The sequence below is a fragment of the Danio rerio genome, chromosome 2 (genome assembly GCF_049306965.1).
Source record: "Danio rerio strain Tuebingen ecotype United States chromosome 2, GRCz12tu, whole genome shotgun sequence".
In the NCBI taxonomy this organism is placed as follows: Eukaryota; Metazoa; Chordata; class Actinopteri; order Cypriniformes; family Danionidae; genus Danio; species Danio rerio.
This window is the reverse complement of record NC_133177.1, coordinates 9,849,250-9,921,338: the sequence shown is the minus strand read 5'-3', so window position 1 is coordinate 9,921,338 and position 72,089 is coordinate 9,849,250. Positions and strand designations below refer to the sequence as shown.

The window sequence follows — 72,089 nt, the reverse complement described above, 5'->3', positions numbered from 1 at the left end:
GTACAGTATTTTACAGTAGAATCAGTTTAACTCAAGTTAATTAGTATAGTATGGAGCTAATAATATGCCAAAACAATCCGAATTTGAATTGTTTTAATTTGAATGATTGACAATTGTAATTTAATAAATCTGAACTTTTATATGCTGTTAATAACTGTTTGAATTCGAATTTCATAATTTGGATATTGAACATCTGAAATGTAAGACTAAGGCGAAAAGAAGGGACTAAGCCGAAAAGAAAATGAATGAAAATTTAAAAAAAATTGATTCAAAACAATTTTAAACGGCATATAAAAACAATTCAAATGAACACAATTCGAATTCAGATTGTTTTGGCTTATTATTAGCTCCATACTTTTCACAATAATTATCGTTTCAAAACGAAAGTTTTACAAAAGTTGCACATAATATATAACAATCAATATCAGAAATGTTAAGATTATTAGCTACCATGACTTTAATCATCTAATAACTAATACCTTTAAATAGTTAACGCTGCTTTATATTGACATAGTTAACCTGCAGTTACACAAAATACAGGTGATGTCCATGTGTACATGTTCAATGCAGGGTATTAGATGTATGTCTCAGGCCTTTTTTTTTTACAGTGCGTGGTGTCAGTCATTTAAAAATCTGCCTTCATGTTTTTCCGTCAAACTTCCTGCTATCAATGAAGAAACATGAGACCTGGCAAACTGAGAAAGCAGATTTTATATACAGGCTGAACCCCCGAAAATCATAAAACGAAAGAATGTCATGCTCTCAAACACATATTTTCTAGGTAAGGACTTTGGACGCAATTGGACGAGATCGGTCCATATCAGCGGTTTATAACGACCTTTGATGGGGCAGACACTCCAACAAAGACAAATTGTTTTCTTCCCCTTCTGTGCGCTGCGGGCACTTTGGACACACATCAGCTGACACGCATACAAGACCGTTGCCCTGGTTACCGCAGCCTATCAAAAGGCCCGGGATTAAGGGGGAGCTTTCGTAGGGACAGAAGGGGGGAGGAGAGGGTTACTGCCTACTACAGACGGCCAGCTTTGCTTTGCCCCTGACAGGCTGGGAGGCGGATCCTTGCCATATTAGTAGGTGGATTCGCAGACACCTACACTGTGTTACCAAGGCTGCGACTGACATCATGCTTCCTCTTACACCTCGCACGTTTTCTGAGACATGGCACATCCTCAGCGGCTAACTCTCTGACGTACCCGCCCACATTGTGTGAGAAAGCCTCCCTCAACTGGCAACCATTTCACCTTTAATATGAGGCACACCCACTGAAAGGATTGCAACAGGCCGACCTTTTCAGAGTAGCATTCCAGAGACAAACAGTAAACCGACTTGGCTTTTCAAAACAATGTTGTTAGCCAATACAGGATTGTAGCCACTTATTACAACACTTCTGAGGAAATAAAGTGGGATTGAGGGACAAATAACCATTTTTTTTGGTTGAACACTGTAACAAATGCTTGGTTCCATGCAGTTGAATTGTGTTGGGACAAGATGAAGATGAAGCTATTTATTATGTATTTCCATATACTGTGGGCTGAATGGATGTAGTAAAGTACGGATTTCATTCAGAAAGATCAGGAAAATAACAACCTAACAGACTCCTCCTGGGGTCCGTTCTTCGTACGTGGATTACTCAGTTAGCTGGATTTGGATATTGACGATTTGACACGATCCAGGATCGTTTCGTTCTCCAAAGCTGATCCGAGAGTTGTTGTTAAAGCAACAGTTCTGCTAGCTTAAACCTGATCGGGAGCAGGTTCAATTCATATAAACAGGATTAGATCGGGTCAGTTCAAGCAAAGATAATACAGAAAGTATGTTCCGAATTCTGATATTTTCCTACAGTAGTAGTTATAAACACTTGGGAAAAAGAGTAAATATTTTTAAACTATATATATATATATATATATATATATATATATATATATATATATATATATGTATGTATGTATATATATATATATATATATATATATATATATATATATATATATATATATATATATATATATATATATATAAAGTTATAGTCATTAATAAAATAAATAAAATTATACATATTAATAAAACCTATGCAATCTGCACTCTCGAAATGAAAGTACAAAGATTGCCACCTGGTGGTGCACAGAGAAAACTTATTGATATGAACTTTTTAGATCGCTTTAGTACAAATTGTGTATAATAGAAATGCACAATATGTGACTTTTTTTAAAGCAATAATACATTTATGCAGTCATAAACATCTTTTGATAGTTAATATGCCGGTGATTTGATGCTTCACAAAAGTTGCAGATGCCTTTACCACTATCAAAATGCTTTTGTAAACAACCAGTTAATTTGATGTAATTCTGCTCGCATGGATAATTGAATATTAATCAGATGATGTCATTACGCTGCTGTGCCGTCAGCCAATCGTTGCATTGCTGATCATGATTTCGAGGATCGATAGATCTGTCCTTCACAACACACGCAACGATCTCAGATCAGTTTATCCAGACATTCTAATCTGATTCGGGAACTTGTTTGAAGAACCAAATTAGCGAGAGATCAGTTATCAAGATGAAAAGATCCAGGATTTGTCAAATCATCTTAGATCATTTAAGCGAGGTACGAAGAACGGACCCATGCTCACAATTTCTGTTTGTTGTCAAAACAGACAGTTGGAGGGGTGTGGTTAAATATGTTAGCCGAACTCAATTCCTAAGATATATTATTATATATTTCTGGATCTTGCTTATATAAACTATGAACAGCAGCTACGCTAATTCTCTCTTTTTTTTTCTCCATTTCCACCTGGGGAAACTCATCCCGAGGTCCTCAGATTATGCGGAGTCACTGATTGGATCCAAGACCAGCGACGAGATGATCCCAAGGTTTCCATATCTGGGACCAGGCCGTATCCTGAGCTTCTGCTGCGCTGATGGTCATGGGGGAGTGGAGAGTATGAGACTTTCGAGGATTTCGAGTGACACTACAGGAACAGAAGAGTCTTCGCTGAGGCCAGCTTCCAGTCTCCACCGCTGAGACTGCAGCTCTGCACAAGACTTTTAGCCAGCGGAGAAATTAAAATGGTCGTGCCCAACTGAGTCTTGTTTGTCTCAAGTTTTTTTTTCTTCACTCTATCAGTGAAGTTTTTTTTCCCTCTCCGCTGTCTCCTCTCGATTGCATGGTTCATGATCGGTAGAGCTGTGCATCGATGAATTTGCTCTTCAGTGTTTGGACTCTCAGTAATGACTTTAAACCACACTGAACTGAGCTAAACTGAACTGAACTTAAACACTAAAAACTGAACTACCCTGTTCCAGTTACTATGACCATTTATGTAAAGCTGCCTTGACACAATCTACATTGTAAAAGCGCTATACAAATAAAGCTGAATTGAATTGAATATACATAATCTGACAATTTAACTAAAAAAATGTAAAATAAAAAGAGCAGTAAGTGCATTTTCAGATTTCAATGAAAGATTAAAAAGGTAAACTATTTATTTTTTCCGTAATGACATGCAGAGATGAATTGTTCACCAGAAAACTAGAAATGTGAGTTAACAAAATCAATTATACGGTTGGTTTTTATTTCTTGGGGACTTTAACTAATGAAACGTATTGTAAAATGTGACTGGTGCATAATGTACATTTTAAACAAACCTAAAAAACAAAGATTTCAAGTTATGTTTACCATATGTTGTTTTACACAAAAGTATAACATGGAAATGACTCTTCTAGGTTTTGACAACATCGCTTCACTACTCTATTATGATCAATGAATGAACTAATAAATGAAAGAACATTGCCTAAAAATTAAGCAGCATTTTTACTGGAACAAAATAAAAAGGGTTACAGATAGCGAGTTGAGGTGCAGTTTAACAGCAAAAATTGCTGAAGCAGCAAAGTTTAACAACACACAAACATGATGAAGAATCATCAAAACATTCATTACAATGACTGATTAACCAGCTAGCTTAAACATTACTGTGTAAATCCATTCACAACAGCAAAATAAGACTCATCAACATTTTCCACAGGTATCCATTAACATTAGAGGGATAAATGAAGAATTTACAATCTTCCAAAACATGTTATCATATCAACAAACAAAGAGGATTATACAAGTAAAATCCCTAAATATGTGTCAACTTTGCTTTTAACACGCTTTCACAAATATTAGCAAACCAAACATGACAACCGTTACAAGAATTTAATATTATCACCCAAAAATGTTCTATTTTTATCTTTTTTTTAACTTAATTATTTTTTTTATTGGACTCCATTTACTAACCTTGTTTTGAAACATTTTTTTTTTAATTGTCATTCAGGTTTGGAAAAAAATATTAAAAACTATGCCTTTGTTGTGCCCCCTGGGTTCCCTCAGGGATATTGTCAAAAAAATGCACTCTGTTATCAGCTCTCAGCTTCCATTAATTATCAGCGGTGGTAGTCATTAACAATATTAAAATTTGGGTTTAATTCAGAAAGCATTACGGCTTGCATAAAGCATCTATCCATACACCTATTTTGAACAATAAAATTATCTTCTTTTAATCACACTTTTCGCATCTGGGCAGCTAATAGACTCGTTAAGGTAAAGTATTTATATGAAGACGGGGTATTCGCATCTTTTTTATTTCTATCCACTAAATACCATCTCGCCAACAGTCAATTGTTTCGTTTCTTTCAGGTCAGACACTTTTGTTAAGAAATTGTTTCCCCACGTTCCTAACCGTCTCCTGAACACCTTCTTGACTATTCTTTTTGTTTATATACGAGCATGAAACATTTAATATAAGCAATTTATAATTTAATAAACACATTAAATAAAAATCCCATGGTTTCTTTCAAAGAATCTTGGGAAATGACCTTAGTGTTGAAATTGCGGAAGAACAATGGGAAGATATTTTAAAGATGGTCCACTCCTCCTCTATATGCGCCAGACATGGCCTAATGCAATGTAAGGTGCTCCATAGAGCTCATTTAATTAATGCCAAATTAGCTACATTTTGTCCTGATAGAAGTGATGCCCGTCATTGCTGTAAGCTGTCTCCTGCTAACCATCTACTTATGTTCTGGAGTTGCCCTCAATTAAAAAAATTCTGGTTCAATGTTTTTGACACACTTAATAAATCTATTAACATCTAGACCCAGCCGTTTTTGGGATTTCAGAGAGAGCTGACTTGACTGTTGCATCTCGCCAGGTTATTGCTTTTTCTACTGTTTTAGCTAGACGAGGCATTCTTATTAAATGGAAACAGGTAATTCCTCCATCACATGGCATGTGGATCCGAGAAATCTTTAGTTAAATAAAACTTGAGAAATAAGGATGTTTACTTGCAGGATCTCTCAAATCTTTTTACAAGACCTGGAACCCTGTTTTAGACTATATCAAAGGCTTACCCTGTTCAGAGGATATCAGTTCTAATACACAGTAATTAATTGGAAAGAGGAAACATTGACTCCTTATTGTGAACTTTTCAATATTATTTTTATTTTTTTTACTCTTTTATTGTAAACATGGTCGTTTTTTATCATTTCTTAAATTTTTCTTAATTTTTCTTTATTATTAAAAAATATTTTTGGGCGAGGCAGTGGCGCAGTAGGTAGTGCTGTCGTCTCACAGCAAGAAGGTCACTGGGTTGCTGGTTCGAACCTCAGCTCAGTTGGCAATTCTGTGTGGAGTTTGCATGTTTTTCCTGCCTTCAAGTGGGTTTCCTCCGGGTGCTCCGGTTTCCCCCACAGTCCAAAGACGTGGTACAGGTGAAATGGGTAGGCTAAATTGTCCGTAGTGTATGAGTGTGTGTGTGAATGTGTGTGTATGTTCCCCAGAGATGGATTGCAGCTGGAAGGGCATCTGCTGCGTAAAAAAACTTGCTGGATAAGTTGGCGGTTCATTCCGCTGTGGCGACCCCGGATTAATAAAGGTACTAAGCTGACAAGAAAATGAATGAATGAATGAAAAAAATATTTTTCTCTCAGTGGACGTGTTTGTTTACTTTTGCTACATTTTATTTATTTTATTTTGAGGGAATAGTGGGAAGCGAAGAAAACTAAGACAGTCTGTAATTTTTCCTATGTTGTATTGTATTCTATGATGAACGGTCTTGCTAAACACCAATCAAAAAATAATAATAAAAAAACTATGCCTTTGTGGTTCAAGAATGCCACATTTCTGCAATACATCCTCTGCTTTTTTCCTCTAGCCTTACAATCAAAATAATGAACCCATCTAACAGCCATATGACTAAACATGTTTATTCAAAATAGAGTGACGTCTAAAGTTTCAACATAGCCATCAGAACAAGTTACAGTAGAGGCGCGACACAAATTGGGTTGTGCTTACACTCCTTTCAGCTAACAGCAAGTTCATACTTGAAGGGCACATTACAACATAAATAATAAAGTATATTCCTTATAACAACCTGGAATACTGCAGCGTCAGTCTGTTCTCAGTATGAATGACAAGTATTGCAACATAATATGACGAGCAGATAAATGACAAAACTGAAAGCGCACAGGATTAAGCATCTAAGAAAATGTACAGATCTCTTGCTTTTAATATAATAAAATATCCATTTAGTTTTCTGATAATAAAAAAGTGTAAAACAAGTTAAAAAAAAATCACATTCCGAATCATAAAATATTTAGGATTAAAAATGATGTACATATTTCTGCTCGAATAGCTGCTTGTTGACCACAGAATAGCAGAACTTGTTACTGTATAATCTTATCTGACTGGAGGCAACTGCCACAATTTCAGTATACATGAAAGCATTTGCTGACGACACACTGAGATATTTGTTTACCTGTCACATCAGATAAGGCTGATAGCAATCAACATTGCTGCCGTCTATTCAGCTTTTTAAATCTGAAAAAAAGGCATGTGGAAGTCTACCTTTTGGTAAAATACTTCTAAAATCATGCCAACAAAATGGTAATCATCATTGCTTTCTTTAAGCTTTAGCAAAAGCATGGGGCAGCTAACTTGTTTAGCATTAGCAAAACTTTATATTCATATAAAAGAAGACCCCCTGAGCTCATATTTAGTTTAGATTAGTTAAATTAGGTCTACAAACATAAACAGTCTATCAAACCTTCTACATTTCTGATCCTGCAAAACATAGAAAGCTGTTTAGCAGAGAACACAACACAGCCATCTGCACCTGCATGCAAATGCTAAACAAATGACATGTTAGCTCTATGAAAGAGCACTTCATTGAAGTCACGTACTCCAACATGCGCAGCAGCATTAAATGCATAATCAAGCAATATTACAGGTGAAGCTTTACTATATAAAGTTTTTTTTTTTTTTCCGGGTCTGGCGGGAACAATTTTTGTTTAGCTTAGCATAGATCATTAAATCGGATTAGACCATTAGCATCTAACTTAAATTAAGTAAAAAAGAGGTTTTGATAATTTTACAAATTTAAAGCTTTGGTCGTCTTTAAGTACATTGTTTGCTAAGACCAAAGGAAAATGAAAAGTTGCAATTTTTCAGGCCGATATGGCTAAAAACTTGGACTGTGCGATAGAGCCCTGCATGGGCCTTAAATTTAAGCCCTACCCTGGCCCCAGCCCAAGACGCACAGGCTGTAGCCCGGCCCATCTTTGGCCCAAGTCCGAACCGAAGCCCGCTTTTTTCCCCGCCAAACAGCATATACTGTTACAGCCATTAAAATATTTGTATTTAATACAAAGTTGATGTTTTTTTCGTTTAATTTTTTATCAGAATAATTTAGAGAAACAGTTGGAGTTTTTTTGCTTGTTTTTTTTAAATGTAAGATTTAGTTTAAGTGACATCAATATTTAAGCGGTATGTTGTCCACAGTGAGTTTACTCAATTTAACTCAGTGGCACCTGCAGCCGTACAGCTCACGACACGTACACCTACCATTAGAGGGCGCAAATGAATGCAGCTTTAATTTATTTATTTAGTACATAATTTAAATTGATTATTAAACAGTAAACACTACAATATATATTGACAAAGCAAAAAAGAATGAGAATAAATAAAGTTGTGTTTAATAAAGAATAAATAAAGGTGTAAAGTGTGTATGCACTTGCATAGTGGGAAATGCGTAAAGAAATGTATTGGATTTAGTTTTGCTTTTAGTTTTTCCGCACACTAAAACTTACAATTCAGACAGCTATTGTTTAATACAAGGTCTTAAATGAGTAAACGCTCGTTAAAACAGCTAAATTTAATTGAGACATAAGCCAAAAGGCCTAAAATGAGACAAATATTAATCCCCCACACGGGGTGGAGACTGCAGGCTCATCAGGCCCAGCCTATCTCTTTCAACGAACAATTTAGCCTCCTCGCATGGAATTGCTACCATTAAAGATGTTTTAAACAATTTTAACTTTATTTAGGCTAGATTATTATTTTATTTGACAACCCAGTTTGTATTTTGGTGCCGAATCATATAGCGGACTTGTTTTGAAGCACTTCACCTCAAATGTTATTCATTCTTCTATTTTTTCTAGTAGATAACTGACCAACAAAAATAAATATATAAACTAAGAGACAAATTATACGAAATTTGTTTTAAAAATATATTTTTTCCAAGACAAATAGAGCTACGAATTATATTTTTGTATGAGACCCTCCATTACTCGACTGTGCGGGTGGATGATTTTCTTGCGGTCAGTGGACAAAAAGGATTTAATTATGCTTCACTACCTCAATCCTCTGTCATATATTTGCAAATTTTATTATTATGTGTCATCATTTTAAAGATTACAACTTAAGCGTCTGATTTTTCATCTGATTTGTCTGCTCTTAATTAATGTAGCCTAAGATAGCAAGCATCAGTGTTTCTTGAGACTAAAATAATAAGAATAAGAGATGATGAGGCGGAGCGGTGCTGGATTTGTGCATAATTGGAATAAAATCCTGTCGCCCGTGGATTTACAAGTTGTGCATTACCAGTTGGCTCATCATGTAAAGTTGTCACAATTTAAGAAGTTGACCAGTAGTTTGCCCTTCCTCTAGCGTTTTTCACAGTTTTAAGTTCACCATTGACAATTTTTCTCTTTATGTTCTCTATTGTACGTTGCCAGAAGCCCGATTTGCATGCTAGCTATGATGTGAAAATTGGCCTGAAGTTCGGCCCGAAGGGCATAAAAAAGTCGGGTCCCATCATGCTCGTGCTCAAATGCAGAGCTCTACTGTGTGATTAAGCAAAACCGAATCGCAATCGAAATTTGAAGAGGCTGCGATATGAAATATCTGTGTACTATATAATTTCCTCCACCCAGAGCAAATGTATGACTGCTATCTAGTGTGACACACTTACTAGCCAACTGAGTGAGCAGACTTTTGTTCTGCCCAATCACAATTGTGCAACCTAACTATGCGAAAAGCCCACAATAAGACAAACAGGAAGGTGTGGACAAGTGGGATGATGTCGTCTGCTGCTTCAGAAGCATTGTAAGGCGAACTCATATCAAAGAAAAACAGCATGTCGGTATCATAAGAATATTTTGGATTCAAAGCCACAGACAATGAACAAAAACAGGACATTTGTAAGAGCTATTGCAGAATTGTTGCCACAGCATGAGGAAATACAATAAAAGTTTCAATAAAAGTTGGAGTTAGTTAAAATCTTTGCTGACTCTTTTTTATAACTAACACTCACTGCATTTTAGCAGTAAGAAGCTACGATACAGAACATTGAGCTGAAGCTTGACTACAAAATTAAATCACAAATCAAATTGAAATCGCAGTATCTGTCAAAAATAAATAAAACACAATTAGATATTTTCCCCAAATCAAACAGCCCTAAACTACTCTCATTCTGGTCTAATAATCAAGGGGCTTTGCTGCCATACCATGGCTGCAGCAGGTGCAATATATGATGCAGCACCTAAAAATAGTCCCACTTACGCAACTAGATAACAGAGCTGCGTAATATCTTTGCCATTGTCATTTTTTGAGTGAGATGCTAATGGTCTAATCTGATTTAATTATCTATGCTAAGCTAAGCTAAGCTAAAAGCCAGAAACAGAGAACATTTAAATGAATTTAAAATAAGTTGAACCATTTTAAACTCTAGAATATTTATAAAATGAGACTATTTCCAAAAAAAAAAAAAGTGATGTGTTCCTTTAAACCATCTTTGTGGGACAACAATGATGGTATAAGCCTGGCTTTGGTCTGCTAGTTACGACAAAGGGAGTCTTATTATCACATTTATTTTGCATCGCATGGTAATGAATGTTGTTCACAAACAAAGAGCCTTCTAACCTAACTGCCACTGCCCTTTTAACCGGATACACTTCATTTTCAACGTGGTGAAGGGCTGAATGTGGTACAGTATATGCTCTATGATATATGCCAAACAACCCATTACAACATGAAGGCTTCCAAAAGGTTAATCATATCCTTAACCCTGCTAAATAGCCATTTCATTGGTTATAAAAAAAAAAATACTCTAATATAGTTGATGCATCTCGCAACAGACAACAAATGGAGAAAAGCAAGGACACTCAATGCACTCGACCATGTTCCCTCCATCCATATGGAGGCCAAAACATATTATCATTAGGGTTGTGCCCACTGTAACAGGACATGAGGGACTTCCTATGGGGACCTGCAATGCTTCTATATCATCATCAGTGCACCCTCTATTTGAACAAGTAAATGATTAATGGTAGCTGCAAATGCAAATTTCTTGGATTGTAGTGGTTCTCAACCATGGACACACAAAACAAGTCATATGGGTGACAGTTTTTTAATCTTGAGATTTATCTATATCACATGAAAGATCAATAAATAATCTTTCCATTGATGTATTTTAAGAATAGAATTAGATATTAAGCTGAGATATGACTATTTGAAAATTTAGAATTTAAGAGTGCAAAAAATCAAATATTAAGAAAAAACTCTCCTTTAAATGCTGTTTCAAGAGTTCACACTTAGCTGATAATCAATAAGCGTATTTGGCATGCTGTCCCGGGAGACAGCCCTGAGCTCGTAATATCCTCGAGCCCGGGGCTCCCTCCCATTAGAAGGGCGAGAGGGGAGTTCGAGGTCAGGTAGGTCTCGAGAACTCCCCTGCTGGTCACCGTGAGAAGCGTAAACTAATTCACTTAGGGCTTCAACACGATGATAACTGGAGTGAAAAACTCAGGTTATTTATAATGTTTCCATAATCATCTAATAGGGCTGATAAGGAGCCAGCCGTGTTGATCATAAGCATGTGATCCTCTCGAAATTAGTTTATGAATAAACCGCACAAAAATTAAAATCTTTGAAATGCATATTAATAATCAAAAATTAAGCAGATATTTTTATAATAGGACATTTACAAATTATCTTCAAGAAACATCTTTACTTAATAATATAATGAATTTGGAATAAACTAAATGTTGATCATTTGAAATAAATTGCAAATATTGTCAATGTTTTGACAATGTCTATGTTTGGTTATTCCCAGGAAAATCCCCATGCAACATAGTCCAGAGTCACAATTTGCATATCTCCACTGTCTTGAGTCCATGTCCACATGTATACCTGTATCTTTATGAATAGATATTTTCCTCCTTTCTTTTACAAAATTTAGGTCCACATGAAAACGCAAAAACATGTTATGATGCACTATCATGAGCATGCCAAACCAACAAGTGATGATATAATTCTACGCATCAAGTATGCTGGCCGACCAGAAGCCTGAAAAAGGAGTATTGCATAATCTGATGTCAAACAAAAGAGCATAAACCATGACATCATTAAGCAAAATATACACTTTCACCATGATGACACTGTACGATGTCATTTGTTAGTTTACTTTGAAAAAAAAAAAGTTGTTGCTTTACATGAAATTAGGCAAGGCAAGTTACATTGAAAAAAAGAAGCTCCACACAATTAATTTGTGTTGTTGGGACAACATGAAGGAATTAAGTGAACTTCTTAGTTTTTACTAATTTATGTGGATTTAACATGGAACAAGTTATGCCCCCCCAAAAAATCAAGAATTGTGTTGTTTCAGCTCATTTTAAAAAAGTAGTTCAAACAAATAGCAAATTTCATTAACTGTAAAAAATACAGGGTTCCACACAGTACCTTGATGTTCTCCCAACACAAATCGATTAGGTTAACCTAATTGTTTTACAAATTTAAATAAACTAAGTTAACTGAATCGATTTGTGTTGGGACAACATGAAGGTGTTAGGTGGAACCCTATACCTTCCACATAACACCTTCATGCTGTCCCAACACAAATCGATTCAGTTAACTTAATTGTTTTTACAAATTGGAAGTGGATAAGTTGTCCCAATGAAACTCAAGAACTGTGTTGACTGAGCTCATTTTAAAAAGTACTTTGAACAAGCAGCAAAAAATATTTTTTGAGTGTATTTTGAGTGTATATATTGGTGTTTCTTATAAACAATGTATCTGTGCCCATCTTCCAAAGATATGGGTCCCAATGGACGATATCAAGAAACGCTCTACAATTTTATTTCTCATATTAGAAACTATTTCAATCACATGTCCATCATGCCCCCCCCAAAAAAAAAATAAATAGTTGGGTTACTTAGTTACTTTTATGGTAAGTAATGAGTAACATTACTTTTAAGTAACATTTGTGTTCCTTTTTATTACGTCCCTGAGGCTTGATTTTTCCAGAACTAGTTTTTTAATAGAAAAGTTCTGCAGTTAACAGCGCACTGTATAATTTACATCTTAATTTACCTTTAAAAAAACACATTAAAAAAATAGTATTTTAGTATGTTATGCGAGAACTTCCTTACCCCTGAGCTATACATGCCGTATGTACAGATTATTGAAGATTTAAAGCAATGTGTTTTCTACTTTTGTACTAATTGTAGAATCACTGTCCATTGAGACAAGTAAAATCACTGTCCATTGAGACAATCCCCTTTTCCTTTTCATCGATGTGTTCAAAATAATGAACACATTCTCTCATTGACTGCGTGACTCATTATGACTACTTTCATTTTAATTTAAATTAAATTTAAATTAAACTAAAAAGTAACTTGTTACGTTTTCAAAAAAATAACTAACAAATATTATTACTTATTTCTCAAAAGTAATGCGTTACTTAGTACTTATTAAAAGTAATATTATTAATTAAATTGCGTTACTTGTAATGCGTTACCCCAACACTGTTTAACTTCCATTTACTTTAAAAGCGACAAATCGCTCGACTTTACTTTAAAAAGTGAGTAAACCTAAGTACTGTTAAGTTGACAACTTATTTTTATAATTATTTACATGCACTGTAAAAAAAAAAAAGTTTGGTTCCACACCATTGATTTGTGTTGGGACAACATGAAGGAATTAAGTTAACTTATTATTGTTTTACAAACGTAATAGGATTTAACATAAAACAATTATGTTGTGGAAAAAATCTCAAGAGTTGTGTTGTTTTAGCTCATATTAAACAAGCAGTTTGAACAAACTGAGTATAGTTTAACTCACTATTTGTAAAGTAAAGTCAACTACCTGATTTTTACAGTGAATGCTAACAACAAGTTTCTGAAAAAGTTTTCAAAAAGGCCCAGTTTCAGTGACCGGATGCTACATTTGCATATGGATAAACTGCACAGAAAAAAAAAATGCACTTTTACAAATACCCCTGCTTTTGTGGGCCTGACACACCCATTTCAGGTCTTGTAGCCTCTATTAGAAAGCCGATGACCTGAAGGTGTGCTTGACTGAGACGACATTCAAAATATGTAGTGTTAGGGAGCCTCTAAGATAGGAACGTGGATGAAATCTATTGGATTAAAGTATAAGCAATTCAGAAGGCCAGAGGGTGATTTAATTTCACAATATTATCACAACACTCGCCCTACTGATGTGTCCAAACATTACAATTACTCGTCTGACTGGTATTAGGGAATTTCCCCTTAAAAATGTTCATAAAAGGAACAACTAGCTTTTTCTTGTACTGTTATAGATGAGGAAACGGACTAGACTTTTCACTCACACAAATATTAAGCTTCATTTACTTCAAAAACTGACGTATTTTAACACCCGATGCTACTACCGAAGCCAAGCATACAAGTCTGTCCCTAAATCTAACCATCAGTGTGGTGTAGGCAAATCTACAAAACAAACAAGCCAGCAAACTGAACACATAAAACCATAGTTTTTGTGTGCACTCAAAAGAAAAAATGTTTATTTGCTCAAACTAATTATTTAAAATGAGCTGAAACAACACAAATGTTGATATTTCATTAGGACAACTTTATTTTTCTATGTTCAATCTACTTAAATTTATTAAATCTGTTAACCTAACCGATTTTAATTGGGACAACATGAATGAATTACGTGGAACACTACATTGGTTACAGTGTGTAAGTGTTGCCATTTCACCTTCAAGAATTATTATATTACCACGTTTATGATGTAAAATAATTGATTTGGTGCTGATGTGTGAGCTATTATGTGTAAGCTGTTATTTAATGGATCTGGATAAGTTACTTATTAATGTAAGTTATTTAAATAAGATTTTTTTTTTTTACTTTTGAAAATAATAATACATTTTATACATTTTGTTCCAAATATTATGTATTAATATGTATTTACATGTAACAATAACTCTATTAAGCGCTCTGTACTTTCATGACTCTGGAATTAAGCTCTATTTGAATGTAAAGGAATTGTTATAAGTCAACTTGTATGCAAACCAAATGGACTATTATAAAAAAAACTTTGATAGTATATTTCAGATTTTTGCACTCATGTAAAAATGTTAATTCTCATAATTTGTTTATGATTACATAATATGAAGACTTTTAGTACTTAGTACCAGTTGATTAGATTTCCATGTTTGTCAAACATGCATAACAATACAAGATTGAAACACAAAATACATTTCTAAGTACTCAGCGTGTGTTTTAAACTGGATATCTGTATCTTAACAGATAACCTATCATGTTTTGTTACTGGTCCATATAACATTTATTTTCTGTTTTATGGCCACTTATTGGAAAAAAATAACTTTATAGTGCAGACCAGAACTCATTTTAAAAGTCAAAGCTGGATTTAAGTGGAATAACAATGTCAACGAGATTTCACCTGCCTGTATCTAGAAAGACGCACCTTATGCAAACACAAAGCAGTGGATTTTATGAGATTTGTTAGATCTGGAAACTCGCTTCATCAGTTTATTAGCGACTCACACTGAGATAAACACTTAATTTATTTGGCATTTACCTCATCTGGACTTAAATTAAAGGCTTCTGCTATTTTGTTGTACAGCTCTTTGACGTTCGTGAAGCCCTCGATCCTCCCTGTGGGACTCCCGTGCGCGAGCTGCGTATGGAACACCAGTTTCGGCCGCAGGCTGGCAGGTGGAGGAGGGAGTCCTCCGCCGTTCACCGCGGACTTCCCGACAACTGCATGTCCGCCGATCTCCTCGTTTTCCACTAAGTTCGAGCTTTCTCTCGACTTGTTTTTCTTTTTCCTGAGTCCCAAAGGCATGTTCGCTCCTCCTGTAAATCCGAAGGGGGCTTAAATTACACGGCAAACAGACAGCCAGAGCATCGAAGGACGGAAATCAACCTGTTTAACGTGTCCTTTTAGTCAGGTTCCCTTTAGAAAGCGACCGAAGAGCTAAAAACGGTAGTAATCAACAGGTGGTCGAGTATAAATTGACTGTATGCGGATCTACTGTAAACTCTCAAGCTGCTGAGACACAATGGACAACTCCACTGCTGAACGCACGCGCGATACAGGACGTCGTGACGTCAGCTAGAAACTCATTTACCTGGCTCAGGTGTCAGTTAATGATATTTTTAAAACTCTTAACTGGTAAATGCAGACGTACTCTTAATACACGCTGACTGTTTTGTGAAATAACCAACGCGCATTATAGATTTGTAATAGCCTAGTTCATTATTTTTCTTTGTCATTAATCCTTTAGTACAGTTAAATCTTCTCTTTGTCACCGGTTTCATTGAAACTTCTGCTTTCTTCATTGTGAAACAATGACTAATCCTCAGTTGCAAAGTTTGCTGATTACTTCGACTTTTCCCCTCATAAACTGCTTTTGAACATGTGGCGTCCTCTGGCGGAAATGTCAATAAATCACCTGTACGGTAAGTTCTGTAACTCCTGTTTTATTCGGCTAAAAATGTAACCAAGACTCCCAAACACAAAACACTAGTCAACAGGCTACAGAGTAAAAATATAAAGTATAATACTTTGATTTATGCAAATGTTCTCCAAATATCATAAACAAGGTATGCTATGAACCCACAGCACATGTAACCATTTTTGGTCTCTGTCAAAGACAGTTACATAACGTGAGTATGTCGCTCACAATTACAAAGATCTGACATATCAGATCTGAAAAGGCATTATTTTAGTCGTGCTGTATGCTGTAGTTTCATAAATAAAGGCAAGTATCCATGGTACAGCCACACGGACCACTCCAAAACATCATCTACTAAAGTCATACCATATTGTGCATCTAGAGAGAAGTATTAACAGTATTTGAATTGAAGTATTAGTTCTGTCAGCACAAGTGAGATTTACTTGAAAAGGCATACAAATAAATCAATATCATTTAGAATACTGTCGTTATGAAACAATACATACAGCACAATTCAAATTAAGCATAAAAATAACAGTAAATCAAGCAGGGAAATAAAAAACAGGTTGCACTTTAAGCTTGCACTGTCACTGACATACACAGTCATGCAACATGATTCATATATGTGTGTATTTAGATATATAACATACATATTTAACAAACATTTAGTTAATAAAAATAGAAATTGCACATTCTCAAAATTTGATTCAGGGACTGAATTTCTTGTAGAAATGTTGCTAAAGTTTGTCCAAGCTTATGAGACCGGTAAGTGCCGTTTCAGGACATCCTTGGCATTAGTTGGCAGGCTTTCAGGAAAGTTCACATCAAACTCCACTATGAGGTCCCCTCTTTGCTCTGGGTTCTTTGGGAAGGGCAGTCCTTGTCCAGCAATGACCTTCCTCATGCCAGGTTTGATGACGTCGGTTATCTTCATATTGCACGTTTTACCATCTATCGTCGACACAGTGACGGAGCAGCCGCACAATGACTATAATCAAAGAACAAATTGCGAAACAATTGTTATTAGTATAAGCAATATTCTACAAACTTCATTTGTTCTCTAAATTTAAAGGGATAGTTCACACAATTTTCAATTCTGCCATCGTTTTCTCACCCATGACTTGTTCCAAACCTTTATGAGTTTCCTTTTTCTGTACAACACAAAAGAAGATACTTTAAAGAATGTTGCAAGGAAAAAAATAATATGGAAAACATTGGCTATTGGGTCACACATTTCTATGTGGAGTATTCCACCTGATGGTGGATGGGTTGCAGCTGCAAAGGCATCCGCTGTGTAAAACGTGCTGGATAAGTTGGCGGTTAATTCCGCTATGGCGACCCCAGATTAATAAAAGCACTAAGTCGAAAAGAAAATGAATGAATGAACACCGGCTAGTGAATTCCAACATTCTTCAGAATATCTACTTTTTTTCTACGGAAAAAAAGAAACTCAGTTTTGGAACAAGTATGGATTTTGTGTGTGTTTTGTGTGCGTTTGTGTGTGAACTACCCCTTTAAAAAGTTATATCATTTTAATTATTAGTATTTTTTTAGAAATACAACAAAGATACACAAAAGCAGTTTTAACTAGCATTTTTTAACTGTTCATAACTGCATACCCATTTAACGCTCTCAGAGTTCTAGTGAGGATGCATCCTTCCAAGACTTCAAGGCTGTAGATCCTAGTCTCTCTTTCCCTAGTTCTACTCTCATTATACAATAGTATCAAATAGTATAATAAGTGTGCATGACTACAGTCTATGTCATAAATGTGCAGTCCGTGGCCTCCTACTGGTTTAAATTATGCAGTTTAGCCTCATGTGAGTCACTTATAACAAAAGAAAACAATACCTTCATCTCGAAAAAGAAACTTTTGTGTGTGTGTTGTCTTTCCTAATGAAATCAAATGAGCTCAGTGCTGATTTCCAGTTTTTGATGGAGCTTGATGATGTGACAACCTAGACAATCCAGTAGGCATGGGACGATAACTGTGTTCAAGGTATACCGCTGTTTGGAAAAGTCAAGGTTCTGAAATCATCAACATTTTCTGCTATACCGTTTCTAAAGTATGAGTAAGATTTTTTATTTACATTTTTTGTTTTTGTTTTTGAGGACGGCAGTATCTCCAGCAGAAAAGATCTCCCAAAATCAGTGTTTTCGAAACAAATGAAGACAGCAGAAGTCAATAGTTAATTTTAATTATTTAGCCTGACATGCTTACTGTTACAAAATACTTTGTGTTTCTCAAAATAAAATATATTGTGTACAAAGAGGAAAAAGGTTTTGTTTTTTACCCTGACATTTAAAAATCTTATATTTTAGAGCAGTGATCTCCATACTAGGCATGGGATGATAACTGTTTTCAAGGTATACCGCGGTTTGGAAAAATCAAGGTATTTAAACTAGCTAAAATGTGTTGATATAACGTTTCTAAGGGATATGTAGAGTTTTTTTATGGAAATCTGTGTTTTTTAAGCTAATGAAGATAGTAGAAGTCAATGGTTTGTTTTAATTATGTAGCCTGACATGTTTACTGTTCCAAAATATTATAAATATGTCTTAAAATGTAATATATTGTGTTAAATGGGGGAAAATGTTGTTGTTTTCTTCTAAGACATTTAAAAAGTCATCATTTTACAGCAGTAATCACAATACTGTGATACTGTAAACCCGTGATATTATTATCCAAAGTTATCATACTGTCAGAAACTTATACCGGCCCATGCTTACTCCATCCCATGACACTGTAAAACTGTGATTTATATCCAAGGTTATCATACCTCAGAACCTTATACCGGCCCTTGCCTACTATCTAGTTCTACTAATATGGGTCCTACTGTTTGAGATGGAAATCATGACACCCCAACCTGCTTTTATTGCACAAGTTATCTGCAAAAACATATGTCAGCTTGATAAGAACTACGTTTAATGATGGAAATTTGATTTTTCCTGCTTAGCTTATTATATCTTATTGGTTTTCATGGACAAATCCTAGGTTCCAAAGCCAATCCTAATGCCCATTTATTTATTTATTTATTTATTTTTAATTAATGAATTAATGAATTAATTAATTTATTTATTTATTTATTTTTGCTTCAAATTAAAGCCTTTTAAACTTTAAAGCATTTCTGAGGCAAAATTCCATGTGTTTTGCTGCTAATCATTTATTATATGTATATTATAGGAATTATAACTCTTTACACTTTATATTATACAGTGCTCGGCATAAATGAGTACACCCCATATTGAAAATGAATATTTTCTCCCATTTTTTTGTGAATATGGGTAATATATTTTGGTGCATTTGAAAAAAAAAGATTTATTAAACAGATATATTTATTAAAATAATATTTTAGTCACTGAACATGCTTAGAAATAGAAAGATAACACATTTAAATCCAAACTAAATTTAGCTTGATTTAGATTTTTTTCCCCCTCTTTTTTTAAAAAACATTTTTATTTAATATTTTTCCCTACCATATAAAGTTGGGCTGCTAATATTTGGACTGAGATCATTTTTTTTTTTTCTTTTTTCATTAGCTCCAGATTTGGCTTCACTACTGCCTAATCTAATGTTTTTGCTCAAATCTAATATTGTAAAGCATCCTATTTACAATCGTAGATTTAAAATTATCGATTTGTTAAGGGTGTACTCGTATATGCTGAGCACTGTATATTTAAATCCTTTTGAATCGTTAATCAACATTAGTAATAGCTTTTACATATAAATTTGCTTTCCTTTACAGAGCTTTTGAGCTGTTTGTGAACCTACATTATTAAAATCAGTTGATTGAATTGCACTAAAATAATGATACGTCTTCTCATACTTTTGCTGCATTAGTAGTGTTTATTTCTGCTTTGTACATGTTTTTAAATACATGAGATGAGTTGCTGACTCTCGTGAGAATCTACTCCATCTGACTCTCTCATGTGTCGTGTATTTGGCTGTTAGCAACACGTGTCACACTTTCAGCTGCATGTGGTCCAGAGTTAAGTTGCGGTCACACTGGACTTTTCTCCCCATAGACTTCCATTCATACGCACGCAAATGCATAGACCGGAAACGCAAGTTCGGGCGTCAAGTTTCGCAGTTCACTGCGTTGCAAAGTTCAAGCTTGGTGAACTCTGACCTGCGAAAACGCATCCTGTGACTGTGTGAGACCAATCGAGGATCAAAACATGACCTCTTTGTACAGAAATTTAAAATATCGATCAATCGCTCACTTTTTTTAATGTCTAACCCTTGAATTAGACATTGAGTTGAATTTTATGCTGTCATTTCTTTAGTAAATTGATCAGGGAAATCCATGCCTGATGTAAGTTACTATTTGAAGATAAAAGCTTTTAGATATGATTTGTTTAATAATATTTTTCATCTATTTAATTTTGAATCAAACTGATCTTGATTAAGTTTACTCCTAACAATTTCCCTAAATGACAAGAATGAGAAAAGGCATCAAAGTGACAGCATGACAATTTGACAGTAACCTTCTATTATGACAGCAACGCAAGCAAATATCCAGCAACCTTTCTAGCTCATTATACTGCAGTTGCTGCTTGCAAAAATATATCCACCTTTTCCCCTTTTAACACCAAGCTTAAAAGCATATTTCATTTGTTAGATGGGTTTGGTGCTCTATGTACAGAATTGACATTTACAGAACAGTGTGTTAATGATTCGGTCGTGCGAGTACATCTTGATGGTCTCTAACAGTTTAAGTGGGCGAGCGCCTTTTCTGGCAACTCAACACAGCTCGTATTACTTGCTGTCCAAACTGCATTATGTAAGAGTGAAGATTTCAAACAAAGATTTGAACATTTTTAGCTGGCAACAATTTTTAAAACTGTAACTTTTGCACAGATCTATCGAAAGTCATAGACACATTAAAAGTGTAAGTAATTTTAAATGAAACTGTAATTTTAAAAGTTACAGTTAATATTTAATTTAAAAAATAAAATACAGTTAGAATAAAGTGATTTAAGTTAAACTTTATACCATATATGACAGAAACTTTTACTTCTGCATTTAATGCGAGATACTATACATGTACATTTGACAGACTTATTAGCCCTCCTTTGATTTTTTTTTTTCTTTTTTAAGTATTTCCCAAATGATGTTAAACAGAGCAAGGAAATTTTCACAATAATTCTGATGATATTTTTTCTTCTGGAGAAAGTCTTATTTGTTTTATTTTGGCAAGGACAAAAGCTGTTTCTTTTTAAAAAAAACAAAACACAAAAAAAAAAAACACATTTTAAGGTCAAAATTATTAGGCCCTTTTAGCTATAATTTTTTTCAATAGTCTACAGAACAAACCATCGTAATACAATAACTTGCCTAATTACCTTAACCTGCCTAGTTAACTTTATTAACCTAGTTAAGCCTTTTAATGTCACTTTTAGCTGTATAGAAGTGTCTTGAAAAATATCTAGTCGAATATTATTTACTGTCATCATGGCAAAGATAAAATAAATCCAATATTATAAATTAGTTATTAAAACTGTTATGTTTAGAAATGTGTTGAAAAAAATCTTCTCTTTGTTAAACAGAAATTGTGGGAAAAAAATTAAAATGGGGGCTAATAATCGAGGGGGTAATAATTCTGACTTCAACTGTATACAATATATATACACAGTAAAAAAAATCTGTGATTTTACGGCAGCTGGAAAAAAAAAGTAAAATAACGGCTGTTAAATTAAAGAAATTTCCTTAAATGTAAATTTTTGGTAAATTTCTGTAATTCAACCTGTTGTTTTACAGTAAATCTCTGTAATTTTACAGTCGTTACTTTAAATAAGTAAATGAAATAGTCTTTTCAAATAAATAAACCATAAAATTATTTTTTTTTTTACAGATGGCAGCATACTATATATTATTGTACGAAACAATATATATTTGGAAGTGAAATCAATCATCATATACTTTAATAATATATATATATATATATATATATATATATATATATATATATATATATATATATATATATATATAATATTTATTAAAGTTATATTTAACAAGCAACCTTTTAGTTCAGATGGATGAATGCAGTAATGGACTTTAAGAGACATAAAATATTAAATAAATTAACTGTAATAAAACTTATAACATATTCTGAACATTACAATCAACATAAAATACTGAAACTGATGTGCATTTTGAAATTAAAATATTGATAATATTTGATATTGATGACCTGATAATTCTACTCAGCACCACCATTGATAGATAGATAGATAGATAGATAGATAGATAGATAGATAGATAGATAGATAGATAGATAGATAGATAGATAGATAGATAGATGGATGGATGGATGGATGGATGGATGGATGGATGGATGGATGGATGGATGGATGGATGGATGGATGGATGCATGGAAGGATGGTTGGTTGGATGGATGGATGGATGGATGCATGGAAGGATGGTTGGTTGGATGGATGGATGGATGGATGGATGGATGAATGGATGGTTCTCACCTGGCGCAGACTGACCCGGACTGGATACACAATATCAGACCCCTCTCGTCGAAAGTGGCCGTGAGGCTTATCTTTAATGACAAACACAATATCGGCAGGGATAGTATTAGGCGTTTCGTCACCCTCCCGTGGAAATGTGATTTTGGTTCCCTCTTTCCAGCCACGCTTTATCTCAATAGTGAGGATTTTGTCCTCGGTTCTCAAGGTTCGACCATCCGGATTTAAGCGCTTCCGTGAGATTTTCATGCGTTTGGTGCTTCCGTGAAAAACCTCCTCAAGTGACACCCGGAGCTCGTGGTGGATAGCCGGGTCTTGCTTCCTGCGTGGCGGGCCACCTTGACCTACGTGCCGTTCGCGTGGAAATCCATTTATGTTAAAACTCGTAAAGGAACCAAAAGGATCGTTTCCGTCCACTTCCATGTCGTCCTCATCTCGTCCGTTGACTTTCCTGCCAAAAAATACCTCAAAAGGACTGGCTCCTCCGAAAAACGTGGCGAATGTCGCGTGAGGGTCTCCATGGAAGGTGTAGGTGAAGTTGCCACCTGGGCCGTCGGACGCTCCTCCACCTCCTTTAAGACCTAATAATATAGAAAAAACTCATTTTATTTTCGAAAAAATAGACTGAGGAAGATTTAGGCCACAAACACATGCTGTCATTGCTATGCAACCCAGCGCAGTTATCTAGTAAACACACCACATATAATACCATGTCTATTTATAATTAGAATAAGACAGCAGCGACATATCCATTTTGACATTTAGGCTTGCAGGGAGCATTGTTTCTACATGAAAAGATTTAGCCTTTTGGTTGAGCAATGATGAGGACTAAAATAAAAACATAACCATATGGTCAGCTTATAACGCAATGTATATATTTTTGTATAGCCTAAAGCCTACATTATCTGACATATTTTACAGTATGAGTTGGGTAGATATAGAGAATATGTTCTTTGTTACCATGGGTATTACTGATATGAAGGAAGAACATACCTTCTTCTCCATACTGGTCGTATATTTCTCGTTTCTTTGGATCGCTGAGAACTTCATAAGCCTCTGCGACCTCCTTGAATTTCTCTTCAGCGTTGGCTGCCTTGTTCTTGTCAGGATGCCATTTCAAAGCCTGCTTTCTGTACGCCTTCTTGATATCGTCGTCTGATGCTCCTTTCGTGATTCCCAGTATTTTGTAATAATCTTTGCCCATTTTCCACTATGCAGACCGCGCTGCTGCCGCTGCCCGAGGATTCGACTGTCGGTTGATAAAGAAGACGGCGAATAAGAGCGCTACACTGTCAAATCCTGCCTCTTTAAACCGTGATACAGATGATCAGTTGATCTCTTTGTGTCTGTTTGGAGGCGGTTACTCAGCACTAAAGATCTTGTGTTATTTTACCCTCTTTAAATAGCCATTCCTCCCTCCCCTGTACCATTGCAGCTCCGGATTCAGAGCGCTTTCTAGAACGTAATAGCTGAGGCACGTCATTTCCCATTTTCAAATACAGTCTCAACCAGGAGCGCAACGTTCTCTATCTATCTATCTATCTATCTATCTATCTATCTATCTATCTATCTATCTATCTATCTATCTATCTATCTATCTATCTATCTATCTATCTATCTATCTATCTATCTATCTATCTATCTATCTATCTATCTATCTTACACTTGAAAACTGTGTACAATCTTTATTTAAAAAGTTACTTGAACAATTAGAATTTAAAAAATATTCTTTTATTTATTTATTTATTTATTTATCTTATATTTTTTTAGTCAATAATGTGACAATCTAAAAATTAATAAATAACAATCTAGAAAAAAAATAAATATAAATAATAATGAGATGGCGAGTAGTGTTGGTAGGTAGTGCTGTCACCTCACAGCAAGAAGGTCAGCTGGCGTTTCTGTGTGGAGTTTGCATGTTCTCCCTGCGTTCGCGTGGGCTTCCTCCGAGTGCACAGTCCAAAGACATGTGGTATACAGGTGACTTATTGGGTAAGCTAAATTGTCTGTAGTTTATGAGTGAGATTGAGTGTTTAAATGGTTGATTCCCAGAGATGGGTTGCGTTACTTGCGTACAACATGTGCTGGATAAGTTGGTGGTTCATTCGGTGGTGGCGACCTTGGATTAATAAAAGGACGAAGCCGAAAGGAAAAAGAATGAATTAATAAGGATCAGAAATAATAATTTTTTCAAATTTAGTTTTGTATAAATCTCAAAATCAACCCTTCTGGATCACAGTCCCGATCAAAACTACTAAATTGCCTAGAAAATTACAGCATTTGAACCATTTAATTTCCAAATTCATAAATAATGTCACTGATTTGCTGAAAAAAAAACACACAAAATTACATATTTTCAATATAAAAAGTCACTGTGGGTTGTATTTTTTTAACCTTTTATCAAAGTCTTAGACATGTGACACAACATTGCCTTTGATCCAAATTTACATTGTTTTTGATTAATTTGAATTTATTTTCTCATTAATTTACTATTGTTGTCACATTTTTTGGATTACAAAACCACGACACCATATAATCATACCTTTTTGATTGTTGGTGGTAAAATTGGTAATTTTTACTGTTGATCATCAGTTGACACCATTAACCCTTTAGATGTTTTTGCCTGTGCAAAAAAAAAGCTTAGTTTCTGGATTTTATATGGAGTATAACATCATATTACAGTGTGTGTATGTGTGTCTATGAGAGTGTGAGATGTGTCTGAGAAAATCTAATAATGCATCTTAGCTCTCAGAACTACATGAAGTAAACATAAACAAAGACTGTGTGCTTATGCTTCATCAAATGTGGTTATAATGGAAGTCAACGGGGCAACAACAGCCACCAACAGTAAATTAGGAAACTAAATTAGGGAAAAAAATGAAAATTCAACAATGCATCAAAGCCAACGTTGGTGTCCAAGACTGTGATAAAAGGTTAAAAAATTACTTTTTATATTAAAAAATACGTCATTTTGTGTGTTTTTTCACCAATAAGTGAAATCATTTAAAATGTGCCAATTAAAGAATTAAAATCTTGTCATTTTCTTAACATTTTTTTATCAGCAAAGAGTTTGATTAATAGATTTATGCAAAAAAAATTAAGAAATATTTATCAGATTCAATTTTTACAGCAGTTTAATTACAGCTGATGTTTTCATCCCTAACATAACAAAAGGGTAGTTTTTGAACAGTGCACAAGGGGTAAAATAAACTATATTCCTTAAATGTTACATGTAAACATTTACTTACACCTTAACTTGTTCTAATCCTGCTTGACTTTCTTTTTTCTTTTTAATGCAAAAGACAATATTTTGAAGAAAGCTGCAAACCTGTAACCATTGACTTCCATTGTATTTGTTTTTCTATATAAATGGTTACAGGTTTGCAGCTTTCTTCAAAAAAGTATTTATTTAGAATAATATTAGTATGTCCCAAGAGCCAGTCGATTTACCGGTCAATCTACATTCCTACTCTCACCTATGGTCATGAGCTTTGGATCATGACCGAAAGAATAAGATCTCAGATACAAGCGGCCGAAATGAGTTTCCTTCGAAGGGTGGCAGGGCGCACTCTTATGGATAGGGTGAGGAGCTCTGACACCCGGGAGGAGCTCGGAGAGGAGTCGCTGCTCCTCCACATCGAGAGAAGTCAGCTGAGGTGGCTCGGGTATCTGTTTCGGATGCCTCCTGGACGCCTACCTAGGGAGGTGTTCCAGGCATGTCCCACCGGGAGGCGGCCTCGGGGAAGACCCAGGACACGCTGGATGGACTATTTCTCTCGGCTGGCCTGGGAACGCCTCGAGATCCCCCCAGAGGAGCTGAAGGAAGTGTCTGGGGATAGGGAAGTCTGGGGTTCTCTCCTAAGACTGCTGCCCCCGCGACCCGGCCCCGGAAAAGCGGCAGAAGACGAATGAATGAATGAATGAATGAATGAATGAATGAATGAATGAATGAATGAATATTAGTATAGGGCAGCACAATGCTACAGTGGGTAGCATAATTGCCTTACAGCAAGAAGGTCGCTGGTTCGCTCTGTAAAGCATATGCTGGATAAGTTGGCGGTTCATTCTGCTGTGGCAACCCCAGATTACAGTTTTTCTCTATTCTCTAATTCTAAGATCATTGGGCAAAACAGTGTTACAGTTTAGCACAACACTATAGCTCACTTGCTAAAGCTCATACCTTTCCCGAAACAGTTCACCTGTATGTCAAAACTAATTTTCCTTCTCATTTAAACATTCAGTGCCCCCAAAATGCTTCGTCCATTTAGCATTGTGTAAGCACTGCAAGTCAAAATGTTTATGTTTTGTCATTATTGCAAAGGACCACTAAAATATCCCTCATGTCCACCTTAGCCCAGTCATTCATTGACAATGGTTACTGTACTGTTTTTGTCTAGCTAACAGAAAACAATAGTGTGGATAAAACTGAAAAAAAAGTAGGATTTTAGGGTAAGAGTATCCTTCAAGGCTTGACGTCACACACTGCACTCTGCCAAGGAAATGGTATCTCCTTTTTTATTGTAATGATCAACCACACACAAAGTAATTTCCACGTATCAAAGCAAAAAGCTATAAAAATAAAAAATAAATAGCTGTATTAATATTGTAATCAAATGTTCTAAGGATTTACCTACTGCATGGTGTTCGTGGTATTTTCTTGACTAATTTTGACAATTGAACAGATTATTGTGCATGTAATGACATATAAAATGTAATGACGCTGACCCATTTTGGAGAGAACAACCATTAAACTGGGAATTAACATTCAGTTTAGATCAACAAGATCTATTCACTTAGAAATTGTGCTAAATGTAGGCTATCTGTACTTAATCATTTGCAAAGATGTTAGACGTTTGCAACTTGATGAAATGAATGAGAAATTCAATTCTGTTGTGAACAATTGCCAAGTGATTTGGAGGTTTGTCTATGTTGTTTTGAAATGAGCCAAACCAATGGAGAAAAACTGTAATAAAGGGACTACGCCGAAAAGAAAATGAATGAATGAATATTAGTATAATAAAAAACATCTTGAAACCACTTGAGGGTGTATAAATAGTGAGTACATTGTAATTTTGGGGGAACTATCCCTTTAACAAAATGATAGACCTAGCATATCGTTTTAGAATACAAGCTATTACAACTATTGTATTTATGTTATGCTGTCTACTAAGCAAAGCTCCCAATGGTGCAGGCAACGAAAACAGATGTAAAATAACAGTTCAGATTTTCCCTTGTATAGCAGTTTCCTCTCAATCTCAATCATTCGCTGCTCAGACCCAGGCTCTGCATATTTGAAGTAATCTCTTGAAAAAAATATTAGATAACAAGTCTGATAGGAAAAAATGCTGCCAGGCAACCACGGTTTGCTTTTAGAAATGTCCATGTTTAGACTGTGAATGTGAACAATATCGACATAAAGGCATAGCTCACTCAGAAATAAAAACTCTTTCGTCATTTACTCACTTCAGCTTGTTCTTTTAAACCTCCCAGCAGACAAAACAGCATATGCTGGTAAGGTATGATTCAATGCTGATTTATGCCAGTCATTCAAGAACCAGCATGTGACCAGCAAACCAGCATCAAAACATATTTTAGCCTACCAGCATATGAGGTTTGTTTTTCAGCATGGGCTGTTTGAGCTTGTTCCTTTTGAACAAAAAAAAAGAAAAGATTTTTGTTGGAAACCTGTAGCTATTCTGTCATGGTAAGTTAATGAAACGTATACAAAAGGTAGGATCCAAGTGCATTTTAATATAGAAATTGTTGTGCAGATAACAGGTGAAAAACAAAACATCTAAAAACAAAGTATCAATAGAACAATCATAAACAAAACAAGAAACTAAAGTTGCGTTCACACTGGACTTTTCTCCCTATAGATTTCCATTCATATGCGCGCAAGTGCGTTAAGTTTTGCAGATCGCAGCATTGGAAAGCTTGGTGAACTCTGACCTGCGAAATCGCATCACTTGACTGCGTGAGACCAATCGAGGATCAAAACATGTTTTAAAATAATTTAACAATTTAAAATATGGACCAATCGCTTGCTTCTTAATGTCTAATCATCTTGTTTAATCCCGCCCCTTTTCAGCGCCATATGACAGAATTTCGCCAGCTCGAAGTCTGTTGTGACCGTAGCTTATGGGAAGGTCTGGGTTTACAAAACAGGACACAACATACCATACAAAACAACGACTCAGTGACAAACAAACGAGTGCAGGGTGTATAAATAGTCCAAACAATCCATGGTGACAGCTGTGTGTGTGTGTAATCAGTGGAAGTGGAAACCGGTGTGTAGCAGCATGAAGGGATTTGTAGTTCACCATCTCTGCAGTCATTGATCGCTGGCAGACGTGACATATTTACTATAAACAATATTTTTCCCCATGGATGTAATTGGCTACCAGTTTTTAACATGAAAATATCTTCTTTTCTTTCGAAAGAGTGAGGATAGTACCCCTGTTCTCCAGTCATTACATTGGCTACCTGTTTGATGCAGGGTACATTTTAAAGGGCAGCTATTAAGCTCCTTTTTACAATATGTAAATGAAGTCTGAAGTCACACATATAATCTTTTATAACTCTTTGAAACTGCCCTTTTTAGGCTTTGATTCAAATTGTGGCTTTTTGCTTACAGTCGCTTTAAATTCAAATGAGATTGTGCTTTTTTTAAATAAAGGAGGAGCTACAAACACCTATGCAATAGTATAACAGCAGATTCAAAACAGGACTAATGTTACATTTGACAAATTGAAACTGCATCCTAAAACTCCATGTTTATAATACCTCTTAGTCGCTGACATTATCTCATCAGCAGGCCTGTTGTGAAAACTCTAAAGGTGGATGCCTGCTTCTTACTCAGGGCTGTCTGTACTATAATCAGGGGGAGATCGTAATAGGTGGGACTTTGCCCCTCTGATGACACAAAAAAGTGTGAATGTCAATCAAAGTGTTTCTGCAGACTGAAGTGATTAATTCAAAAATAAATAAATTAGTAATTGTTTTACTATTACAGGCTGGCAATATATACTATAAACTCAATTGTGCTAAAAACCACCTGTGTGGTTGGTTGAAGTGATTTTTACATTATAGGTCCCCTTTAAAATTCTCTTTAGTCTTATTATTTTTTTAAAATCTCTACATGGTTAGCCCCTTCATATACACTCACAGGCCACTTTATTAGGTACACCTGTTCAACTGCTCGTTAACGCAAATTTCTAATCAGCCAATAAGATGGAAGCAACTCAATGCATCTATGTAGACATAGTCAAGACGATCTGCTGTAGCTCAAACCAAACATAAGAATGGGGTAACAAAGGTGATTTAAGTGGCTTTGAACATGGCATGGTTGTTGGTGCCAGATGGGCTGGTCTGAGTATTTCAGAAACTGCTGATCTACTGGGATTTTCACACACAACCATCTTTAGAGTTCACAGAGAATGGTCCGAAAAAGAGAAAAAATCCAGTGAGTGGCAGTTCTGTGGGCACAAATGCCTTGTTGATGACAGAGGTCAGAGGAGAATGGCCAGACTGGTTTAAGCTGATAGAAAGGGAACAGTAACTCAAATAACCACCCGTTACAACCATGGTATGCAGAAGAGCATCTCTGAACGCACAAAACATCCAACCTAGAAGCGGATGAGCTACAGCAGCAGAAGATCACATCGGGCGCCACTCCTGTGAGCTAAGAGCAGTTAACTGAGGCTACATTTCGCACAGGCTCACCAGTTCAAGCTCAACGGTTCAAGATGGTGTGGGGGATGTTTTGTTTGCACACTTTGGGCCCATTAGTACCAATTGGACATCGTGTCAATGCCACAGCCTACCTGAGTATTGTTCCTGACCATGTCCATCCCCTTATGACCACAGTGTACTTATCTTCTAATGGCTACTTCCAGCAGGATAATGAGCCATGTCATAAAGCGCAAATCATCTCAGACTGGTTTCTTGAACATGGCAATTAGTTCACTGTACTCAAATGGCCTCCTCAGTCACCAGGTATCAATCCAATAGAGCACCTTTGGGATGTGGTGAAACGGGAGATTCACATCATGGATGTGCAGCTGACAAATCTGCAGCAACTACATGATGCTATCATGTCAATATAGACCTAAATCTCTGAGGAATATTTCCAGTAGCTTTTTGCATCTATGCCACGAAGGATTAAAGCAGTTCTGAAGACAAAAGGAGGTCCAACTCGGTACTAGTAAGGTGTACCTATAACATATTATTGTTACTGATTGTTGACTGAACAAAAACAATAAGAGCTTTTAAGTCAGCTAACATAAGGCTCTTGCTGGTTCCCTAAGAAAATAGAGCTTTCACCACAACTGCCTCAAAGAAATTATGAAAATGTCTTCATGTGGATATTAGAACTGCTCTGACGTTATCAATTTAACATCTTATACTAATAATTTCTATCAGATCTGGCGCAAAAATTGTAACACTTTCTTTGGTGTAATGCTTTGTTGATTTTATGTTTATACTATATTTGCCTTAATTTTCTTACTGTTCATCATAAACAACAACAACAACAAACGCATGATGGTGAGACAATTTTTAGATGGACTATCTCTTTAAGCAATCTACACCGTTCCAAACACAGGCTGTAAAAAACAGAATGTTCCGCACAAGTGTGCCGCAAGCCTACGTTTGAGTGAGGGTCTCGGCCGTTAGATCGCCCCCTGGGGGCTGGCTGCAGTACAAGTCATAAAGCCCGCCTCCTCCGTGTTAATGAAGGAGACTTGAGCCCAAATAAAAAAAAATATTACACTTGCAATAAAATGTCCCGAAAGATAGTTCTGGTCGATTAAGGCACTGGTTATTGTGCTGAAATAGGTGCAGATCTTCATTTTTGTAAACAGTTTGTTTTTAGCAGTAATTTAATGCTGGGCGTGTCATCGTGATTGACAGCTGTGATTGACAGTTTCTCAAAGCGCGGCGTCTGAGCTTCGGCAGGAGACTGAAGTAGACTGAAATGTTATTATTCGATTTCTGTGTTATTTTACCATGACAAAATGAGTTCAGCAGTAAACTATAGTTTCTGACATACATGATTTGGTGGAACACTGTTTATTCGCTAAGATCAGGGCTTTTTTCGGGCTTTATTAGTTTGCTGATACACGCCTAGCCACCCAGATAGCAAAACACAGTTCCGGCTAGATTCTCGCCTGCCGGAGACTTATCTCTTAGAGCTCAGACTGACTACCTCTGCTGGACCTACTCCGGATGCCTGGACTCACTACCCAATTCCAGCCCGAGTCAATCGAGCCAGATGCGGCGGCCGAGCGAGCCGGCGCTGCCGCATGCGAGCCGGAATTAGCCCGTGACGCCGCGAGTAAGTTATGCGCTGCGGCCTGGAGCTGGCGCGATTGAATATATAAAACCCTCATATTTGTTAACGTTATTACATCCATTTGTGTTGATATGACAGCAAACGCATGCTGAGAAGTTCGGGGGGCGTGGTTGATTTTACATAAAGCGTTTGATTGGAAGCTCGACTCTGCTCATTTTCGCGGCTCCTCCTCTGGCTCCATCAGACAATCCTTCTGCGCATGTCAAGGCTCCAATTTCAGCAGTCTTTTGCGACAGTTTGTGCCCGTCAAGCAGGCGTTTTGCCCTCAAGGCGTTCAATGGGAAAAAGGGCTGTCGCGTCGTCCATATTTTTTACAGTCATTGGTTCCGCATCACAACAAACTCCCACAGTTCCATCTGCTGGAGGAAAGCAGCGGTACAGCATGAGTTCCTCGGTGAGAGGCTGGCATCTCTCTCGCTGGACCACTGCACTGTTTCATCCAAGCGGGGGCTGTGACTCAGCGTAACCGCAGCAATAAGGTTAAAATATAACAATCCGCCACAAATTAAACTAAAAGGCTTATTTAATAGACTTGTTAACCAACGCGTGACTTTTAAATACGAATATTTGAAATCATGGATCACTTCCGCGGCTTGTTTGAGAAACTCGACAAGAATAAAGACGGTTTTATATCTACTGAGGAGCTGCAGAGTGAAATGCGAAGGATAGGTGTGGAACCAGTCAATGAAAAGGTTAAAGTAAGATTTCTTTGTTCAGTAGCTACTCAAAAGCACAGTTGTTTTATATGGTTTATTTTTTATATCTGGGTGACAAAATGTTATTCTTGTTCAGGCTATTTTGTCCAGTTATGATAAAAATGAGGATGGACGTCTGAGCTATCAAGAATTTCTTGTTTACATGATGGACAAAGAGAAGAAATGGAAAATAGATTTCCATGCCATTGACAGAAATGAGAGTGGTAAGCAGACTTCTCCCAATATCCTTATTTCCTTATTAAAAGTGTCAACACGAGGGTAAAACTTTATTTTTAAATATTCTTTCTTCTCGATAGGGGTCATTGACTTGGAGGACATCATGACTCTCTTTAAGGAACTAGGTTTGATCATATCAAAACCCAATGCAAAAAGAATCATTCAAATGTAAGATCCTCCAAGCGGTTTCACATTTGCCATATTTTATTTTTAATTATTACAAAACACTGGTTTACAAAGATGTAGACTTCAGTACTCTGGAAGACGAGAATTATATTGAAATATCTGCAGACTGGAAGTTCTGACAGTTTATAAATCAGTTATATTACATTATTAACATTTAATTTTATTTTTCATTAGGATGGATAAAGACAACTCTATGACAGTAGACTGGGAGGAATTTCTCCATCATGTTATTGTTAATCCAGCAGAAAACATTGGGGAACTGGTGTCTTCCTGGAAACATAACCTGGTAAGATAAGCTTTCAAATACCTATATTCTCTTTAAAATACCTCAGGAAATGTTATAAATCAAAATGAGACTAAATTTTGTAGAATTCACAAAATTCAGGTTATTTTCTAACTGACCCACACATTTCAGGACACACAATCCAGACCACTAGATCCAGCACTGGACATTATTGGAGATAATAAGGCAGATGACAGTGGAGGTCCATAGTGGAAGTCAATGGTTACAAGTTTCTTTAAAGTATCATTTTAGCCTTAAACAGAATTTAAAACTGCCTCTAACTATTTAGTCTCTGACTGAAAATAAAATTAAACTGGGTGTTCTTGCCAACTTTGTTTTTTACCAGTTTGAATTTTAGAAACAAGAGGTATTATAGTATACAGTGCTTTATCTTTCTTGTCAAAAACCCGATGCACATTAAAGTTCAATCTTTCACTCATAAACCCACTCTAACCAATGCCAGCAGACTCCATGGACATCTAAGAGCAATACAGTGCATCCGGAAAGTATTTATAGTGCTTCAATTTTTTCACATTTTTTTTATGTTACAGCCTTATTTCAAAATGGATTAAATTCATTTTTTCCCTCAAGATTCTACACACAATACCCCATAATGACAATGTGATAAACGATTTTTGACATTGTTGCAAATTTATTAAAAATAAAAAAAAAAATGAAAAATTACATGTACAGAAGTATTTACAGCCTTTGCTCAATAGTTTGTAGATGCACCTTTGGCAGCAATTACAGCCTCAAGTCTTTTTGAATATGATGCTACAAGCTTGGCACACCTGTCTTTGGGATTTTTTCTCATTCCTCTTTGCAGTACCTTTCAAGCTCTATCAGGTTGGATGGGAAGCGACGGTGTACAGCCATTTTGAGAGGGTACTCGCTGCAGAGCCATTTGAGGAGAGGTGAGCTCCAGAGAGGGGGAGCATGAGCTGTCGCTCCTCCTCCTGTAAGCTGTTTTAATGCGTACACCAACCCCACCCCTAACCCTACCCCCAGTGACATCACTCGTAGAAGAAGTGCAAAAAAGGTGGAGCTCAAGCTTAAGCTCCCCCTCTCTGGAGCTCACCTCTCCTCAAATGGCTCTGCAGCGAGCACCACTTGGCCATTTTCAGATGTCTCCATAGGATTCAATAGGATTTTGGTCTGGGCTCTGGCTGGGCCACTCAAGAAAATTCACAGAGTTTTTGTAAAGCCACTCCAATAATATTTTGGTGGTGTGCTTTGGGTTATTGTCCTGTTGGAAGATGAACCGTTGCCCCAGTCTGAGGTCAAGAGCACTCTCCATAGAAGAATGCTGGAGCTCAGACAGAGTGACCATTGGATTATTGATCTACTTCCTGGATAAGTTGGCGGTTCATTCCGCTGTGGCGACCCCAGATTAATAAAGGGACTAAGCCGACAAGAAAATGAATGAATGAATGAATAAATTTGCTAAATTTCAAAAACTCTTTTTTCCACATTGTCATTATGGAGTATTGTGTGTACAGTTTTTAAGGAAATAAATTAATTGAATCCATTTTGAAATAAGATTAACATAAAAAAATGTGGAAAAAGTGAAGCAATATGAATACTTACTGGATGCACTATAAGTAAGATTTCTGCTGTACACTGATTTGCATACTAAATTACACACTTTCCTCATGTAGTACACCATCTCATTATATAGATTTATAGAGAAGGGTATATACAGAGGTCAGAGCCAGCTAAAAGTGGCTGGGACTTGAGCTGCAAGTGGGCTGAACAAAACTGGAGATTATTTCTTTATTGTCTTATATGTGACACTGAGTCCAATATTGTGCTTTATGGACGTCTACACCTACCCCAACCCTAAACCCAACCTCACATTAACCTGCTGTCTTTTAATAATGTCTACACCTACCCCAACCCTAAACCCAACCTCACATTAACCTGCTGTCTTTTAATAATTTCTACACCTACCCCAACCCTAAACCCAACCTCACGTTAACCTGCTGTATTTTAATAATGTCTACACCTACCCCAACCCTAAACCCAACCTCACATTAACCTGCTGTCTTTTAATAATGTCTGCACCTACCCTAAGTCTAAACCCAACCTCACATTAACCTGCTGTCTTTTATTAACGTCTACACCTACCCCAACTTTAAACCCAACCTCACAATAACCTGATGTGTTTTATTAATGTCTACATACACCAACCCTAAACTCAGCCTACCTGCAGCACATGTCCCTTCCACTTGAAGGTCACCCGACCGACTTGCGGTGTAATACTGTACCTCCGACTTGGAGGTCTCCGGCCTGCAGCTATACCTACCTGGATGTATAAGACCTTTTCTTTTTCACAATGCAAACGCAAATATTTCTGCTCTGTAGTTTAATTCAGGTGTTATTTTACTTTACCTTAAAAGTGATTACAGTTTTTTACAATTGCTATGACACTTTTATCAATACATTTAACAAGTTTCCTAAACTCTTAACACAGTTAGCACAACATCCGTCTTCGTGGGCTATACAATTAACACATTTCTTGTTGTTAACACAAATTTAAAATGCTTGAACTTCTTTTACACACAAGCACAACCAAGAACAAAACAATGTAATTTTATAGTCAAATTTACAAATGCTTTAACACAGTATGTCAGAACAGATAACACCATGTTCTAAACAGAAATTATATAGGATAAAGTCAAAGTGAACAGCTGTTCTAATTGTGAATTGAAACACAAATATATTCCCTGTATTTTATTCAATTGCCAATGAGAAACAGCATATTGCGGTTATATAAATAAATAAATAAATAAATAAATAAATAAATATATATATATATATATATATATATATATATATATATATATATATATATATATATATATATATATATAGATATAGATATAGATATATATATAGATATAGATACATATGACAGCTGATTCCCATCTAGAAAGCACACTCATGTCTTGTTTTGGTTTTTCCAATCACATGATCATATGTTCTAATAGAGGACTCTTGAGGTTTTTGAAAGGAACATCAAAGAATTCTGTCACCAATACGTCCGTGTAAGATTATGCGTTACAGTCATTACTGTACTATACACAGTGTGTTTTGCAGTAAACTACTCTTTAAACCTGGAGTTCATTAGTACATACAGTACATATACAGTACAGCATTTGCATACACTGTGTCTAATTACTTTCAGAGAATCATGAAGTTAGAGGCCAATCAAGTACCACATGAAATTTTCAATGTTGACAAGGCTGGGGATGTCGCCGTAGGAAAAACATAATAGGCCAAAGGGCCACAGTTACTGTGCCGGGCCACAGAAGATATCAAGTATAATGTGGATGAGAACATGTGGCAAAAGACCAGGCAGAATAGAAGATTACTTTGTTATTTTACTATAATAGTGGTGCTTTTTCTGTTTGCAGTGATGTCCTTCTGCAAAAAAAGTCTGTACTGCAGAAATTCTGTGTCTGTATTTTTTTTTTTACATAAACTGTAAATTTTATAAAGCATTTTTTTCTTCGTTTTGTATAGAAATTTTGCCGTAAACGAAAGAAAATGCATGCATTTACTTAACCCAACGAAACAAAACTGTAACGAGACTTCAAATATAAGGGCAGAGCTGACACATAAACTAATGGAGTTTCTGTAATGTCAGCTGATGATAGTGTTTTTATTGTCAGTGTGTTCTGATTGACTGAATGTTTATGTTGGAAGAGAACATGTGTTTGTGTTTTGAACAATAATGTCATTTTGAAACATGATTGCAGTGTTTTGTTAGACATGGTGTAGTGTGTTCGTTTATTATTGTATTTTGAAAAGAAGTTTAGAGGTTTAGTTTATAATGTGTGATTTTGAGCATAAAATTAACTGTTTTGCAAATTGTGTATTTTAGGTGTGTTGCTGTGTTAAGAGTTTAGCAAACTTGTTAAATGTATTGAAAAAAGTGTCATAGCCATTGTAAAAAACTGTAAATCACTTTGGCTGGCATGGGTTAAATCATTGATCAGTCAATTTTATATGGCCTTTATGTGATATTTTGCTTGTATTGTGTTGACTTTAGGAACCAATATATTGTAAAAAAAAACACTAAGCCTACATGGGATGGCATGAGACCATTATGAAAAACTTGTTTCTTCATGATTTTACTTATATACATTTACTCTGCTCTATTCATCGTCAGGTATCTAAAAGTATGTTTTTTTTCAGGTGTTTGATGTAGGTGAGAGTCGCTCGATACCTATTGAGTTGACGCAGGAGGAGACTGACCTGTCTGTCTGGGGGAACTTTATTTTGGCCGCAGGCTTGGCAGATGCTGTGTCTAGAACTGTGACGGCACCAATCGATCTTTTAAAGACACGACTTCAGGTTAATTTATTCTCCCTGACACTTGTTGTTACACTCAATAAAATGTATTTGATTTAATGATAAAAGGACATAAAATGACAAGATAACTCTAGGCAAGATGCAACCCCGAATCAAAAAAAGTTGAGATAGTATGGAAGACGCAAATAAAAAAAGAAAGGGATTTCTAAATTTACTTTTACTTGTATTTCATTGCAGACAATACAACAAACATCATTTAAATGTTCATCATGATTTTTAGTTTATTTTTTAAATAAACACGCTCAATTTTGGTTCTTGCAACATTTAAAAAGGCTGGAAAAGTAAAGCATTTACCACATTTAGGGACTGAAGACACCAAGTAATTGAAGTGTTTCAGGTGTAATTTTTTCCCATTCTTCCTGCAAACAAGTCTTAAGGTGGGCAACAGTAAGGGGTCTTCGTTGTCGCATTTAACACTTCAAAATGTGCCTCATATTCTCTATTGGAGACAGGTCAGGGCTGCAGGCAGGCCAGTCAATTACCTGTATCCACCTCCTCTGCAGCCAGGACTTTGTAATGTGTGCAGAATGTGGTTTTGCATTGCTTTGTTGAAATATGCATGGGTGTCCCTGGAAAAGAAGGCAGCATATTGTGCTTCAAAATCTCTATGCACTATTCAGCATTAATGGTGCCACCACGGAAGTGCAAGTTACATTTGCCTAGGGCATTGACACAAACCTTTACCATGACCGACCCTGGCTTTTGGAAATGTCGCTGGTAATAGTCTGGATGATCCTTTTCTTCTTTGGTCGAGAGCACACGGCATCCATTTCTCCCCAAAAAATACCTGAAATGCTGATTTACCTGACCACAGTGTCCACTATGTGATGGTCCATCCCAGATGCCTTTTAACCCAGACAAATCTACAGCGCTTCTGGACACAGTTAACATAAGGCTTCTTTTTGGCACAGTACAGTTTTAACTGGCATTTGTGGATGTAACAACCAGTATTTCATTAGTTTTTGTAACTAATTCCAGTATTTTAGGCTTTCGATCTTGTCCTTTACACACTGAAATTCCTCCAGATTCCTTTAATCTGTTATTCAGTGTTGATGGTGAAACATCCAAAGGTCTTCCTTTCTTTCTTTGAGGAACATTGTTTTTAAACATTTTAATATTTTTTTTCACATATTTGTTGGTCAACTGGCAATCCTCTGCCCATCTTTGGTCCTAATGGACTAGACCTTTCTTGGATGCTGCTTATTTACCAATTCACAATTACAATTACCTGTTAATATCACCTGTTTCAAATCACATAATTATTTCAGCCTAAATTTCTTCTGTCCCAACTTTTTGGAATGACTGGTCTGAATGACAGGAAGGGATGTATATTTACAAATGAAATGAAGTTGACCAGACAAAACATCAAATTCATCAAAATGAAATCAAAACATCAAAGTGTCATATTGTCTGTAATGAAATACAAATCAAAGTAAATTTGGAAATCACTACTTTCTTTTTTTTTTTTTTTTTTTTTTGCGTTTTACATGCTGTCCCAATTTTTTTTATGATTTGGGGTTGTATAAAATATAGTCAACAATTAATAAAGCAAGATTTATATTTCTTATTTGATTTTGTTGACATAGAATCATAGTAATTTTACAAATGGAATTTTGCTAATCTATTTGTATTACTCCATAAATCAGAAAATATTATCACTATCCAAAAAACCTTATTTTCATATGTTAGGGGAAAATAAAAATCATAGCCTACATACAGCACAAACCCCTGTAAAGCAAAAATATTGACAAATAAAACTGCAGTGTTTGGTAGAGATTTTTGTATGTATTTTAAAGTGAATTTGATTTATAATTAGTTGTATTAGTTAATTTTAAATATATTTATTATAACTGAAATTTGCAGATACAAACCCTCTTGCAATAATAATAATAATAATAATAATAATAATAATAATAAAAAAACATTTAAACGTTTTTTTTTTTTTTAAATATATTTACATAGCTCTTTTCGGAATTAAATTATGTTAAAAATATGAGACCAAATATTGCCTAGTTTTTTTTTTTTAACGTTTTCTGGTAAATTCGAATGAAATTTTAGTGTTAATGTAATTTAAAATAAACCTACAACAAATGATTTGCATTGTTTGTATTTGGGTTGATTTAGCCAGTTAAGAAAGTTAAGAAGATCATCTAAACCTAAACTTACATAATCATTACACCTTTTAAACCAATATGTGTCAAGAAAGGAGTTGGGGTTTAAAATTGATTTTCATTTCTTTATTATTAACATGACAATATACTGGACAGGTCTTTGGATCTAAAGCTGTGTCTCTAGGATTCCGAGAGCTACAGACTGGAGGCATTAGATCCTTGTGGCAAGGAAATGCTGTGAATGTTCTCAAAGGAACACCACAATCAACGCTTCAGTGCTTCATTTATGCCCAGGTATGCTCACAAAACTGCACATACATTTTCTTTTTGTGCACAGATGTTCAAACGTTCTTTTTTTTTTTTGTCACTTTGTAAACAGCTGAGGATGTACAGTCTTGGTGAGAGGGACAATCTGTCGGTCTATCAAAGGTTTGGACTAGGCTGTGTGTCTGGGGCTGTGGCACATGCTGTGTTCTACCCACTAGAGGTATCACAGTGACATAACAGGTTGGAGTTCCTTACAGTTAGGTGTTGTCTGTTCCAATGCAATCTCACAACAATTCTTAACTTTTTGATTCATTTTGATCTCATTTGTACATTATTCCCTTATGTAAGAGTTGAATAATAAATAAATGATGTATATGTAAATATGAACTCAATAATGAGAAGAAACAGCCCACTGTGAGATGTAGTGACATTGTGAGATATTTAAACAATGTAACAATTGTATTTTATGAGAAACTATGGTTGCATTTAGTAATAAAACCAATTCATACATTCCTTTTTTCCTTCACATTATTGTAATAATTACAACAGTAATGAAATGTTGTAGTCAGCTTTTAAAATGTTGTTATTACAACAGACCCAATTCAGTTTATGTGGGTTTACTGTATATTGACATCTAAGTTGATGGACTTATTCTTTTAATGGCAGGTGCTAAAAGTTAGACTCAATCTCCAACCTGCTGGAACCTACAGTGGAGTTTTGGGATGTGCCAAGTTGATTTACCAGAGTGAGTCTGTGGCGGCTTTTTATAGAGGCTTCAAACCCAGCATACTCTGCATGATTCCATATGCTGGAGTGGAATGTGCAGTGCATCAAGTAAGATCTGAGTATTCCATCAACACACAAGCCTTAAAACTGCTTCAACTTTAACGTATCGTGGCTACAAACTGGTTCACTAAAACATTTCGTCACCTAGAATTATAAGGTTCTATCTGCGTTCTGAATGATTTTGAGATATTGAGCTTCAAAGTTTTTGCATTCTATATAGCAAACAATGTGTGTAACAGTTCTCTTTCATACATTAGCATGACAGAGACCCTAAGGGCTCTCTAAATGTAAATGATCAAACTTCTCTGACATTTGCAAATTGGAGTAAATAAACCATGATACATGCAGATAGAACCTCATTCTGAAAAGTAATTTTCCACTTGGAATTATAAGGTTCTATCTGGCAGATTATTCATTGAAGCATTACTTATCAAGAAATATAATAAATAAATAAATAGTTTAGTGTTGTAACAATATGTTGATGCTTGAGAAAGTAAAAATTTAGCTTTCTGTAACATTTAATTAATGTTTTAGTATGAATATTTTTTCTTTTAAAATTAAGCATGCAAGGCTGTGCTAAATATTTTTCCAGTGCAGCTGTTAATTTTATCTAATTAATATGTTCATATTTATAAAATTTTATGCTTAAAATAAATTATTGAATTATATTTATTGAATTATATGCCCCATGAAATAAATTAATAATTTGCCCTTCAAGGCCTCATTTTAAACTTATAGACTTTAAAAGAAACAGACAATGAGCAAATGAGTTTAATAAACACTGAAAAGTGTTTCACTGACTATCTGTACACAAATAAAAATATTTCACATATTTAATATACACATTTTTAAATATCAATTTCTTTTTCAACAATCTAAAACTGAGCATTTCTTCTCAATGTTTGCGACGCGGTGGCGCAGTGGGTAGCACAATTGCCTCACAGCAAGAAGGTTGCTGGTTCAACCATTGGCTGGTTCAGTTGGCATTTCTGTATAGAGTTTGCATGTTCTCCCTGTGTTTGCGTGGGTTTCCTCTGGGTGCTCTGGTTTCCCCCGCAAGTCCAAAGACATGCGGTACAGGTGAATTGGGTAAGCTAAAATTGGCCATAGTGTATGTGTGTGAGTGTGTATGGGTGTTTCCCAGTGTTGGGTTGCAGCTGGAAGGGCATCCGCTGTGTAAAACATTCGCTGGATAAGTTGGCGGTTAATTCCGCTGTGGCGACCCCAAATTAATAAAGGGACTAAGTCGAAAAGAAAATGAATGAATGAATCTCAGTGTCAAGAAATGCTTCTAAATCATCACATTTACACACATTTCAATTTTGTGTGGTGTGGCATTATTTAATTGACTCTGATTTTGTGTGAATTTCTTCTTCTGGTGTTTCCTGCTGTCAATGGAGCAGTCCGGCGAAATGACAATGAAAACGGATCCTGATTGGTCCTCGTGCGTGCATTAAAAATGCTGATTGGCTCACACATAGAACCTTATAGAGCCAAGCTAGAGTTCAACTTTGTAGATACATCTTTTTTTGTTTTTTTAAATAAAAAGCCTTAAAATGTAAACAACTTATAAAATCACATGCCATAATGTAAATAAGTGGTCATTTAAAAAGAATATGTGAATAACTCGATTTTGACAAAAATGTCAGATAGAACCTTATAAATTCTAAGGTGACGATTTATGACATTCTATGCGAAATACTCCAAAGAAAAATAAAAAATTTAATTACAACACATAGACATGCTTATTTTAGCTCCATTTAAAATCATTTATAAACTTTCATTGATCTTTAGCAATTGTACATTCAATTTAAATATACAATCATTTAACAATAAACCAATGTACATAAAGCAAAGTTATTCTAAAAACCTACAATCATTTATTAACATAAGCCTTTCTTTTCTTGTGGCAGTCAATAATGAGCTGGGTTAAGCAAGATCCAGAAGACTTTGGTGACTCCAAGCTTTTCCTCTTTAGTTTCGCGGCATTTGCATCAGGACAGGCTACCAGCTACCCACTCGCTGTCATCAGAACTCAACAGCAAGCTCAGGGTAAATTCTAACCCGAACAGATAAACTGACTTTACATGCTGTCTGAGAATATAACACGGCTGCTGCAAACATAACACAGATAAACCCCAAACAAAGCTAAAGAAAATAAAAACAAACCAATATGTGATTTAGAAGTGTGGAACATTCACAAAATGGGTTTGTAATAGTTATAATAGTTGTAATTGTAACGAAGTGGCTGACACAGAGGGATCCATTTGCAGTATTTTTATTAAACGAAGTTTAACAAACAATAGCACACAGATGTTGTGCGTGCACAAACTCACATCAAACACAATAGTATGTAGTCTTTGGGCTGGCGGCAGGTAAACACGGGATGAGTATGCAGGCATGGGTCAGAGGCAGGCGGCTAGTATCAGAGTCGGTAAGCAGGCTAGAGTTCAACGGCAGGCGGCTAGGATCAAAGTCAGGATTCAGGCTGAAGTACAAGGCAGGCGGCAGGCTAGATTGGGTCAGTAAACGAAGCAGGATCATAACGGGGAAGCAGGCAAGGATGAGAACGCTCAGTAGTGTTAGCCGGGGCAGAACAAGACTTCGCAATGAAGCAGCGTGTGTGTGTGTGTGTGTGCTGCTTATATGTGTGTGGGGGATGATTGCTGGATGCGTGTCAGGTGTGTCTACTATCAGTGTAAATGGATGACGTAATGTCAATAGTGATGATGACCTCTGCTGGCCAGCGAGGGGAATGACTGGGACCGAGTCGGTGACAGTAATAGTGTAATAGTGTAATGGTTTGGTTTGCAATACGGTTCTGTGGTCATGGTTTTCGGTTTCTATTTGATTTACATTCTAAAAAAAATCTTCTATTGTAATATTACAAATACCATATGTCAGCCGTTAAATCCCTATTGTTTTAAAAACTGTTGCACTAGCAAACATGAATATTATGCGCAAGAAATTATTCATTCAAATGAATTAGATAAATACCCCGAAATCAAGAAGAACTATCACCAAGACATATGTTGTCTATTTCTTTGTTTATTTTTATGTAGCATTGAGACATATGGTCAAACATACTGTCAATGTGTGCCTGGGCTACCTACTTTCTATGTGTACCTGGGCTACCTTGCCTAATGGCTTAACACTTTTATTTGAATATCTGATTGCATATATTTATTTGCATATTAATTGCAAATACAGATTTTAATTTGCATATCTGTTGTGCTAAAAAGCCTATAGTGTAGAAAATTGTCATTCTTGTTCATTTAATTTGACCAAATTAGTCTCAAAGTCTACACATACATTGGGATACACTTTGTGTTAGGTGCTCCATCTTTGGGTGTTCCTGTTTTAAACATAGACATTGAAGATGGTTGTCTTTTTAATCCAGTTGATCGATTTTTAGCCTTTCAAATCCCAAATTCCCAAAGCCTTAAGGGCTGGTGTGTTTGTTCCATGAAACCCTCAACGGCCAGTGATTTTATAAAGGCTTATGCATTATTTTCATCTCTGTCTTTTGGTTTGGGAATAAATAAGTCAATTTCAATTCAATTTAAATTTAAATTTAATTTATTTCTACCTGTGATGACATGAATAAGGGGTGGTCCACTATGATATCACACTTTTTAAATTACATCTGTAAAATTACAATGCCCAATGTTCAATGCAAAGAGAGAAATGGCCTTTTACAGAGTTAATGTACACTCTCAGAAAAAAGTACATAGTGGTACAAATAATGTTCCTTAAGGAACAGATTTGTACCTTTGTAAAAGTTGTACCTTATATGGTACAGAAAAGACTTCTTGTGATATTGTTCTGTACCTTTTATGGTATTCAAATGAAGGTACACAAATGTTCTCACTGGACAACTCCTTCTTTATTACAGTATATACATTTTCTGATTAATACATTTTCATTATTGATATCTGCACCTTTTGGTGTTTGCCTTCCACTTTGCACGTGAGCTGGCAAAAGTCCTGCATATGCAAAGTGTTCATGCAGACATTTTAGTATTGTAAAACTAATCAAACATTGTGCATATCTCTTTAAAATACTTTTGCATAATTCTATTTCTATTTTAAAATGAAGTAAATTAAAGTACCTTTTAAGTCATTACAAAGGTGTTGTGTGAAAATTGGAGAAAAATGTTTTATATTGCACATGGGAGAATGTATTTCTGTAGCATTTTTTTGTGGAAAGTGTTGTCAAATGTTTAGCAAAAAATAGATGTTTTGATTTATGTTAAAGTATTTTTTTCTGTATTGTAAATGGAAAAGGTGCATTTACACAAAAAGAAACTTAAAAAACATCGTTTAAAAATGTATTTGATGTTTTATGTTTACTGAAAATAAATTGACACATTTTGGATATAGAAAAATGCCTTTAAATAAGGAACAGAATTGACACTGTTAAGGTACAAAGTGTCTTGTCACTGTAGTGGTACCTTCATGGATCAGATTTGGACCTTTGATGAAGGTACAATATTGTATCTGCAGGTTTTAAAAACTATAAGGTACATTTTGGTTTCCCATGGTACAAATCAAATCCGTAAATGTACAAACTGCAATGGTACAAATGTGTTTCTCTGTTTTAAGGTACAATTATGTTCCGTAAAAAGTATACTGCCCCAGTGACAAGGGTTTGTACCTTCTTTGGTACAACATTGTACCATTTTTTTCTGAGAGTGTAGCAAAGCCTACAGTGAGCGCCGTTTGGAGACGAAATACATCCGGGTTGATGATGCCATTAACCCTTCAATTTAAACTCCCCTGTGAATTCACAGTCAAGGGGAAGTGGTCACAAAGGCATTGTTATGTTAGTAGTGGGAATGATGATGAATATTGACATTTTCTCACTTCCATCCAACAAAAATGCTTGCACCACTTAGAAACAGGCACCTGTCTGCAGCGATTCCACCACTTGTTGCTTCCCGACTGAAAGGGTCTTAATAATGCATCCCTGTTGCTTCTGTGGGTTGGATAAATACCAATTTGTTTGGTATCCGCACAAACATGAGTATCTTTACGCCCACTCTATGCAGCATTTATAAATCTTGGTTGCATCAGGTTCTGCCAGTCTCTAGTCAAGACAAGCCGATAACACCAGCAGAGAACTGGAGCATTGGCCTCACTGATGGCCATTTCATTCATTCATTTTCATTTCGGCTTAGTCCCTTTATTAATCTGGGGTTGCCACAGCGGAAGGAACCACCAACTTATCCAGCATATATTTTACGCAGCGGGTGCCTTTCCAGCTGCAACTCATCACTGGGAAACATTCATACACACATTCATTCACACTCATACAATACGGACAATTTAGCATACTCAATTCACCTGTACCGCATGTTTTTTGGACTTGGAACTGGAGCACCTGGAGGAAACCCACGTCAACACGGGGAGAACATGCAAACTCCACACAGAAACATCAACTGACCTAGCCAAGGCTCGAACCAGCAACCTTCTTGCTGTGAGGCAAACGTGCTACCCACTGTGCCACCGTGCAGCCTTGGCCATATATTAAGGGTTATTAATGTCAGCTCAGTATTCAAGGCTGTTAATATTAATGTCAAGTGTTAGTCGAGTTCAAATCTGCTTTGGTTTATATTGTGGTAAGCTTTACTCACATCTCTGGAAAGATATTCCATGAACAGTGTTTTTTTAGAATATAGTAAATAGACATCTTATAGTAATACCGTTACCATTGCCAGTCTGTGAACGCTTCCTACAGTATTTGTGTGTTTCTGAAAAATGTCAAATGTAATTTGACCGATGTTATTTTTTTCTCTCTCCAATTTCAGCTTTCTGTTTGAGCTCACAGAAGCCTGGAGATGTTCTTCAGGGTCTCACTGGTATCTATACGAAATATGGAGTCCGGGGGTTTTATAATGGAATGGGGGCAAGTTTTGTAAGGGCGGTTCCCTGCGCCCTGCTGAATTACAGCCTGACCTCAAAATTCCAGACACTGCTCTCAACAGTGTCATAATAATCAGTCAGGATCAGCGATGATATCAAGAACCGTGTGTATATTTATAATAATAAATGTTTTTTTAATAATATGTTTATGCTCATTTTAAATATGTTGGATCACATACATTCTTGTTTTACATGTTTTCATGTGAGTATGGTTGCACTTTATTTTATCTTTTACAGTTTTTATGATGCCAGTACCAGGGGTTTTACAGTTTACAACCATAGGGTTTTTGTCATGAATATTAATCATTACCAACCTTTCTGAAAAAATAACAATATCTAATACAGCAAAAAGCATTCCTTTAATTTATTTTCCATATAATTCATTAATTGTATCTTTTTTTTGTCATCCAATTTTTTTTCAAATGCATTCAAACTACAATCAAGGTTGTCATTGTTATGATAGTCCCATATATGGAGCATATGTTAAACAATAGGATTAATAAATGGATTTGTGTTACCTAATAATTTGTCCAGCTTCGATTTATAATGATCAATAAACTTATTGTAAAACATTTGCATGACTTTCATAGAGTTCATAATGTGCTTCCTTTGATTTATTTATCCAATTTTCCCTTGAAGAAAGATTCTGTGGCAATTTTTTTCCTTTCACTTCAACCTTGATATGGTAACCTTTAACAATTTCTGACTTTATTGTTACTTTATTGTTATTCTGACTTTAACATCTAGCATCAAGGTACGAAGAAATTTAAGGCCTTAAATTCAAAGGGTAATTTTTTTAAAGTCTATTTTAAAATACTCAACTCAAAAAATATCCCACAGTTTGATAATTACATATCAAAAAATAACAGGGCAGAGTCTGAGACAACAGCTACATTTTTAATCAATGGTTTTACATTGGCAGCAAAACTAACCAGCACTTTTGCCCAATACATTTGCCTCAGCCAGGGGTTCATTTTAATTTTTAGACTTTTTTAGGCACCTTAATTTCTGACCAAAAGCAGTTAAAGCATAGACCAGCACTGTCATTTTGCTTTATGGGCACATCATTTTAGTGTCATCAGCATAAAATTGAAAAAGTAATCTGCGAGTCCAAAGCGAACATTTATTCTAAAATGCGGAGATGAAGCGGTTTTCGCAATTGTTTTGGAACTTCCGATTCAGTCACCTATGAGAGAAATGACTAGGAATATTTAACGGCAGAAAATGGTCAAACTACTTGCTCTACAAACAAATGTTTGCATGACTATACAGACCAAGTAGAATAATATAATAAGAAAATATCAGTTTGCAACATCAAACAGCAAAACGAGCAGTTTTTAATGTCTAATAATTAAAATAATTCAAATGGGCGCGCCCGCTTGTCGGCGAAGAATAAGGTGAATACTGACCAAGGAAAACAAAATGGTGGCAAAACAGATCATTTGGGGAACCCCACATTTTAGATGTGCTTTAGAGGATAAACATCTTTTTACATAAACTGAAAAGTTTCTAGGTGAAGCAGTGGCGCAGTAATTGCTGTCGCCTCACAGCAAGAAGATCGCTGGGTCGCTGGTTCAGGCCTCGGCTCAATTGGCGATTCTGTGGGGAGTTTGCATGTTCTCCCTGCGTTCGAGTGGGTTTCCTCTGGGTCCTCCGGTTTCCCCCAAAGTCCAAAGACATGCGGTACAGGTGAATTGGGTTGGCTAAATTTTCCGTAGTGTATGAGTGTGTGTGTGAATGTGTGTGTGTGTTTCCCAGAGATGGGTTGTGGCTGGAAGGGCATCCGCTGCGTAAAAACTTGCTGGATAAGTTGGTGGTTCATTCCACTGTGGCGACCCCGGATTAATAAAGGGACTAAGCCGACAAGAAAATGAATGAATGAATGAATGAATGAATGAATGAATGAATGAAAAGTTTCTATTTTTCAATAAAATTTGAATCAGCAAAGTGCATGACTGGTAGTGGCTGATAAAAAGAGGGTGAAAATGGCGATAAAACAGGAATATTAAAGTGTAAATTCCACCAATAAAAGAAGAGATATGAAAAAAATCTAACGAATAATATCTAGATAAGGAATAAAATGGCAGAAAATGTGGAATTGGGCAATAAACAAAAAAAAAAAAAAAATGGAATAAACAAAGGGGAGGGATTGACAATATCCAAAAACAAATTGGCAAAGGAAGTAAATGTTTTAACAGAATGAAGATACAAATATTGCAGGACCACCTGAAGTAGATACAACAGCATGCAGAACTACCTGAAGTAGATACAACTGAGCATGCAAAACTAGGCTACCTGAAGTAGATACAACTGAGCATGCAGAACTACAATTTGCTCAATAAATAGTTATTTTCTTTCTTTCTCATGCTTCAAAATCCAGTCCAGCGGGTGGCGGTAACACACTTTATGCTGGCTTGTCAACTGATGAACCCGTTTCAGAAGTAGAAGAAGCCGCAGTTCGGTTACGTGGCTTTGACGTGGCCATAGTGATGTCGACAAGTTGACACTTCACAAACATGGCGTCTCAGCAAAGCGAAGTGGATGAGCTGTTCGATGTGAAAAACGCGTTTTACATAGGCAGTTATCAACACTGCATTAACGAAGCTCAGAAAGTAAAGGTGAGCGTGCTGCAAATAAATATTCTCTATGACACGGAAACATTTCTTGCTGTAGTGTTTTTAGGATTGACAGTGTTTTGTTAGCTAACGTTAGCGGCTAAGTAATTCAAAGTGGCTATATTCAGTGCTTAACTTTAAATATTTGAACACGCCTGCGATTAGCAAAACGTGACAAACAGCCACATGTAATTGTTTCACATTTCTTTCAGACTTCAGGGCCAGAAAAGGAATCGGAGAAGAACATTTTCCTTTACAGAGCTTATATTGCCCAGGTAAGTTCTGATCGTCAGGGTTGCTTTGATATTGTTTTGATGGCATTCACAGCATATATATATAACAATACAATACTAACAATACTAACACATATACATACATATATACACACACACACACACACACACACACACATATATATATATATATATATATATATATATATATATATATATATATATATATATATATATATGTGTGTGTGTGTATATATATATATATATATATATATATATRTGTGTGTGTGTGTGTGTGTGTGTGTGTGTGTGTGTGTGTGTGTGTGTGTATATATATATATATATATATATATATATATATATATATATATATATATATATATATATATATATGTGTGTGTGTGTGTGTGTGTGTGTGTGTGTGTGTGTGTGTGTGTGTATATATGTATGTATATGTGTTAGTATTGTTTATTTCTATCAAGAACACAGTTTCATTTTTGGTGTTTTATCAATGGTAAAATGCTGTTTAATATTTTTTTGCTAATTAGTCTAAGATTCTATGAAATAACGTACTGTCTCTTTAAAAGCTGAAAGAATATTAAATTATTCAAGCTAAAAAATACACCACAATACACTAAGTGGCATATCAAGATTCACAAATATATTGATTAGGCTTGGGCTGGTATAAGTTTCTGACGGTATGATAAACTTGGATAAAATATTACAGTTTCATGGTTCACGTTACTGTGATTACTGCTCTAAAATAAGTTCTTTTGAAATGTCTGGGTAAAACAAAATACAAACAAAACTTTTTTTCCCCATTGAACACAATTTATTATATTTTAAGAAACATTTAAAATATTTTGTAACATTAAACATGTCGGGCTAAATAATTAAAATGACTCATTGACTTCTGCTGTAGTTATAAAAATACAGATTTTAACACACAAAAAATACATTAAAAACATTTCTTATTCCTTGGAAATAATGTAACAGAACATTTTAGCGGTAAACCTTGAAACCAGTTATCGTCCCATGCCTAATATTGATAATACAAAATGCTTTTTTGAACATCTGATTAGAATAATAAAGTGAATTCTGAAGAATCGTGACACTGAACACTAATGTCTGCTAAAAATGTCATATCGCAGAAATAAAAATGTATATTTATAAATAAAAGATAACAATTTAAAATCCTTTAAAACAGAAATATTAATGTTTTAATGTAGTTTTGAATGTGCGGACATTTTTTGCTATTACTGCTGAGAATTTTGTGAAAAATCTGCAGATTTATGCCGAATAATTTTAGGAGTATTATAATAAAAAATGTTATATATGAAGTAATAAATAATACATTTTTAACTTTATTTACAGTTTACAATCCAAATTCAATTAGATTCACTTATTTGGTAAACAAAGCAAGTATATTATATAAAATATCTACTGAAAGACAGAAAATTCGAATTTACAAACTGTATTGTAAATAAATCATATGAACATTTTAATATTACTATTTTTATATCACAATAAAATTTGTGAAATTAATGAACTGAAAAAATATAAACTTACACACATTTACTCAACTAAATACATAGACTCATTGATGCGCTAAAAATGTGCTGAAATCTGTGGATTTCTGTGTGCGCAGATTTTGTGTGGGCCTAGTTATTATTACTAAGCCATACTTGCATGCTATTTCAGAGCGAATATTCAAAGTAATATGGTATAAAATATAGGGAGCACGTCACAGGTTGGCATTGTTTAAAAATGAACCAATGTGAATATAAAACCAATTTCACCTCAGTAAAGCAGTCTAGACAGAGTAGCGCTATTTACTGATGCTTTGTTTTTAAAATAAATAAAAGTCTACGTTATCGATGCTGTAAAACATACCATATGAAATTGAAAATAGTCACATTAATCTTTCGCGCAAACTGTGGGTCTGTCTGCGTGAACGGGTGCACAGATGTAAAAATCTGCATTTGTTGACAGACAGTTTGAGTTACTTATCAGAGTTATGGTAATTATCGGCCCGACAATATTTAATTAGATGAACATTTTTTAGTCTTTTGCCTCACCCAGAATATAAAACAAGCTTACAGTTGAACTTAGAATTATTAGCCCCCCTGTTTATTTTTTTCCCCCAATTTCTGTTTAACGGAGAAGATTTTTTCAACATATTTCTAAACGTAATAGTTTTAATAGCTCATCTCTAAAAACTGATTTATTTTATCTTTGCCACGATGACAGTAAATAATATTTGACTTGATATTTTTAAGACACTTCTATACAGCTTAAAGTGACATTTAAAGGCTTAACTAGGTTAACTAGGCAGGTTAGGGTAAAAAGGCAAGTTAATGTATAATGATGGTTTGTTCTGTAGACTATGGGAAAAAAATAGCTTTAAGGGGCCCATAATTTTACCCCTAAAATGGCTTTTAAAAAATTAAAAACTGCATTTATTCTAGCCGAAATAAAACAAAAGACTTTCTTCAGAAAAAAAAATATTATCAGACACACTGTGAAAAATTCATTGCTCTGTTAAACATAATTTAGTAAATATTTTAAAAAGAAAATTCAAAGGGGGACCTAATAATTCAACTGTATAAATGCATTTAGATAATTTATTTTAATCCTTACTATTGGAAAGTGAAGGGTCTTTCAACTAGCACAACAAAAAATGTTTCTTAAGGCAATCACCTACTGCACCTATTAACTCTTTTAAAACTTCTAACTGGTACCCCAGACTAGTTTGCGAATGAAAATCAATAATTTAATGTTAATAAAGAGAATTTTTGTTGTTTTTTCAGAGGAAGTATGGTGTGGTACTGGATGACATAAAGCCCAGTTCTACTGAGGAGCTGCAGGCTGTCCGAATGTTTGCCGAGTACCTGTCCAGTGAGGGGAAGAGGTTTGTACAATTAAGCTGTCATGTTTGTGATTAATTATTTTAAATTAGGGCTGAACAATATATCGTTTGAGCATTGATATCGCAATGTGTGAATTTGCAATAGTCACATCACAGGATTAGATTATTTAACAAAGATTAAAAATTATTATAAAATATAACATAATATTATTTATTGAGTGTTGACTATGAAATTTTACATTTGATTGTTCAATTTCTACTATGGTTGTCTGGGCTTTCTAAAGCACTGTTGATTAATTTATTTTTCCTTGTATTTTATTATAATTTATGCACATGCACTGTATAGTCCCTGTTGATCTCAATAAATGAAATCTTTCCAAATAAAACTAACTATATGCATTCATATTGCAATTCACATACACATCAAAAGAAGTTCGCACTGTCAAATTTTTCCAATATCGGGCAGCCCTATTTTAGATTATGAACAGATTAAACATAAGGCTGCACAATATATTGTTTCAGCATCAACATATACTCATTACAGCATGTGCGATAGAGTCAGGATTATCATTGAGTAATCCTAAACTTTAACCGTAACAGACTGAAAGTTGATCAGTTGTATGTGTGAGCATTTCAAGCATTCAGTCACACGAAAAAACATTTTGTAGCTTTATCAAAAATGAAATGTATTTGTTTATATGATAAACTGTAGTGTTATTTTACGTTTAGGTCCGGTGTCCTGCAGATTTTAGCTCCAACCTTAATCAAACACACCTAAACAAGCTAATCAAGGTCTTACTAGGTATACTTGAAACACCCAGGCAGGTGTGTTGAGGCAAGTTGGAGCTAAACCCTGCAGGGCACCAGACCTCCAGGAACGAGTTTGGTGACCCCTGCTCTATTGTATTTTTCTGTGCTTGTAATTGGTTTATTACATTTTCTGCAGATGCACTGCTCGACAAAGTGATCCCAAACAATCTAAAAGTTTGATTTCTTTCCACATCTTATTATAAATAGCTGAATTGCGATGAAAAACTCAATTGCGATGTTAGTTTATTCCAATATTGTGCAACCCTGCTTAAAACCTAAATGTATGCAGTCAAAATGAATTTAGCAGTTTGTTCTGATGGCGCAATGCTTTTCTTAGGGATGCAATAGTAGCAGACCTGGATAAAAAGATATCTAAGAGTGTCGATGTTTCCAACACCACCTTCCTGCTGATGGCGGCTTCCATCTACTTGCATGAAATGAACACAGATGCGGCATTACGTACTCTGCATCAGGGAGAGAGTCTGGAGTGGTGAGTCCAGCCTGTCAAACAGACAATTATTCAAATATTGTTTAGATAATCTCAAATTAAGTTGAATTACTAATCTCTATATTGGTTGTTTTGTATTTTTCTTATAGCATGGCCATGACTGTCCAGATTCTACTAAAGTTGGACAGAGTTGATATGGCAAGGTGATTTTTATTTGATATTTAGCTTTGTGTGTTTTTCTTATGCATCGAGTGCCTTTGCATGGTCAGCTAAAAGTACAGAATGAACCAACTGCTGACACTTTCTTGTATCCTATAGGTTATATATACTGTATTCATTTTGAGAAAATTGTAAAAATATATTAAAAAATATTTCAATAAAAAATAAAGTTTAGTAATCTACACTCAGAAATAGAGATACAAAACCATCACAGAAGTGGTCCTCATGGGCTTTCAAGAAAATATTTATTAGTGACTAAGTAGACATATAGACTAATTTTCTAAGATAACAATATGGACTTTTAGATACAAAAGTGTACTTTAATTCCTCGTTTACACTGAGTGGTACAGTACGGTTCGGTACGGGTCATCAGGCTTGGGCCTCCTTGGCCAAATGGTACTGATGGAACCCTTTGGTGCTCTACAGACAGCTGCAGTCGACGTCATTGTCACTTGAACTTCTCATATCGTATGAGAAGCACTTTTTACTAACTTAAACAAATGCTTTATATACATAAATACTTATGTAAAAATGTTAATTGCTAACCTTTTTTATAAACAGGATTTGAATATAGCTGCAGATCAATGAAAATGCGAAGCAGCATACTGTAACATCTGCCATTATATATATATATATATATATATATATATATATATATATATATATATATATATATATATATATATATATATATATATATAAAATAAAACATTTATGAACACATTTCATCACACATTTCACACTTGCAGTCTCTGAAATGTTAACAATAACAAAAAAAAAACATGAAACATACATTTAGGCCTTTTTTTGGTTTATAAACGATACAAAACATATACAGGAAGGTCAGTACAAATCTTTATTCTTCACCAGCACATGTAAGGTTTATATTTAGTTAAGAAATAATTCCGTCATTCCGAGTTCATAATAGTCCAAAAGTTTCTCTGTAAACCAATAGTGTTCAGCTGAGCGTCAACCTCCTTTTGGTACCCTTTTGTTGTGCTAGGTACCCTTTGAAAAGGATACCCAAAAAGTGCTACAGTACAGTTTGCTTTTTGGTAGCTTTTGATTGTGGAAACGGACATAAAAGCATACCATACCGTACGTCTCAATGAAAACAGGTGATTAAAAGGTGCCAACCCAGCTCTTGTACCATTTCTCAGAGCATATGATAATAGACATGGCCAATATATATATATATTTATTTATTTATTTATTTATTTTTTTTTTATAATAATTTATGGGTGTCATGCACAGATTTTAATAGCTACTGTATGTGCCAGTGATTTGGTGCTTCACAAAATTGCAGCCATATTTAAACTGTTCACAGTGGGTTTTATGTAATTTTGTTCACATGGATAATAAAGATTAATCATATGACGTCATCATACTGCTGTGCCATCTGCCAATCGTTGCATTGCTGATCATGATTCGAGTGATCTTAGATCCGTTCATTCCGACATTTTAGTCGATTCTTGAACTTGTTTGAAGAACCAAATTAGCCAAAGATCATTTATCAAGCTTACAAGATCCAGGGTCTGCCAGATCATATGAGAACTAAGATTGTTTAAGTGTGGTACAAAGAACAGAGCCCTGATTTGCACCTTAAAAAAAAAAATTCACTACATATTGTGATTATGCATAGAACTAGATCTGTGATTGGTCTGCTTGGTAAAGGTAAGAAATTTAGGCGGAGCCAAGAGCTGTGGAAATGTTTAACCAGTTCTGTAAAAGACCTCTAGATAAATGCTTTTGTTTTGTGTTTGTTTTATGATTAGATTTGTTGAAAATCTCTCTGTTCCCATCTCTTTCTTTTTTGAATGAGAGTTTGAGCTATATCTACAGTAGCATCACGCACATTCACAGTGTAAACTCAAAACATTAGTAAAGAAATTTGACGCATTGGAATCTAGAAACACCACTGCTTACTAGCATTTTGGAAATGTAATTGCAGAGCAACACAGACAGGACACACAAGTATAAATCAGGGTTTAGTGTTATCACAATTCCAAAATGATGACTTTGATATGATAACTTATTAATATGTTCTAATACTATAATCAAATAAGTACCTAAAAAAACTAAAACGATGTTTAGTTATTTTTTTTTTATCTATCCCTATTGTTTTAAAGAACCAGTATTAATAAATATGAGGAATCATAGCATTTTTAACAGTGAGGTATTGTGATGCTTTTCTAGTGATAAGCTTTCGGGGATTCGGGATATCCTGTAACATGAGTTTTTGTGTGAACATTTCATATGTATTATAAAGATTACCTTTTAATTATTAATTGACAACACATTTTGGAGTTTAATTTCTCACTTACACCTGCAAGAACGTACACTTGTCTTCAGTCAATTGCCTTTAAGTTTGTTTTCTTCTGTTGTGTATCTGCTCTTTACAGAAAAGAGCTAAAGAAGATGCAAGACCAAGATGAAGATGCTACTTTGACTCAACTCGCTACAGCCTGGGTCAACCTTGCGATTGTGAGCATTCAAGTTGATTTACTTTCTTATCAGTCGGTTCTTGTCACCAATAAAATAGTGCACGTTACTATAATTAATTTGTTTAAAATGCAATTAAAAATCAAACTGCAACGACTTTTTCTTTGAAATAACGTTGCTGGCCATTGGATGTTAGGCAGCTTATTTAAGAACTGTTTCTGTTAATTGAAATTCATGCACAATGCCTTGTACATGGATGTTATTTTTCTGCGTAAATATGAGTTTCTGTGTTTTTTAGTGTTTGGGTGTCTCGTGATTATAATTCATGGTTTCCGCTACATTCATTCTTCCGTGGTGGGGCGCCACGCCAAAATTGATCCCGCCTCGGCTAAATTACAGCTTTTCATTCAAAACATTCAGCCCTGTTTTTTTTTTTTTAATAGCGGGTGATAATCGCACCAAAACGTATTTAAAGGTAAGTGAATTAAAACAGCGTAAACTTTTCTGTAACCGTAGTAGTGCTGTGCGTCATTTGTTTAACCCTTCAAGATTACGTGCTGACTGACTGACAGGTGCGTGATGCGTGAGGCCAGCAAACGTAACGTATGGCTATTTCACTTTACTTCAGGACGCATTAATACTGCTCTGTAGGTCTATTGGAGACATTTAAAAATATTCCTTGCAAATCTAATAAATGTTGGAGACATACTACATAAACGCACTAAATAGTACTTCAGCACCGTTTATTTGAGAGTGCACAAGAAGATCTGCTCTTGAGCAGCATATATTTGAGGGGCGTGCAAGAAGTTTTGTGCATGAGCAGAGGAAATCGGCATGCAAACAAAGAGATTCACATGCTCGTAGGCTATTACATAAATGTGATCTCGACTTGTAATACTGCATTCACGACATTTGTCTTTGAAATAACGCCATAGGCAGTTGGTAGATCTGTGTAAAAAAAGGCCTGCCACTACAGCTGGAAAAAATCCTAGAGGAAACACTGTAATATAATGATATTGTAGTTTCAATGCACATGCTAGGAGCCATTATGAGTATGCAGGGTAATCAAATCAGTTTTCAACATGCGATCACTTATTTACACAGCTTTTTATCACTTTGACTCTGAAAGTGACAACCTATTTGATTTGTGTTGTGTTTGAGCTGTTCAGGTGACTTTCAATCTGAGACAACTAAAATTGCCAGACAAAACTATTAAAATTACTTGTATATGTATTATTTTTTGGGAAGGCCAATGTCAAATTATTTTAGTAAATTCCTGATTGACTTGGTATTGGGATTAATGCTAAATTCTGTTTCTGGTATTGTTTATACCCAATCATTATTTTATTATTTATTTATTTATATAATATTATTGTTAATATTTTCTATTATCCCTTAAGATTGGCAGGTTGTGTTTGTGTTCTGGCATTTTGTGTGAGATAAATTTGTTTTTATAAAATCTCTGTATTTTTGTGGTGTCATTACTGTATATTCTTGTCATTTGTGAGTAAAATGTCTTTCCTTTTCTTCCACCAGGGTGGAGAAAAGTTGCAGGATGCCTTCTATATCTTCCAGGAAATGTCAGACAAGTACTCGCCCACGCTGCTGCTGCTAAACGGTCAGGCTGCCAGTCACATGGCTCAGAATAAGTGGGATGAGGCGGAGTCAGTTCTACAGGATGCTCTGGACAAAGTAAGAGACCTAATTTCAGAATAGCAAATGTCAGGAAGTTTTGTTACGAACAAAAAGTTTTCTTAGAATTTGCATTGCACAGTTTTTGACAAGTATAAACTGACTGCTTGAATTCAAAATGACTTTTACACTAACCACAGCCCAAACCTAGACCATAGTCAATTTACTCTGTAGTCTGAGTTCTGTTCATTTGTTTTGGCACATTAGTTCTTTGACTGTTCGTCAAAATTGCTTCACACTAAACATGTTAGGTACTTTTGAGTTAAAATTAAATACAGTACAAAATTCTTGTCTGAATTTTTGTGTGAATCACATTTGGACCGTGCCGCTGAAATTTTAATTAATCATAATTTAGTTTGGTCTGGTTCATTTTTATTTTTATTTTTTTTTGCATGAATGGCAATCATATACAGTATAATCTAATGTCAAAATCTTGAACGGTGTCTGATTTGATACGTGTGTCGTATAACAAATAGAGATTCGTCACAGTTAATTAATCGTAAAGGCTTCTCAACACTGCGTTTCTGCAAATAAAAGTTATGCAATCTGTGTACTAGTTTATACACCGAGACTGAGGCTATTAACTGAGGCAAGCTCGTGCAAGTTAATTTCCAATGGATGGACGCGCACGCAACGCCATGCGCTCGCGCTTTTCTGGTGCACTAGTTACGATGGGGCTTCTGTGACCGCGGGAACTGCAAACGGCTGAAGTTTGAGAAAGAAACATAGGTTTGCAAACATGCATAGAATATTGATCTGCCAACCGAGGTTAATCGAGTATTTTTTGGAGAGATTGCAGAAAGACACTGAGTGGATCGGCTGTCTAATGGCCCGAATCTCCATGCGTGGCATTCACTGCGTGTTCAGTGCAAATAGACGCTAAATGTCTAACAGCGTATAGATCTTTGTTAAAGAAGCTTGACTTTACTAAGTTTATACTGAAACTTCGGCTCATGACAATGAACGGTACTGTGCAGGTGATTATCGCGGGATTGCTGCTCTGCTCTGCTTATATATTGGGCCGGCTGACTCTTTTTTTTTTTTTTTTTTTTTTTTTTTTTTTTCCACAAACACAGAAAAATTAAAACAACAAGACTGATCATTTAAAATTACACAAACTGGAACCAAAACCTTTAAAGAGTAACTTAAAAGAAGTGAAACTTCTTTCTTTCCTTTGTCTGATCTTTCTGGTATTATATTGACATGCGTATAAAAACAATAGTAACGTTACAAAATGTATACTGCAGTGCTTCATTTTTGTTTGATACAAACCATAGATTTTTTTTTCCACAAAATAATAGCAGGACATTTTATAGCACATAATTCACATTTAAGCACATTCAAGGCAGCATGATGATGTTATTTATTGTTTGTATTATTGTCGTCGTCATCATCATTATTAATATTTTATAATTATTGGACATTCATTTTGGAGTTATTGCACAAGTATCAATAAGTGATAACAGAATTAGTTAATTGTTTCTGGTTTTTGTTAGTCCTGATTGATGTTGTTTTAAAATACATTATATCTGTAATATACATTTTGCAGTGGTGCTCATTTATTTTTGGTGCCCTGCATTAGACAGATACTATTCTTCTTATTTATTTTTTCATTGTTCTATCATTTATTTACAGTGTAAAAATGATGTATGTTTAAATGTCAAAAATTTGACTTATTTTTAAGCACAAGTAGAGAAATGGACTATTATTTGTTTTTAATATTATTTTGTGCCGTATTATATGGTTACTGAGCAGCAATAAATAACACTTAAAAAAATATAAGGTGTTTTCATCCGATTTTCTAAACTAGTAGTGTTTTAAAATTAATGAATGCATAATAACAGTGATAACCGTGAAACCGCCATTATTTCTCAGACTATAATCGTACAACCAAAATCTATAATCATTGCATCCCTAATAACAAAGCACTTTGACAAAGAAAGCTGGAATTCACTAACAAACATGGAAAGACCAACAACATTTTGGACACATTGTGCAGGAACCCACTTGACGTTAATTTTGGAATCACATTCATTTGCAGAAGATTAAAATATCACTATTATCATCACAATTAACTGTTAATTCTCTTGTTTACTCACCCTTCACTTGTTCCAAACCTTTTGACTTATGTTAAACATAAAACAAGTTATTTTGAAGAAAGCTGGAAACCTGTAACCATTGATTTCGATGGCATTTCTTTTTCCTACTATGGATATCAATGGGTTCTGTTTTTTTTTTTTTTTTTTTTTTTGCCTTTTTCAAAATATCTTTTTTGGACAAAGAAACTCATAAAGGTTTGGAACCACACAGGGATTAGTAAATAGTGAGCAAATTCATTTTTAAGTGAACTATCCCTTTAAGTTCAGTTTAATCACATGTTTATATTGCAAAGTTACTGTCATCCTACTTGTTCAGGTCATTTTTGTATCTTATTAATCTCTTATGCTGACAATGCAGTAAGTTAGCTGTCTTTGAGGAAGAACTAGCATTTTTGCTTGAATTTGCCAGAATTCATCAAGTTCCTGTATATCGATTATTCAGTGAGCTGACATGGATTCATTTTGAACTGCTGTCTAATGTCATTATTTGTTCATCTTCTACAGGACAGCGGCCATCCGGAGACACTCATCAACCTCATTGTGTTGACACAACATATGGGCAAACCATTTGAGGTAAAAATACAAATAAATATCATTGTCCTTGTCTGAGGAATTCCTCTGCAGATGTACAGCGGGGAAAATAAGTATTGAACACGTCATGTTTTTTTCCTGGGAATAACATTTCCAAAGGAGCTGATGACACGGATTTAAACCCAATTTTGGTTAAAACTCAAACAATACAAACATTTAAATAAAACAAATTAACAAATGTATTTATTACTTTATATCAGTGGTTCTCAAACTGTGGTACGTGTACCACTAGTGGTACGCAGGCTTCCTTCTAGTGGTACGCGGATGAATCAAATATGTAATATGTACATGCTACATATATTTAAAGAAATTATCAAAAATGATTTATATACGAATATGATGACATAAAGCCTACATTTATGAGGTCTAGGCAACATTTCCAGGTGCTAACAAACCAGGAGTTATTTCTTTTTTAAACTGTACAGAGCTTAAGCTGCTTTACTAGACCTAATACGCTACTGTATTTCAAAACTGCTCATTATGGTGGTACTTGCAAAGAACATTTTTTTCCGAGGTGGTACTTGATGAAAAATGTTTGAGAACCACTGCTTTATATAAAAGGCGATATTTTGGTGATAGCAGTTAAAGATGCCTCTCATGTGGAGAATGAAGTCACATGAGTTCAGCTGTGAGTTTTTCACAGATTTCAACAAGGTCTAAAAATCTTATGGTTCTGTGAGTCTCGTCTATCAAATCTAATCTTTAAATTTGTATTTTTTATTGTATTGAAGTCAGGTGATTGGTTTGGCCATTCTATAGCTTTATTGTCCTCTAAAAGCATTTGAGAGATTTCTAGGCTGTTTTGGATCATTGTTTTGCTGAAATGTCCACCCTGGTTTCATCATCTTCTCATCCTGATAATGTAGATGTTGGACTAATATTAATTTACAATGATGAAGGGCAGAGGGTTGCTGATTAACTACTGAGAGATTTCAGCTGCTGTCTGGGCTTTCACTGCCTTGTTACACCTCTCTTTCTTCATGTGTTCAATATTTTTTCCGTGCGTCATTTCATTTTATTACACATAACTTAATTTGTAAACTAATCAGATTTTTTTCTTTGCATACATGAATTTCTTTGGTTGTTACAAATCCAGGGAACATTTCAAGTCAATTGGATCTATAGAAATGTGTTTTCTGAGAAAAATGGTGACAATACTTATTTTCCCTGCTTTGGGAATTTACTGTTTTCCTGGAAAGCAAATTATACCTTACTATACAAAATGCTCTTGGTGAAAATTGCATATAAGGAAAAAAAATCTGAAATCCTAAAGGTGTGTAAGAGGCATTTGTATACAAACCATGTTGTATAGTTTTATTCAGAAATGGTTGTCAGGATCAAAAATTATTCCAAGACATTATTCCAAGGAAACAATACAGAAGAAACAAAAGAGGTTCCATTCTGGTTGCTGAAAGGGCAGTCCTTCGAGGCCAGTTTATATACAGGCATACAAACACATGATGATGCATTGTCTTTAATCATTGGTCTAAACGGTTTTTTTGTTAGAATCCTGTTAATAATATAATCAAACCATTGTCAGCACAATATTCCTGCAACTGGCACATTCCAATAATTCAACTGATTGAAAAGTACAGTTGGGCATGAGATTATATCAAGAAGCACATACATTTATAACATTTGTCTTTGTTTTTGTGTTTTAAGTATAAATATATAAAATAATATAAATAAAATATATGGAAATGCATAAAAATTATTTATCTAACAAAAATTATGACAGGGAAAAATGTTTACAAGCATAACTTTTTAGTTTTCCTCACTATAAATATATCCATTAAATTTAAAATGTTGAAAATAGAATTTATTTAAAGCGAAATTGTGCCATTTTACTAGTTACAACCACATTATTAAAGCTGTAAAGCCTAAACTAATTAATTTAAAGCTTAACTGAAATCATCAGGGTCTCTCTTTTATAGCACACAAATTCCAAAAGTGTGTGAATGTAAGTTTTTGATTAAAAAATGTGACTTGTATCTGAAAGATTCATTTTTTACTCTTGAGGAATCACCATAATTTTGTGCTTATTTCTCCACAGGTTACAAATCGATATTTGTCTCAACTGAAAGATGCACACAAGTCGCATCCTTTTATTAAGGATTATCTTGCTAAGGTAAGGTTTTTTAATGTGTTCTGGGACCTTGTTCTGTTTGTATATGAGAACCTATTGTGAGGGGATTGTTTTAATAACTGAAGAACTCAATTATGTTTCCGCAGGAGAATGAATTTGACAGGCTTGTCATGCAGTACGCCCCCAGCGCCTGAAATAGTACCCAGTTTTAATTTATACGTCTCCTATGGTGCACCCCAATGTTATTTCTTTCATTTCTTTTATGCCTTTAAACAAAAATGCATCCAGCTCCTTGTCTTTCTCAAATTCCCTAATGCTCTGTCTACATTCCTATATGATGGTTTAATAAACAGGTTGGTTTATCATTCATAGTGTTGCTGTATTTCTACATGCATTTTCTTAATCATAATTAAAAATAATATAATAATCCGATTAAAAAATCAGGTAAATAACACATCCCAGATCTGAATGAATGAAATAATCGTATTAAATACTTTTGTTCTTTACACAGGTAAATGTGCTGACAGCAGAATCACAAAAAAATTATCTATGGAAATCAAATTTATTAACCAACTACATCAACTTAGGCGTGCGTGTTTCATTTCCGAATTTCAAGATCAACTCCTGTTTACAATTGGTAGAACAGCTCACTTTTACTACTAAAGATTGCTTTTGTAAATAACATCCCTGGTTTGTTTAAATTACTCTGCACCACAGGTCCAACAAACACCCTCCTTCCCTAAAGAAACCCACTCACTTTCCTTAGACTCTTTTTTTCCTGCTTTATCAGGGGTCACTACAGTGGTCCAATTACTCTGGGATATGTTTTTTATGTTGGTTAGTGCCCTTTTTGCTGCAATTCAGCTTTGAGAATCTACAAACTCATCAAAGCTGGGAAACAAACATACACTCTCATTCGCACACAGTCAGGCTGTGAGAAATAGAAGCTGTACCTATATATCAATCCGAGGTGTTGGTTAGGACGAAAACTCCTTTTAATATGGAAAATATTCCTTCTATCGGGTGCTGTTGCTTTTATTTAAAACACGACTTAAATCACTCGCTCCTGTACTCTGGCAGCCTTGCGTTTGTTTTGATCCAGGAGTGCAATACTGAGTGTCAAACTTACATACTGCACCTTTAAAGGGCCATGAAACCCCCTTGTTTTAGCAGGGTTTTTTCACAACTCTACTTTGGGAAAAAGTCAGGAAAGTGGGCGTGTCCAGCTTGGTTTAGGGGGAGTGTCGGTGGAGGGAAAGGGGGAAGGTCTGTAAAAATTTGCATAAAAATGGGAGTGTCGGTTTGGAACCGCGCTGATTTTCACAGAGGCAAAACACACACACACACAGGGCAGAAAGACAGTGACTGTGTTTACATGGACATCAGTAATCAAATTATTTGCCAAATTATTAAATGGTGGACTTTAACTGCAGTTTGGCTCTTTCATTCAGAAATTTCATTCATGCCCCTCATGACAAACGAGATATTTGATTTGAGAAATTGCTGGAAGCATGTATTTTTCATGCAATGTTTGATTCCGCAGGGCGAATGAGAGAAAAAAAACCTCCGCATTTCTCTGTAACTTGGATGCACTCGGTAGGTAGCGTTAGAAAGCCGTCCTGTCACAAAATGTAACGAAAATCCAACAGGACGGTAGTTTGATTGTGGTGTTTACATGTTTACACTCTGAGAGCAGCATTTAGAGCAGATTTTTCAGTCCATAATATTGTAGTGATATTAACGTACTGTAAACTTTAGTAACTTAGAAATCATTTGACTAAGGTCTGTCTTTAAACACTGAAAGAGTACTATTGACCATACCAACTAACTTTGCCTCTGAAGAAACAAACAAAGACCACTCATTTACCAAATCTGTAGAGACAGGACAATCAACACCAACTGGAGCCGCGTCTTTATTAAAAGGAGACGAGCCGCAAATCCAGATTCACCATTTCCAGATAAGAAACGTTCTCGGGTAAAACATGTTCCTTAGACACGTATTTCTGTTGTATGTTGCGTGCACTGATCCACATGTGAGTCCAGCTGTGCTCTCATAGAGGGAAAATGAAAACAAAACCTGCACTGCAGCAAATTATGAAAGCAACACTGACGACCCGTATCTCAACAATTCTTGTTCTCCCGCTTGGCAACACAACGTGTTGTCTCTCTGCCGTCTGAACACTGTAGCGGGTAAAAGCAGTCTTGGAAGCGGTCATAAATATTAATGAAGTTGCACCACATACTCAATAGAGCGCGCTGATTGGTTTGAACCAAGTCTTACTCATGCATTAATGCAGCACACTCAGAGACGTAATAAGGCACTCCCAGGTACAGACGTCCAGTCTACACGCTGGAACACATGCTAATATGTCATGGCCGTGACACAGCTTCAAAAATTACTTTCAAACCGGAAGTACGAAATTGCTCGAAATAACGCATAAACAACCAATTTTCACTTTAGTGTAATAAATGTGTCTAAATAGTGTTTTAGCAGTGTGGGACACATATACAACTGTCAACATCTCAAAAAATGTGTTTTGGTGTTTCGTGACCGTTTAAAGGCTTTATGAAACAATTAAAGGATTCCTCGAGTGACAGTCACCCAAAGCACCTAAGCTTATCTTATCAAGCGAATCATCTCATGATTTCATTAAACACCCTACAGGATCTTTCAGAGTTATAAGTTGAAGTCTAAAAATGAGTTCTGGGAAAACTGAAAGCATCAATCACAGTGGCTTTTATTTGCTGGTTTTCTTCCAGAAATGATTCGTTTAAAAACATTAAACTGAGGTCCCGACTCTCTGTAGTCATAAAAAAATTCGAGAATGTCCTTCGAGCAGAGTAAAGAGTATATTATTTAAACATTTTTGACTGCATCAAGTTTCCCAAGTGTTGTTTTTTCAGTATCGATAGTATAAACAGTTTAGATCTAAAGTAATTACTTTTTGGTTTCCTGTTATTTTGCTTGCATATTATATTTGGACATTGCAAGAACATCCCTACATATGCGATAAACAGTTTTTTTTTAAATTTAAAAAAAAATTTTTTTTTGTGTTTACAGATGCCCATAATTGTGATTTATCTTCACTTTCGCATTGCATTATGACATCTTGATCTCTATTTTGCCAACTTTTAATGTAGATAATACTTGAAACTATATGTTTTATAAGAAAAAACAAGTCTACAGTATATGAAAACAAAACATTCTGACAGTTCATTACCACCCAATTATGAGTCAATTTGGGTTTACATGAGCCCCCATATATCATTTCAACTAGATTTAAACTTTTCCTTTCATTTTAATGTTTCAACATCAAAATTAATTGAATTTTAAAATCAGCAGAAATCAAGGTCCCATAATGCAATAGAAAATGTAAATAAATGGAAAGCATGAGCCACTTGAATAGAGGCGCAGATTTTTTCAAGTTCGCTCCCAGGTTCGATTCTCAACAGGGCCTATTTTATTCTCCAAATAATTTAAATGTACTGTTTGTCACAGCTTTTATAAGTATGCAACCAGTGAAGTTTTGCTTACCGGGGGTTACTGTGATTATTTTCTTAACCTGAATAGGCTTGAGACAGTGGTTGTGTTTCCACTCCCTGCCGCATGAGGGCAGCAGATATTGCTTCTTGTGTGCATCTCCTACCATTTTGCATTTCCTAAATGATCTACCCTGCATTACATTTGATTCATACCCCGACTAACTTCTACAAAATCTCTCAGAAAATCTGTTCACAGCATATTACAGTCTCCCTATTCTGTTTCGGGTGCACCAGGATATCAGATGCCACTCTTATCTGAACCATCCTCTTCAGGCTTGGAGACTCAACATGCTGGAGATGAATGCAGTGTGTTTGATAAGGTTTTAAAAATGTGTTTTTGTAACAGGACAAGGAAACACTTTTAAGGCAGTTATGTGGTTGACAAATGCTCAAGACCTTGTCATGTATTATGTATAATCATGAGTGCATTTAAGCAACATAAGCAGCCACTCCAAGAAAATCTGAGGGCCCCCAAATAAATACCTAGAAGTATAAATTATACCTTTAAATTCTACATAACACCATTTTCTATCATATTTTATAAAATGAGGATCTAAAAAATTCCTAGTTGATGACTGAGGTCAGAGAAGAATGGCTAGATCTGCACTGAAAAAAATTATTCAGAGATGACTCCTTGGATTTACTCAATTTTTTTTTTTACGTAAGGTGGTTGTAACAATTTATTTGTGTTGAATTTAAACAAACAAATTAAGTTGAACATTTTTAAACTTAATTTGTTTGTTTATATTCAACACAAATAAATTGTTTGCAACAGTTCTTCATGCAACACTTTTTTCAGTGTGGTTTCAGCTGATAAAAAAGGCAACAGTAACTCAAATAACCACTTGTTACAACCGAGGTATGCAGAAGAGCATCTCTGAATGCACAACACGTCCAACCTTGAAGCGGATGGGCTACAGCAACAGAAGACCACACCGGGTGCCACTCCTGTCAGTTAAGAACAAGAAACTGAGGCCTCGTTGTATAATGTAAATTTTCGCACACTCTGGGCATGCTCGTTCTAGTATAAACAGGAAGCATGTATCTCGCTTGGCATTTGGTTATTGTTAGTCAACAAACGCCGGTTGAACAATGAACGCGACGACAAAGAAAGCAAGAGAGGTATTTTTGTGAACAGACGACGAAGTTGAGTTGTTACTAAACGTAACAAATGAATAACTGCACACTAGCGCCTAAAACAGACAATAGTGCAAACAACGCTCCCATTTCTGTGTCCATGTGGTTGTTTACAGTGAAGGCTGGTTTGCTGTCTTCCGGTACGTTAACGCCATGTGTTAGTCATGTGATGGAATGAATGTGACGAATAAGGGAGGGACACAATGACACAAAAGCCCCGATCAGGTAGCGAATGTTGGCAGCCCCGGCTCCATTTTCAGATGTCTCCGTTTTTCCCCATCCACACTGAGACAGAGCAGTAGTGTTTTATATTGAAAACAGCCTCTCCAGCGTTTCCAAAACGCTCCGTGTTTGGCGCTCAAACTCTGGCGTAGTGTGGATGGATGGTGTAACCGTAGCAAAACTTATGCGTTTTCAAACTTAAACGCATTAGTGTAAACGGTGTCTGAGGCTACAATTAGCACAGACTCCCCAAAATTGGACAATAGAAGATTGGAAAAATGTTGCCTGGTCTGATGAGTCTCAATTTCTGCTGTGACATTCGGATGGTAGGGTCAAGATTTAGCATCAACAACATGAAAGCATGGATCCTTCTGCCTTGTATTAATGGTTCAGGCTGGTGGTGTAATGGTGTAGACCAGTGGTTCTCAAAGTGGGGGTCGGGACCCTCTGGGGGGTCGCGAAACAATGACAAGGGGTCGCTTGGTGATTTCCAAAACTCAAATAAGTTTTATTAAACTATTTGAATGACCATAGGTCCCACTTTATATTAAGTGTCCTTAACTACTATGTACTGACATCACAAAATAAATACAATGTACTTACTGTGTTTATAATGTATTTGAGAACACTTGTGGTGCTTTTGAGTTGGGATAGAGGTTGGGTTATGGACAGGTTTGGTGGCATGGGTAGGTTTAAGGGTAGGTTAAGGTGTAAGGGATGGTCAACAGTGTATTTACAAATGTAATTACAAAAGTTAACTACAGATGTAATTACATACATGTATTTAATCAAGCATAAGTACACAGTAAATACACGTATTTACACAATAAGTGCATTGTAACAAACTATTAATACCTGTGTAAGTACATATTAGTTAAGGCAACAATATAAAGTGGGACCAAACAAAATTATTATATTATTATTATCTATTATAAACAAATAAAAATCAGTCATCAGCCTTTACTTTTTATATTATAAATTAATAAATGAATATAAAAAATATATATGGTTAATAGACTGTTGCATTTATGTGTTGTCAATGTGCTTATGTTTATACATGCCTATAGTTGTGTCTACAAGGTTTATATATTTACAGTATAACCACCTTGAAAAATGGGGGTCGCGAGTCACTGACATTGTTAATTTGGGGGTCGCGGGCTGAAAAGTTTGGGAACCCCTGGTGTAGACCAGTGGTTCTAAAACTGTGGTACGTGTACCACTAGTGGTTCGCAGGCTTCCTTCTAGTGGTACGCAGAGTAATCCAATATCAATGTCATATGTACATGCAACATATATTTCAAAATTGATCAAAAATGGTTCATATATGAATATGATGACATATAGCCTATATTTATGAGGTCCAAGCAACATTTCCAGGTTTTTTTATTTATTTTTTTACATATAAGCACAGTACAGTGTTAATGTTCAAACTATTAATAATGTTTAAAGTGGCTGATAATAATAAAAATTCTTAATTATAGTAGTTAATCTGTCACGATTTTAAACTGCAGAGTTGTAGCTGCCTTACTGGGCCTACTACGCTACTGTATTTCAATACTGGTCATTATGGTGGTACTTGGAGGGACAATTTTTTTCTGAGGTGGTACTTGGTGAAAAAAGTTTGAGAACCACTGGTGTAGACGATATTTTGTTGGCACACTTTGGGCTCTTTAGTAACAATAAAGCATCGTGTCAAGGCCACAGCCTACCTGAGTATTGTTGCTGACCATGTCCATCCCTTTATGACCACAGTGTACTCATCTTCTGATGGCTACTTCCAGCAGGATAACATGTCATGTCTTAAAGCGCCAATCATCTCAGACTGGTTTCTTGAACATGACAATGAGTTCACTGTACTCAAATGGCCTCCACAGTCACCAGTGCTCAATCCAATAGAGCACCTTTGGGATGCGGTGGGAGATTCGCATTATGTATGTGCAACCAACAAATCTGCAGCAACTGCGTGATGCTATAATGTCAATACGGAGCAAAATCTTACGGAATTACCTTGCTGAATGTATGCCACGAAGGATTAAGGCAGTTCTGAAGGCAAAAGGGGGTCCAACCCGGTACTACTAAGGTGGCCGATGAGAGTATATATCGTTTGTATTCATAAAGCTGTGTGCCTCAAAGCTGAAATCTAAAATAACAATTAGTTTTACTTTTACAATAAACAAAATTTGGTTACTTTTTTGGGTTGTTATTTGCTATTTTAATATTAGTAAAAGTTCTATATTTATGTTTCAACCTAAAATTATGCAGCAAAAGAGAGAAATGGAACAAGCGTGTGCTAAAACGACCTCTTTTATGATTTAGTAGTCTTGGCTTAGGAAGTGACTCATTTTATCTGCTGATTAACTTTGAGATGAATACAATCAATCAAACTGAAGAAAGCCTTACTGTTTATATGCATATATTAATATATAATGTATTATTTTTTTTCTTAAAGTGACTTCCAGTTGGCAGCTAATAAAACGTATACTAGCAAAGAGGCATTTAAAAATGGGTTAATTATGCTACACAGCTAAAAAAGGGAAGCATGAATGATTCAAGCGCTCACATTTTAGAGGTTCAGGCAGTGATTGTGTATTCTTAGAGCTGAAATAGTGGCAGGGTCGTTTGTATTGTTTAGCTTTGAATGTGCAATGTTCATGATTTGCATTTGTACTATGTCTTAGTCTTAAACGCACCTGATCAAACAAATTGATGGCTTTAATCTTGTTTAAATACTCACAGATAGGGCTGGAACTAAACTCTGCAGGGCTGCAGCCCTCCAGGAATTGAGTTTGACAACCCTGGTCTTGACCATACCTAAATGCATTGAGTTACTGCCATGTGATTGGCTGATTAGAAATTTGCGTTAATGAGCAGTTGGACAGTTGGCAACCTAATAAAGTGGCTGGCGAGTGTATACTTCTGTATTACTGCTATAGCAGGTCATTAACGCATTTATTTTTACTTTAACTTTATTTTTTACTTTACAGAACTAATCTACAGATCATTTTAAAGCAAAGGTAAACTTTCCTACCATTCACACCAGCAACCAAATACATTTTTTTTTAAATGGGAACATCCAAGAATTCAAACGACGTTAATTCGACCCTGTTGAAAAATTAGACATTGTACTTGTTGATGATAAAGATGATTTTGAGGGTGCTGTTGATCAGGGGTTCCCAAACTTTTCAGCACGCGACCCCTAAAATAACAATTCCAGTGACTCGCGACCCCCAATATCCTCTGAGGTGGTTATAAATACAGAAAACTTGCATGCAATGGCGCACACACACACCAATAGACCAAAGTCTATTCTTCGTTTAATTTTTTATTTTGTATGTGAGTGCTGTAAATGGGCCAGAAAGTTTAACCTGGTGTTATAAAATCAATCTGCTGCATCTGACGCTGTTGTCTTTAATATAATGTAATTACCCCCGGGGTCGCAATCCAATAGAACTAGTAAATAAGCTACTGTTGTAACTATAAACGACTGTTTTTTTCTCTTCAGTTGGTTATGGATAAAATATGGTAATTCTTATGGCCTAATAATAATAATAATAAGTAGATTTTTGGAAATCACCAGGCGACCCCCCTTCATTGTTCCACGACCCCTCAAGTTGTCCCGACCCCCACTTTGAGAACCACTGCTGTAGATCATGGAAGACCTTCCAGAGAGTAAAAAAAAAAGCAAAAAAAAAAAAGCAATTACATTTATTGGATTTTCACGACAAAACAGACATAAAACATCATCAAAAAGATACACAAAGAAAACTTACAACACCAAAAAAAAAGAAGAAGCTCAGATTACATATAAAACAGGATCACCCCACATTAAACAGATCAGAAAAAGAGGATAATAACACTGCTTATTTTTCAGATAACAATAGTTACAAAATGCATTTTTAGCATAATAGGGTTTCATGCATTAAATCAGATACATTTCACTTTAAGTGTTTTGTTTTAAACAATATTGTTTAATAACCAGTTGTTTGAAACTGCTGTTTAAAAAAAAGATGATCTAAGTCTTTGTTAAGATGATCAGTTTGTTTAAATGTACATGTTTTATTGTGTATTATATGATGTATTGTCTATTATGAGATTGTTGTAAATCTGTTTTGTGGCTCCACACTGCTGAACAGGCTCCACTAATTTTTTGCTAAATTTAATTAAATTTTACTCAATCCATACTTGTTGAATTTAATTAATATTATTGCCCGTAATCTCTTACTTCAATTTTATTGCGTAGACATAAAGTATTATTTTGTAGAGCTGATGACCAGGATTCACACATTTTATGTTAAATATAAATAAAAACA

At 35.3% G+C, this 72,089-nt stretch overlaps 4 protein-coding genes across 8 annotated transcripts in view; 2 read left to right on the top strand and 2 right to left on the bottom strand.

Moving 5' to 3' along the window:
* Nucleotides 1-15,684, bottom strand: part of gipc2 (GIPC PDZ domain containing family, member 2) — a 31,082-nt gene extending 15,398 nt beyond the window's left edge. Inside the window, 1 exon segment of the mRNA NM_200930.1 lies at nucleotides 15,199-15,684. Within this exon segment, the coding sequence (NP_957224.1) occupies nucleotides 15,199-15,465 (267 nt within the window). The 5' untranslated portion in view covers nucleotides 15,466-15,684.
* A 403-nt stretch (nucleotides 15,685-16,087) lies between these two features.
* On the bottom strand, nucleotides 16,088-23,939 carry dnajb4 (DnaJ heat shock protein family (Hsp40) member B4). The gene is made up of 3 exons (NM_001003455.1): nucleotides 23,549-23,939; nucleotides 22,559-23,136; nucleotides 16,088-17,066 (listed from the first exon to the last, which is right to left on the bottom strand). Exons 1-3 carry the CDS (start codon nucleotides 23,757-23,759, stop codon nucleotides 16,833-16,835), a joined length of 1,023 nt encoding a protein of 340 aa, NP_001003455.1. The 5' UTR covers nucleotides 23,760-23,939; the 3' UTR covers nucleotides 16,088-16,832.
* Nucleotides 23,940-31,327: 7,388 nt separating this feature from the next.
* slc25a24l (solute carrier family 25 member 24, like) lies at nucleotides 31,328-46,916 on the top strand. Of its 5 annotated transcripts, none has more exons than XR_012389315.1 (10): nucleotides 31,328-32,605; nucleotides 32,700-32,826; nucleotides 32,920-33,007; nucleotides 33,200-33,311; nucleotides 37,509-37,667; nucleotides 39,953-40,090; nucleotides 40,176-40,303; nucleotides 40,730-40,897; nucleotides 42,763-42,901; nucleotides 46,659-46,916. XR_012389315.1 is itself a non-coding variant. In XM_073920916.1 (10 exons), exons 1-10 carry the CDS (start codon nucleotides 32,483-32,485, stop codon nucleotides 46,841-46,843), a joined length of 1,341 nt encoding a protein of 446 aa, XP_073777017.1. In that variant the 5' UTR covers nucleotides 31,542-32,482; the 3' UTR covers nucleotides 46,844-46,916.
* A 2,351-nt stretch (nucleotides 46,917-49,267) lies between these two features.
* Nucleotides 49,268-63,242, top strand: cope (COPI coat complex subunit epsilon). Its single transcript, NM_001007364.1, is given in 10 exon segments — nucleotides 49,268-49,391; nucleotides 49,601-49,663; nucleotides 52,432-52,532; nucleotides 53,638-53,790; nucleotides 53,898-53,951; nucleotides 56,370-56,451; nucleotides 57,946-58,101; nucleotides 60,705-60,773; nucleotides 62,845-62,919; nucleotides 63,024-63,242. Coding segments are annotated over 10 exon segments (903 nt in total). The 5' UTR covers nucleotides 49,268-49,289; the 3' UTR covers nucleotides 63,072-63,242.
* Nucleotides 63,243-72,089: the final 8,847 nt, after the last annotated feature.

What these genes read in the sequence shown, in the direction of transcription:
- dnajb4 (NM_001003455.1), bottom strand. Translation starts at nt 23,759, where the DNA reads ATGGGCAAAGATTATTACAAAATACTGGGAATCACGAAAGGAGCATCA. An exon ending in CGACCAGTATGGAGAAGAAG is followed by an intron (nt 23,137 to 23,548) that starts GTATGTTCTTCC and finishes CTATATTATTAG; the next exon opens with GTCTTAAAGGAGGTGGAGGA. An exon ending in TCCGGGTCAGTCTGCGCCAG is followed by an intron (nt 17,067 to 22,558) that starts GTGAGAACCATC and finishes CTTTGATTATAG; the next exon opens with TCATTGTGCGGCTGCTCCGT.
- slc25a24l (XM_073920916.1), top strand. Translation starts at nt 32,483, where the DNA reads ATGGATCACTTCCGCGGCTTGTTTGAGAAACTCGACAAGAATAAAGAC. An exon ending in TGGAACCAGTCAATGAAAAG is followed by an intron (nt 32,600 to 32,699) that starts GTTAAAGTAAGA and finishes ATTCTTGTTCAG; the next exon opens with GCTATTTTGTCCAGTTATGA. An exon ending in CTTCCTGGAAACATAACCTG is followed by an intron (nt 33,312 to 37,508) that starts GTAAGATAAGCT and finishes GTTTTTTTTCAG; the next exon opens with GTGTTTGATGTAGGTGAGAG.